The sequence below is a fragment of the Hevea brasiliensis genome, chromosome 14, assembly GCF_030052815.1.
Source record: "Hevea brasiliensis isolate MT/VB/25A 57/8 chromosome 14, ASM3005281v1, whole genome shotgun sequence".
Lineage (NCBI taxonomy): Eukaryota > Viridiplantae > Streptophyta > Magnoliopsida > Malpighiales > Euphorbiaceae > Hevea > Hevea brasiliensis.
The window spans coordinates 23,296,828-23,368,293 of record NC_079506.1 but is presented as its reverse complement, the minus strand read 5'-3'; the positions used below and the strand labels follow the sequence as shown (position 1 = coordinate 23,368,293).

Genomic DNA, 71,466 nt, shown 5'->3' with positions numbered 1-71,466 from the left:
ATCAAGCAATCTCAATTTTCCAATTTCAAACAATTTCACAAAAGCCCTAATTTATGATCAAACCTTAAGTGAAAATGTCAATCTCATGCAAATTCTCATTCAATTTGATTTCTAACATATCCAACCTCATCAATAACACTAACAAACCAAATTATTTCATCAAAACTCATCAAATTTCTCTTATTCCTAAGGCTATCGAAAATTCATGATGTTGATACATGGGTATTTTATTTCATTTTCCTTATAATTTCTAACTCTAATTAAATTCTTAACATAGAATAAAGAAAGAGAGAAGAGATACTAGCACTAACCTTTATCAAGAGGTGTTCAAGCTTATAAAAACTCCAATATTTCTCTCTTTCTTGGCTGCCAATATCTTCCTCAAGATGTAAAAGCAAGTTTTTGTGAAAGCAAGCTTGGGTTTTAGGGTAAGGAAAGGGAGGAAATCAAGCTTGGAGAGATGAAAATGGAGGGAGTTTTCTAGATAAGTGGTTCGGCTATGGGTTCTTAAGGAAGAAGAAGATGAGTCTTTTTGTTTATTAAGTCAATTTTGTCTCCTTTTATATGTATTTGTCTATTATTCATTGGCTAAAATTTTTAATGATGTCATTATGACATCATGCTCATGTAATAATTCACTTATATTTTTATTTTCATTATTTTCTTTTCTTTTCCCTTTTCAATTACATAATTCATGATTTAATTTATTTTATGTGTTTTAATCTCTCTTATTTTAATTGGCATTTAGATCAAAATTCAACTCTAAGGTTGAAATGACCAAAATGCCCTTCATTAGGCTCATCGAGTTATTTTTGGTCTGTACTGATTAATAAATTTTCATGAATTTTCTTTGGCATTTCTAATGTCATTTATGCCTCATTAAACCTTTAATTAAGTCCCAAAATTATCTCCTAAGGTTCCTCGCAGGTCTGGGATTAGCGACTGTCTTTACAGTAGCTTCCTAGTACGGTTACCTATCGCCATGACCCCGGCTCGTTTAACCGAGTTGTACTTCGCTTCTTTTACTTTTCTTTAATTTTACTTAGTCTTTATTTAGTCAATTTATGCCTTCTCACTCTAGTTTAAGTGTACTTCCAAATATTCTGGCTGTCCGAGCAGACATTAGTCATCGGAACAGTAGAATGCACGAACTACCTAAAGTGAGGGCATTACATTGTGTTCGTGTTTAATCATGTCGAGTTTGTATATATTGATCCTTAATTGTATTTGTATCACTTACATATCAATATGAACATAATCCATCAACAAGGATTGCCACCAATACTAAATTCAAATTTATGAATAAATTAATTTATTATTTTTTTTAATTTTTTTTAAAGAAATTAAGAGAGTGAAAACTCGAATATGATTTTACTGGTGAATAATATTCCTTTGGCCACTCAACCAAAGCCAAACTAAATAATTAAATCATTTTACATTAAAAATACGAAAAGATTTGTAGTTATAATTAAATGTCCTTATAAATTACCCAATTATTTAATATTGTAACACCCCTAATTTTCAAATAATTATTTTATATGTAAATATAAATATTTTAGTCTAACTCCCTAGTATTGTGGGCTTTGCATAAGTACTTTCGTTTCGTGGCAATTCGACCATCGCCCGGATTTACAGTTTCGGGCTGAGCAGATAAGTTGCTAAAATCACTTTAGAACCGGGTCAAAGTTATAGGCTACCCCACTATTTTCAGATGCCCCGGACGCGTTCCAAGCGTCAGAATTGGCATAGGTAAACCTGAACTCTGAGTTTCTTCAATTTTATAGTGCTGGGTTTAGAATAAAATTTTATAAAATATTTATGGGTAGTTAGAAAATTATAATTCCTTTTGTATTAGCTAAATAATATTGCTAAGGACGGCGGAGCAAAATTTTAGAATTTTTATAGCTCATTTTGATAGTTTTTGTAAAAAGTGTTAGTTGTTAGGACTAAATTATAATTTTTCAAAATTGTAGTTGTTGACTGTTTGGATGGGCCCAGGAGGGGCCATGTAATGTGATTAAGTTGTGTGACTTATGGATATAGAAGTGTATTTTTGAGCCCTTTTGCAGGTTGGATAAGTCCTAGGTATAGGGAGAATTCTGCCAAATTTTCAGCACAACTTATCTTTGGTTCTTTTTAAGCTATATTGAGTCAATTATATTAAATAAATGTAATGTAATTATCAGGTGAGCTGGGACAACCTTCCTCCTCCTCCCAGCCACCACATTGACCTCGGTTTATGTCTGTGAGTAAAATATTGATTTTAATTATAATTTCGATATTATTATATATTCAGGCATGCCCATGCATCACTTATAAATATATATCTATGTAGTTAAACACTAGGGACGTTTTATATTGCATTCTTAATTGATGAAATGCTATGGATGTTATTTTATAGTAATTTAGAGCAGTGTACGTTTGTTGGCGTGCATGTGGTGTGTGTATTGGATATGGACAAGATGGGTAGACGCGGCTGGAGCTTTACTCACTGGTACCCGATCCTTTTATGGATAAGTCGGGGTAGGCACGGCTCAAGATGATCTCGCTGGCCCCCGCATTTAGTCTATTAAATGAAAGTTTGACTTGAGATGTACTCGCTGGCAAAGGTTGGATTAAGAGAGTTGTATAGAGGATCAGCTCCCATATATGTACTATTTGAATATTATATGGGTGTGTGAGTGCTCCAAATTATCTTTTTGTTGTTTATGATGTGATTTGTGTATAAAAACTATGAAGGTGTTGCATTCCACTCTTTAGGATACATTAGCTTTAGATAGCTATAGAAATTGTACTTAAAATCGGTATTTTACTTTCTGAGTCGAACGCTCACTCCTGTTCACCTATTTTTTCCAGGATACATGAGGTCCTTTATTGAGTTCTAACCTGCCTCTCTCCTTCACAGGTCGTTTAGTAATGTCTGTTATGTTTTGTATAATTTTACTAAATTCTAGAACTTCGCATGTGTTAGAAGTATTTTATTTGATTTGGGTCTGTAATATAATGCCATGTTAGATCTGTAAATTTATTAAATGCATGTATGATTAGATTGGATGAGGGAGCTGAGCTCCCATTTGATTTTATGACATGATGAGTATGTGGAGGGTGAGCTGAGCTTCCCAAATTGTTATATATTGTGCTTACAGGTTAGGTGAGTCAAAAACTCCCCGTTGGATGGTCCATGTTATGGCCGAACTCTGTCCAGTTTATTTCTTGAAATTGGGCTCAATATGGGCCTTAGGATTAGGTTAAGGAATAGTTAGGCTTACTACAGGCCTCGGGGGCTTTAAGTTAGCCCAGGTCTTAGTGCCGGTCCGGCCCATAGGTTGGGTCATGACAAATATGGTATTAGAACTTAGGCTTTAGGTTCATGGGAAAGTTTGTACCTAGATCGATGGATTCGAGGGAGATAAGAGATTGAAAAACCTAGTTTGTTAAGACATACCGTAGTAGCTATGCAATATTCTTGATATTTATATTGTAAGCTGTAGATTTCAGTACCAACATAGGATTATTATGTAGAGCAACGTGCTTCCCCGTGGTGCATCATGATGAGGGTGTAGACAATCTTTGCTTCGGTACAGTTATGCTAGAACATGGCTCAATTATTGCAAAGGAGTTTGGAAATCCTAGTTAGGAATTTAAAACCCTAGAGCTAGATTATCGAAAGGTCATAGTTGTAAGGTAGCTAGAGTCAGTGACTCAGTTACCCTAGCATGAGCTACAGTGACATTAGAAATTGCTATAAGACTAGAGGTTTCAATATAGTCATAAATTAAAAGTAACACCTATAGGGTGAGGCCATTTGGTCTCTAATTTGGGGTCTTAGATAGTTTTGGCATTGCAATAGACCTTTTGCCTAAAGTTTAATAAAGATAACACCTCCTTCATGTGACATTGGAGTGTAAGTACGACTCTACTCCCTAAAGGAGATTGGAGATTATGAATAATATTCGTAGCTTACGAAATAACATTCTAGAAAGGTTAACAATATAAAAAGAGAGCATACAACTTTATATAGTTGTGGTAATAGGGTTGAGGTAGTACCTCTCTTGCAGTCAGTTATACTGTAGAGTATGGTAATGTTTTCTGAGGAGAGATAGAAGAGTACCACTAATATAATGATATGTGGAATGATGTCCTAAATGGGACTGTAGTGTGATAGGAAATAGTGGCTCAAGTATCCCCTTAGGGAGAGTACAATTTTCGTTGTAAGGATCACAAGAGATCGAATCATGATGGATGCAGAGCTTTGGAGTAGTAAGGGGCAAAAAAAAAATAAAACAATCCTGTAGATTCCCTCCTTGAGGTATTAGAGGGTAGTTTAGAGTTAAACAAAGGAAAGGACAATGACTGCAAGTCAGCGAAAATAAGTCATAAAATATCAGTAGATAAAAGGAAATATAAAAATGAAAATTTGGATAGTTGGTTTTAGATGCAATAGGAGAGAAATTCAAATGACAATGGAAGAAACAGCTATAGTGGTTAGAGCACCAATTTTGAGTAACATCAAGGTGTTGATAACTTGATAGAGACAGTGAAGGGATATAAGTTCCTAACATGATAGTTAGATTAAGAAAGAGAGTAGCACTAAAGAATAAAATAGTTAAGTTTTATTTTGGGTAAGATAAAAGAGATGAATTAAAGAGCAAACTGAATAGCCAAAAATAAATAAGGTCAGGAAGATCAAAGTGTGATATAAGATATATAAAGTGTCATCCTGAGCAAGGTAAATAGGATGAACTAAAAAGCAATATTAGAAAACCTAGAACGAGGGTACATGAGTGAGGATAGTTGTCAAGATATAGAATCCAAAAGTGTAGGACTTAGAGCAGGTCATGGTTCGGGCAGTGTTAGGAGCCAAAACATGGGTTCAAAGTTATAGGATATGGATTAAACTCTGTCTATTCCTATTTCCAAGATGGAGTAGGTAGCAATGGGATAAGTCCATTTAGACTTCTAACAGTATGAGGAAAGTTAGTTGAGGAATGCAACCAGAGCAAGTAAAAGTTATAGGATGTGCAATGGTGTCTTGAATTGTCCTATCAGGCAAAGGAGTGAATTAATAAGTAGTAAGTTAAATAAAAGTAAACCTAATGGTCCAAATAGGCAGGACGAACAAAAAGAATGGTGGAAAATGGCACATAGGCTCAGGACCTAAGTAGAGGTGGTGAGATAGCAATTATGGGGTTTGCGATCAAGGATTAGGTAAGCATTTTTAGTATGACCAATAAGGTCACTTTATAAGGAAACATTAATGAAAATGAGTGACAGAACGACAGGAGGAGATAGAGCAAAAAGAGATATGTATGAGTGACAGTCACAAGTCACTGAGAAGTACAAGGATAAGAGTTATGATAGTAAGCATGATTGGAATCCATTTTGGAAGAGTTTATTAGTGAGAGGTATCTTATTGAATACAGTAAAATATAGGGATGCAAAAGAGTTAAGGTAGGTATAAAAAGGTAGAAATGGAGTACAAGTGGAGATAGAAAATCTTAAGATGATATATTAGGCAAATCAGTGGTACAATAGAAGGATTGCTATAGTTGATATCTAATATAGAGATGATGAAATTTCAAAGAGAAGACCAAGAGACATGAATGGTGTGTTGATGTCAGTAGGAGGAGATTTCTCCTTCTCTTCAAGTTTAGATCGTACCTTTGGCTCTAGAAGTCTACATAGGCAAGGGAAATAATGTTGTGATGACCTAGTATTTAAGAACCTGATAGGCACTAGTCTGTACAGATTCTTCTTAAAAAGAAAATGACAGTAAGCGTGTACCTGATGTTATGTATGAAAAGACAATCAGAGTAGTGACCGGAATTAAGTCGAGTTAGTCACCAGGGCTCGCAGCCCTTCTGAACTATAAGCTAGAGGAAAAGCTAGTTGTGAATAAGTTTTAGTGGATGAAATTGTTGCTGATGGGTAACTTTAAGGTTGAAGTCTGGAGATCCGTGGGCAGTATGTGTGATTGTATTAAGGAGAATGAACACGTGAAGTATCTTGACCGAAATTATAGCCTAGCACACATTTCCCACAGCCATGTTAGTTCAGCTACAACTTATAGTTTCAAGGGCTCCTATCTAACTATGATGAGCAATTTCCTACAAAGGGTAGTTGGGAATGATAATGTTTTAATGGTTAAGTTAGAAAAAGAGACACAAAAAGAATTTTCTAGGGTCAATTACAAGTGCTACATAATGTGAAAGATGTGCTGATAGGAGTCAATCGTAAGGTTAGAATCCCAGAAGTAATGGAACTAGTAATCAAGATAGGACTAAGAGATAAAAAGAAAGTCAAAGTAGATGTTGGGATGGATATCCTTGAAGGAAAGGCATAAGGGTGAGAGTGGACAAAGGTTAAAGAATAAGTACAATAAGTTAGAAAGATATCAACACTAGCAGAAACCAAAAAAAAAAAAAAAAAAGATAAGATCCAAAGGATAGGTGAAAAGCTCAGTAGAGTTGGTTACAATGATGAGGATAAGAAGGAATAAGTACGCTAGGGACACACTAAGGGATGTTTAAAACAAATTATGGTTAAATGGTAAGATAAAGGAATAATGGAGCCTCGATTTAAGTACCAATGTATCATGAAGCACGTCAGATAGTAAGAAATTTCAAGCAAAAGACAAGTAACTCTCTTTTCAGAAAAGGATTAGGATATGATAAGTTGTTTTGACTGGATGACTTAGGAATACGTAGGCTTTTGTTAGGTTAGAGAAGAGGCCTAGCCCACTTTCTACTATTAATAGATAGAATATGAACGCTCAACACTTGGATAGAGCTCTACATAACTAGTTACATAAGATGGATAGGGGTTGATTTGAGGACCTTAGTAATGACATAAGTAAATTGGGAATTCGAAGTATCATCAGAATGAGAAGATGCATAGGTGTTGACCAATGGGGCCATAGGACAAGTAAAGATGTTGAATAAGATACCTATGATAGGTGCTACGAGAAAGCATCTCATAGAATACTATAGGATAAGAAACATAAGTCATGTCTATAGGAAGTAGAGATTGTTGAAACAGACGTATGGGGACTGAAGTCACTAAGAGATACGTTAGGGCACAATGAAGGAAAGGTAAGCACCAAAGCTGATGGAAGTTATGGGATATCAAGTCAAACACAGTGGAGGTATAGTGAGTACTGAAAATGTCAGAAAAAGATTAAGGAGTTGTTTGAGGTATAAGTTTCACTGTGAAATGACGATGATAGCTAGGATACTACAACAGGCAAAAGAACTATGTTGATCATAGGCGAAAGGATGTAGAGTTTATAGTGGGTGATAATGTATTCCTAAAGGTCTCCCCAATCAAAAGTGTCATGAGGTTTGGGAAGGAAGGCAAGCTGCCATCTAGATACATAGGACCTTTTGAGGTTATTGATAGAGTTGAAACAGTTGCTAACCAAGTGGAGTTACCACCAAGCCTTTCTCACGTCCACCCAGTGTTCCACATTTTCATGCTTAGGAAGTACATACCTGATCCTTCTCATGTGTTACAACCTGATACAGTGGAGTTGAAGGAAAACCTAACCTTCGAGGAGCAGCCAATAGTCATAGTGGACTTTCAAATGAGGCAGCTATGGTCAAAACAGATCTCTATGGTTAAGGTTTTGTGGATAAGCCAATCAGTAGAGAAGTATACCTAGGAGTCAAAGCAGGACATGTGCAATAAATACCCGTACTTGTCCACTGTGTAATCTTGTAATTCTTTATTCTGTCTTGTGTAAAATTCGAGGACGAATTTTCTGTAGGGAGGGGGGGGGGAGAGAATGTAACACCCCTAATTTTCAAATAATTATTTTATATGTAAATATAAATATTTTAGTCTAATCCTTGGTGTTGTGGGCTTTGCGTAGGTACTTTCGTTTCGTGGCAATTCGACTGTCGCTCGGATTTACAATTTCATGCTGAGCAGATAAGCTGCTGGAATCATTTCGGAATCAGGTCAAAGTTATAGGCTACCCCACCATTTTCAGACGCCCCAAACGCGTTCCAAGCATCAGAATTGGCATAGGTAAACCCGAACTCCGAGTTTCTTTAATTTTATAGTGCTGAGTTTAGAATAAAATTTCATAAAATATTCGTGGGTAGTTAAAAATTTATAATTTCTTTTGTATTAGCTCAGTAATATTGCTAAGGACCGTGTAGTAAAATTTTAGAATTTTTAGAGCTCATTTTGGTAGTTTTTGCAAAAAGTATTAATTGTAAGGACTAAATTATAATATTTCAAAATTGTAGTTGTTGACTGTTTGGATGGGTCCAAGAGGAGCCATGTGATGTAATTGAGTTGTGTGACTTGTGGATATAGAAGTGTATTTTTGAGCCCTTTTACAGGTTGGGTAAGTCCTAAGTACAGGGAGAATTCTGCCAGATTTTTGGCACAACTTAGGGTGTCTTTGATTTTTTTTAAGTTATATTGAGTCAATTATATTAAATAAATGTACTGTAATTGTCAGGTAAGTCGTGATAGTCTTCCTTCTCCGCCCAGCCATCACATTGACCTCAGTTTACGTCTGTGAGTAAAATATTGATTTTAATTATAATTTCGATATTATTATATATTCAGGCATGCCCATGCATCACTTATAAATATATATCTATGTAGTTAAACACTAGGCACATTTTATATTGCATTCTTCATTGATGAAATGCTATGGATGTTATTTTATGGTAATTTGGAGCAGTGTGCGTGTGTTGGCGTGCGTGTAGTGTGTGGCATTGGATATGGACAGGACAGGTAGACGCGACTGGAGCTTGACTCGCTGGGACCCGATCCTTTTATGGATAAGTCGGGGTAGGCACAGCTCGAGATGATCTCGCTGGCCCCCGCATTTAGTCTATTAAGCAAAAGTCCAGCTTGAGATATACTCGCTGGCAGAGGTTGGATTAAGAGAGCTATATAGGGGATCAACTCCCATATATGTACTGTTTGAATATTATATGGGTGTGTGAGTACTCCAAATTACCTTTTTGTTGTTTATGATGTGATTTGTGTATGAAAACTATGAAGGTGTTGCATTCCACTTTTTAAGATACATTAGTTTTAGATAGCTATAGAAATTGTACTTAAAATCGGTATTTTACTCTCTGAGTCGAACGCTCACTCTTGTTCATTTATTTTTTTTAGGAAACAGGAGGTCCTTTATTGAGTTCTAACCTGCCTCTCTCCTTCGCAGGTCGTTTGGTAATGTCTGTTATGTTTTGTATAATTTTACTAAATTCTAAAACTCCGCATGTGTTAGAAGTATTTTATTTGATTTGAGTCTGTAATATAATGTCATGTTAGTTCTGTAAATCTATTAAATGTATGTATGATTGGATTGGATTGGATGAGGGAGCTGAGCTCCCATTTGATTTTATGACATTATGAGTATGTGGAGAGTGAGCTGAGCTTCCCAAATTGTTATATATTGTGCTTATAGGTCGAGTGAGTCAAAAACTCTCCTTTGAATGGTCCATATTATGGCCGGACTCTGTCCGGTTGATTTCTTGAAATTGGGCTCAATATGAGCCTTAGGATTAGGTTAATGAATAGTTAGGCTTATTACAGGCCTCGAAAGCTTTAAGCTGGCCCAAGTCCTAGCGTCGGTCCGGCCCATAGGTTAGGTCGTGATAAATATATTGAACAATTTAGTGATAAATCCGCCAATCCATTACTAATACTTTATTTTTTTTTTGAAGGATTTTTTTTTATTATTTTTTACATGACTTACGGACAATATAATTAATACAATAATAACTCCCATTTTCATTTCATTCTCTCATCTCTTATTTTTTGAAAATAAAAAAGAATTAACATTTTTCTCTTTATTTAAAGTTATTTATATTGAAAATATATAAAAAAAATTATTAATCTGTTATTTACTGTAAAAATAATGGGATATAATAGAAAAATGGCTTAATGCTTTTAGATTTTATGAAATCATACATATATTTATATTCTGTCGCTTAAACGTATTAGCAACGAGATTTTTAGTAGTGGCTACAAATCCATTGCTAATTTAAGAAATTGACTTTCAATAACATATTTTAGTCTGTCGCGAAAAACCCTTATCTCTAAGTTATCAATGATAAATCTGTTACTAATAGTATTATTCATTTGCAACAAAATTTTGGTCTGTCACTAAATTTCTCCCTAGAACTTTAAATATTATGGTTTGGATTTGATTTAATTTTATGTGGTTTGATTTTAGTTTGAGTTTAATTTATAAAAAAAAAATTATATATTTTTTATTATAGAGCGTTAAATCTAAATTACTATTTGAGTTTTAAAATTAATTATTTATTTTACATTTTTTAATATATATAAATACTATTAAATTAATATAAAATATATTTAAATTATTTTTCTATTATCTTAAATTATATTAATATAAAATAATTAATAACTATTTATTAAAACATCAATTTACGCTGTGTGTCGAATTTATAATAATTGAATTCAAATATTAACATACCGTTTTTACAATTATAATAAAAAATTAATTGCAATCAAATTATTTAAATTTATTAATGTGTAATTAGTCAAAGTAATATATATATATATATATATATATATATATATATATATATATATTATAATATGCTTCCATACTATTCCTTAATTTTACGACATTTTTAGTGAAAAATATTTACATATACATTAAGACTATGTTTGATTCAATTTTATGATAAAATTTATTATATTTGCAAATGAAATTTATGATAGAATTTATTTTTAAATAAATTTCTTTATTTGATATATTTTATATTAAATATGAAATTCATTTTAAATAAAATAAATTTTATATTTAAAATAAATAAAATAAAATAAAATGATACATAATAAGAGGATAATTTTATTATTTGAAATATATATGATTTTAAGTTTGAAATTCATTTGTAAATGCAACTAATTTTGATAGAATTTGATATAATTATAATAAATTTCATAGAATTGATTATTAAGAATTTCAAATGAATTTTTATTTAAACTAAACACTAAAATTTTAAACTTACAAATAAATTTTATAAAATTTTATAGAATTCATTTACACCAAATACTGCTTAAAATTTTATAATATATTCAAAATACAATAAAAATTTTATTTATAAAATTAATTTTGGTTTTAGTTATTTGATTTTGTTTAATTAGAATTCGTGTTGAATTTGGATTTAATTTGATTCTAATTTTAATAAAGAATCAAAAATCAAATTAAATCAATAACATAAATTTCAATTCAATATTTATAATATTAATTTTATTTTATCTCAATTCGATTCAATTCTCAAGTTCAGTTTAGAGTACAGAAAATGGTTCACAACCGTAATGGCAACAAAGAGAAGCAGAGGCGAAGAGCCATTCTCCACCACCATCCTGCAAGGGTAACATGAAAATAAATAAATAATTAATTAATTTTTTCATGCAAAGTCTCTTTCTCACATTCTTTTAACTTGTGTTTGAATGAAGGAATTTTAAACATAAGATTCAAATTTGATAAAAGTATATATTTTGTTCAATTGATTAGAGTCATGAGCCTCTAAAAAATTTTTAATAAGTATAATGATATTATTTAAAATTCATAATTTAACAATAATTTATACTAAAAGTAAAGTAAAATCTTTTTATTTTAAATGTTGGTATCCAAACATAGCATAAGAATTTAAAATAATTTTTCATTTTAAATTGATAAAGTCCTATAGACCAAAGTACAAAATATTTTCTACATGGATGGTTTTGAATATTCTTATTATTTTACAAGAAATTTTTAATTAAATAGAAATATATTTTTAATTTTACTAAATTATAAATTTAAAGTTTTGACTGAGAGACAAAGTAGTTGCAAGTTGAAGACATTAAGGTTAGATAATGGCATAGAATATACTTGTGAAGAGTTGGGAATTGATCTCAAGTTGACTGCGAGCTAATGGGGTGTTAGAAACGAAGAATAAGACAATAGTTGAAACAAGTGAAATGTATGATATTGGAAATTAGATTTGTGACTTAGAAGGAATTTGGAGAGATATCTTTTTCTTAATTTAAATAGGCTATAGAAATTTTTTTCTATATAGAATAGATCTCATATTCTAGTATTATTTTTAAATAGAGTGTGGTTCATAATTAAATTAGAATTGATGATTAATGCTATAAATAGAAATATTGTGAAAAAGTTATTTGGCTTTATGCTAATAAACAAAAGCTCTCGCCCATTGTAGAAAATGGTTTTCAGCTCACGGAGTAAGTAGCTTTATTAATTGATGAGGAGTAACTTTGTCTATTGATTGGGCCTCTTTATAGTCTCAGAAAGAGATTTAAACTTGAAGTGGATAAAAAACATAAAATTTAAGAGGAATGAATTTTTATCCATTGACCATTTGTGGTAAAGGTGTGCAGTTCCACTTGGGTTCGGGATTTTCATAGAAACCGAAATTGAACCAAAATTTCAATACGATTCCGGTTCTATTCTTTTTTATTTCGATTCCAGTTTGATATGGTTCTTGAATTTTCAATTGCAGTTCGATTCGGTGCGATTCTGATTCAGTTCTCTATTCTTAAAACAATTTCATGTAATTATTTTCTTAAAAAAGTCATATTTAAAATAGCATTTAAGTTTTAAATTGGGTTATTAATACATAATATATTAAATAATATATATTTTAATTATTTCTAAATTATATAATCTTTAACTATAAAGTACATATATAATAATAGTATAAGTATATTATATAATATATATTTTAACTATTTATTAATTATGTAATATTTAACTATAAGATACCAATATAATTATGAATTAACATATATATATATATATATATATATAGTACATTTAAAAAATATAGAAAAACACATGTATAAATTCAGTTCTCTGTTCGGTTCGATTTCAATACCGTTCTGATTTGGTTCGGTTTGAGCTGAGAATTGTGCACAACCTTATTTTATGGTGTAACTATTAAAATAATAAATATATTGAGTTACGTTTAGAGAAAACTAAGACGGACTAACTAATATATTTATTGTAACATCTCGTGTAGAAAGGGGAAAGACCTCGGCTTGAGCAAGGGGCTCGCTAGTGACTTTGTCCAAATGGGGGTAGTAATAAACCGAGTCCCACATCAAAAAGGGAGGGGAAAGTGATGGGCTATATAAGTGGCAAGCCTTCTAACCTGGATAGTGCGCTTTTGGGCTTCAAAGAAGGGGTCCAAGGAACAAAGCCGTGAGGTCCAGTGGGCTAAAACGGACAATACTATCTAGTGGGCCAGGGGAAAGGACATTATATTTACTATGACTAATTTTTTTTAAGGGTTCTTTTGAGTGTAATTGGGTTAACAAGTAGATATCTTTGAGCTTGTAATGTATAATTATAAATGGCATATCCGTAAATATAGCCCAATGTGAAGAGGGTGAACTATGTAAATATTAGTGTTTTATATTTATTTTATTCATTTGTAGTTTGCATGTTTAGTGCTCAACATTGTTTATATTTACTGAATAAGTTGCCTTAAAAAGGGAGAATTTATTAAGTGCAACCATTGTATATATAACAAATACACTTAATCATTAATTATGATGCGATCCACATAAAACCAATGGTGTTTTTAAAATATTTCCTAAAAGGTTTGTGGAAGGCAAAACTCCAATTGAAGTATGGAGTGGAGTGAAGCTGTCTGCAAAATCTTTGGTTTAATTTGTTATTTTCACAATCCCTTAGTGACAAGAAGCAAATTAGATCAAAAGAGTGCATTGGGGTTCATTGGCTGTTCATCACAAGGCAAAGGTTGCATAATTTATAATCTGCAAACTAAAAGCATTTTTTTCAACTCACAAATATTTGTACAGAACAAAGCTTAATCCTGATGATTCAAATTACAAATGCAAGGCAAGGCTTGTAGCAAAGGGTTATGCACATGTTTCGGGTATAGATTATGGGGATACAGTTGCTCCTATTGCAAGACATGACATAAATAGACTTCTAATTTCCTTAGCAGCTTAATCTGAGTGGAAATTTTACCATTTCAATGTCAAATCTACATTTTTGAATAGAATGCTCTAGGATGAGATCTTTGTTGATCAACCATAAGGGTTTGATTTTGTAAGCATGGAAAATAAGGTTTACAACTTGCAAAGGCTCTATATGGTCTAAAAGAGGCTCAAAATGGTTTAGTATAGCAAAATTGATTCTCACCTTATTCACTGTGGTTTCAAGAGAAGTGAGAATGAAGCCACATTGTATGAGATGAAGAGTGCTGCAAGGTTGGTTCAGGCATGTTTTCGTGGAATTCAAAAAGATTTGGCAGCGGTGGCTTAGTCTTTTTGCCGAATCAGAATACATCTGAACAGCAACAGCAGCTAATCAAGCTTTGTGGCTAAGGAAAATTCTCAGTTATCTGAAGCAAAAACAAGATGGAGCTACTGTCATTATGGTGGACAATAATTCGGCTATTTCTATGGCAAAACATCCAGTGAAACATTGTCGTACCAAACACATCAATGTGAAGTTTCTTGCTATTAGACAAGCAACGAAGGATGGTGATGTTCAACTTATTCATCGCAGATCAAATGAGCAAATTGCAGACATAATAACCAAGGCTCTGCCTAAAGGGAAGTTTGAAGTGTTGAGGATGGCAAAACTGGGAGTCCAAAGAAAATATTCTGGTTTACTATTCAAATGATAATTTTCTAGATGCTCTTTAGTTAGAAACTTTTTGTATGTTTTGGCATGATTTAGGGATGTTAGTTTAAATGGATTGTTAATCCATGTTTAGATATATGATTTGTAAGAATCAGTTAACAGTGGTTGGAGTGGGTATAGCTCACCACACCTCATGTAAGCATGTTTTGTATAACAGACACGTAAATAACTTAAAAAATACATGAACCGAAGGAAGTTCTTGAAAAAACAACATACTAACAACCTTCTATCTCGATTTCATTCTTTTCTAAACCCAACAATGGTTTAGCCAATCTATCCAGCATGGAATATATTTCTCCCATTTCTGAATGAGACGGATCCCCAGCAAAAAACTCATGGATGATACTATCAACCTCAATTGAACTACAACCAGGCAGCTTTTTGACTCCAATATCTTTCATTTTCCTTCTCACCTTTGTTACATCTTCCCATTTTTCTGCAGAGGCATAGATATTGGCAAGGAGTGTGTGGACACTGGAATCGCTTGACCCAATTTTCACCAGTTGTTTAGCCACCCACTTGCCTATCGCGACATTCCTATAGATTCTACAAGCACTAAGCAAAGAACCATAAAGTGGAACTAAGATGGCATTATCTTCATTAGGTATCTTCTTTATTAACTCCTCTGCTTCATCTAGCAGTCCAGCTCGACCAAGTAAGTCAATCAGACACCCATAGTGTTCTAATTTTGGCCTTATATGATACATCTTTGTCATAGAATTGAAGAACTCACGACCTTCCTTAACCAATCCTCCATGACTGCAGGCACTTAATACACCAATAAAGGTAATATCATCAGGTTTAGCTCCAACTTGTTTCATTTTTGAGAACAACTCGAGTGCCGTGACGGTCTTCCCATTCATGGCAAGCCCACATATAATTGAAGTCCACGAGGCCGTATCTTTTTCTCTTAATCCATAAAAAATCTCCAAAGCTTTTTCTACGCACCCACATTTTGCATACATTTCTATTAGAGCAGTGCCAACAACACAATCTATTGGAATTCTGTTCTCATCCATGAACCCATGAATCCACTTCCCTTGCTCTAGAGATCCCGTTTGAGCACAACCTGTGAGTAGGGAAACCACTATGAATTTGTCAGGTTTAACTCTTCTAATTTGCATTTCTCTAAAGAGTGCCACTGCCTCATCAAAACGGTTAAACTGCACATACCCATTAATCATAGATGTCCACATAACAACATCCCTAACTGGACTCCTCTCGAACAACTCTCTAGCCTCTTCTAGCTCACCACAATTTGCATAACCGCTTACCATGGTAGTCCAACAAATGACATTTTTAGAAGGCAACTGTTCAAAAATCAATCGGGCCATACTCAAACAACCACACTTACAGTACATGTCCATCAATGCATTTCCAATAATAGAAGTGAACTCAATTCTCTCTCTCACATAATGGTGAATTTCCTTACCCAGTTCCAAATTTTTTAAAGCTGTGCAAGCTGAAAGAGTGCTTACCACCGTAGCTTCATCAGGCATCAAATCACCCTCTTCTCGCATGCGATGAAAAACATTTATAGCGTCCTCGAATCTTCTACATTTAACATATCCAGAAATGAGCACATTCCAGGAAATGACATCTCTATGGAGCATTTCATCAAACAACTTCTTCATAATATCAATTAAACCGAACTGGGCGTACATGTCGATGAGCGAATTACATACAAAATTATCAAACTCAAGACCAGTTTTTATCACAAAACCATGTATCTTTTCACCCTCAAAAACCTCTCCTAAAAATCCAATTGCCTTAAAAACAAATGGGTAAGTGAAATTATCAGGCCACAAGCCATCTTCCCTCAATTTACCAAAGAAAAAAAGAGCTTTTCTGTAACAACCATTCTTTGCAAACGCTTTGATCATGAGGTTGTAGATGAATAAACACCTGTCCTGTATGCAATTGAAGATTGTCTCAGCGTAGCTCAAGTTTCCATTAGATGGATCGGTGCAAAAGACCATGAGCTTATTGAGAGCGTGAATGTCTCGGTGGAGGCCAACCCGGAAGATTTGGGCATGAATTTGTTTGAGATGTGTGATTGATTTGCAATTTTTGAGAAGAAAGATGTAGGATTGCTTGCTGAGCCTGGTCATAGGGCTTGAGAAGGTAGAGAATTTGCTTCCTTTTAAAAGGCATTGGCGGGAAATCAACTGCAATAACCGAAAGTTGTATTGCATGTTTAACGAGGTCTTAGGCCTCTGGTTGGCTATAAACCATTGATGGAAAATTATTAACTAGACCTTGAATAGAGTACTCGTGTAAATATTCTATCCAAATTCGGGTATTATTCTCATTAAATGAGAAATTTATTTTTATATTTTATAAAATATAGTTTAATAATTAAATTTTGAAAATATTAATATATACAATATTTTAATACAAATATATCTCTCTTAATCACATCTAAATTATAATAAAATATTTTTTAATTCAACCAAATTATTTTTTATCTCATATAATTAAGAGGGTGATAAATAAATTTTAAAAAATAGTGCATTTATTATAATATATATTTTATATCGAGATATATATAAAATTAATTAAAATATATATATATATAGTATTTAAATTTATATATAAATATTCAATTTAATTGCTAATAAGTTTATTTTTATATGAATTTGAATTCTTTATAATTATACTCTTTAAGAAACTATAGTGATAGTTATTATTTTTTAGTAAAAATAAAGATAAAATTAAAAAAATAATTAATATTTACTAATCTTCTCATACATATAATTTTGAAAAAAAAACATCTTTCAAAAATGATAAATATATAAAAGAAATTATTTAAAATATATATTTTATTGGGCATACTTGAAAGTTAAGTTTCAAACCTCGTATTGTACAAAATAAAAAAGTGGAATTTATCAATTTTTTTAATAAATGTTAATTAATATAATTAATTTTAACTTAAAGGGTGTTTATTTTAATTTATAAGTTATAATTTATTTAAGACATTTTTAGAGTTACAAGTCCAAAAAAAATAAATTAAGGGAAGAAAATTTTTCATTCTAATACTCATAAATTAAGTGTTTATAAGTTTATTTGGATCTGGAGTAAGTATTTTATTGTATTATTTTAATTATATTTTTAATTTATTTATTCTTATATTCATGTTAAAAAATTTTATATTGATGCAATAATTTAAATAAATTATTTATATTATTTTTAATAAATTTACAAATTATTTTATTAATTTTAATAAAATATTTATTAAATATTTTACTTTAATAATATTATAATAATAAAATATTAATTCATTATATTTTATTATTTAAAATAATTTATTTTTTAAAACATTTTAATAATAATGATATTTATAAACTCTCCTTTACCAAACGAGTTTAATTATTTATTAATTATTTATAAATATTTTAATTAAATATTTTATTAATTAATATTTTAAATAATTATAAATTTAAGTTAATTTATAAGCAAGTTAATTTCTATAGATTAAGTTAATCACCTTTTTAATTATTGAAAAAAAAAATCACTCTTTCAATTTAATTTTAAAAATTAAAATTTTTTATTAAAATAATAAAAAAAAATCATCTGTTTGGTCACACAAAATCCTCCTTGAGCCTCTCCGTTTCAAATTAAGATCAAATTTTGATATTTTGATATATATATATTATTAACAAAAGACCATCGCCTCGTCTATGTTATTAACAAAAGAGCATCGCCTCGTCTCTCGCCGCGTAATCACAGCATTTGTCTGGTAATAATAGATGCGATCAATGGGGTATTGGAATTCTCTTTGCTTTTGATTTATTTTTTTTAAGCAGTAAAAGCCTTCACATTTGGAGTTCTCCCTTTTTGTTTGTTAGGGCTTTGTTGATTTTACTTAATTGTTGTCATCGAATTGGCATGTTTCTATGCCTAATGGTTGAAGAGTATTCTACTGCTGATTTTTATTTTAACTTGGAAGAGATTCCATTAAGAATAATTTGTTCTTGTGTGTATTGATTAAATTATTTGTTGGTGTCTTATTTTCCTGTTTTTGGGTGCATGGGCTTGTGCAATGCACTAGTTCCCTGAGAATTGGATTCGTTTGAAGAGTTTCTTTGTGCTACTCTTGATGGGTGCGCCAAAACAGAAATGGACAGCAGAAGAAGAAACGGCCCTAAAAGCTGGAGTTATCAAACATGGGGCTGGCAAATGGCGCACAATACTTAAAGATCCTGAATTTAGTGGTGTCTTGTCTTTGCGATCAAATGTGGATCTCAAGGTTAGGACTCTTACCTTTCTCCAGTCAGGTGTATGTTTGATTTTTCTAGGATGACCATTATGTTTGGCATTTATAACTATTCTTTTTGTCAATTCTTTTTCAAATGGCAGAATCAAAACTTTTTTCAGGATTGGAGTGATAAATGTGTTTGGTTTTATACGTTGATAGGATAAATGGAGAAATATGAGTGTAATGGCAAATGGGTGGAGCTCCCGGGAGAAGTCTAAGTTAGCTGTCAAAAGGGTTCACCATGTCCCAAAACAGGAAGAGAACCCTGCAGCTTTCTATACTGTTGCTCAAAGTGATGAAGATATTTCAGATACTAAATCTATTGTGGTTGCCAATTCTACAATGCAGACTGCTGGTCCAATGAGAACAACTGTAAGGTTTGAAAATTTTTCTTATTACTTGATATAGCATGTCTTATTTCCATGAGTTTTGGAGTAAGGTGGCATACATATTGCTTGACTGTAGTGTTGATATGACTTGTTCGTTCATATTTTTGATATGGAGCTGGTCAGTGTCAAGGTGTTTGTTCTTTAATCATGTTATATTTATGCCTACACAAGAATTCATGGAATTATATATCCAGGAAACTGGATTTTGTAGTTGTATGAATGGCTGGAAGCCTGGAACCATATAGTTAAGAAGTATTAGCTATCTTGTCCTTGGACAAGTCGAATTAATTGACAATTTAAATTATTGAAACTGATGAGGACACAGGCTTATGACATGTCATTACTCAAATAGGCACTGCATAATTCTCTTGAAGGTGTGACCAATATTGGATGAAACTGTTTGCGACTCTACAGGCAATCGCATGACATGCACATGTAAGGATTAATTTCGGCATGGAAAGTATTAAAGATTCTTTCATGTAATAAGAAGAATCAATAGTAACCAATGGAGAATCGCAATTTTTTTGCTTTTCTCTTAGTCAAATGGTACTTATTAGTTGATTGCCTACCATCATATTTTTTAGCTAACTGTGCATTACGGCATATGGGATTCAAAATTTATTTTTCTGTTACAATTTTATTAGAATTGGGTTGTGAACTGAATCCAACTTTGAAGATGTAAATTACAGTGTCAAATTGGTTATCATTAAAAACATTTTATATTTGTGTTTTACATACTTTTCCCTTTTTTGGCTGTTCATTGATGTAGGCTGGATAATCTTATACAGGAGGCTATAACTAGCTTGAAGGAGCCCGGTGGTTCTAATAAGACAACAATTGCTGCATATATAGAGGTAGTCTTATATTTGTAATTGTTGTAGATCTCAATTTATCTCCTTTCCCCAACTTGGGCTGTTGTGGATACCAGTGGCATGATTCTTTAAATAATTCCGCCATTTTAAGATGTAACATGATAAAAATCCATGTATTTAGGAATTTAACATGGTTAAGTAAGATTGAAGTGACTTGTATAGCTTTTACTAAATTTCCAAACTATCAAATTTTAGTTTAAGATTTATTAAAATTTTGTTTTGGAGGTCACAGTTGCTTCTTATTTTTCAACTTCTTTTGATTCAAATTCTGTTGAGATTTGTTATCAGATGATTTTCAGAAGGTTTTCTAGTTTTTTAATTCTGTTGAAGGAAAACAAAATGAGGATTAGAAATGAATAGCTTATGGTATTATCTTTATTCTCAAGGCAGCATAAGGAATTAAGGATAAAAAATGATAGAAACAAGATTAGAAGGAATGTGAAACTTTTCTCAACTTGGCACTTATGGATTTGAAACTTTCATTATAGTTTCTAACTTTCTGTTGCTTGACCATACTAAAATTACACATTGTGGCACTGCCTTAGTATTTTTATTTGGCTAACTAATATATGCTTTGAAATTTGTAACATTGATACTATTAATGCATGACAATTTTCTGTACTGTCAGTCTATTGTGTTTGTTATTGTTTTGTTACGTCATGTATATTACTTCCATGCAGATATTACATCATTTTTTTAGAAAAAAAATTTCATGTTATGAACTTAACTTCTTTTGTCAGTTAATCTTCTCAGCTTATTCTGTAGGAACAATACTGGCCACCTCATGACTTCAGGAGGATATTGTCAGCAAAATTGAAGTATTTGACATCAAATGGCAAGCTGATTAAGGTAATTGTGATCTGTATCTTGGTGCAATGGTTATCTGTTGGGATATACTGACAGTATCTTTATATTCTTTATATAATGGTGTCATGGATCTAACTATAACAGGAGCATATTTGGCTCTATAGATTATCTTATAGTCAAATTTATTGATAAGGAAATTTTTCTTTTTTGAACTAACCAAACTGAACCAATTAAATGAACCACAGTTTTTTACAAATACTAACTGAAACTGAAAAGCTGAATTAAATCAGTTCGGTTCAGTTTTTTTGGTTAAAATGGATTTTTGCTCAGCCCTACTTGGGGTTGTTGAAAATTCTAGCCAACCATGACCGCTTTGAATCCCTAAAACTAGGGATAGTGATATGAAAATTTTGAATTTTGTGCCCTGTTTCATTTGTATCTTATACTTCTAAATTTATCAATTTGATTTAAAGGTTATTTAATTTGTTTCAGTTACATCTAATGGGTCTAGGGGGTGTGCCCATGCTCAAAGATTTACACAAACACACACGAATTATCACTGATTGCCCCCTGTAATTTTTTTTTTCATTTTTAATAAAATTGAGAAGTAAATAATCTTAATATTTGTTACAAAATTTAAAAATAAGGTATTTATATTGTTGCATGTGATAAGTTTTACTCTTTTTTAGTTTATGGTCATACATTTGTGATGATTAAATTTCAAATTAATAAAATGTTTTCTGTTTTAAGAGTTGACTGTATATACTAATTTATAAAAATTTTTTATAATATTTTTTTTTCTTAACTTATATAGCTCTATGGATGTAATATTTTAAAAGAAATCATTTCAAAATAATAGTAACATTTGTAATAAAATTTAACACACATCTGTTCACATAAGTATTTTTAGTTTTGGACCCCAAAAAATGACATCCATGCTCCTCTACTGCTTGTTGCTTCAGTTGGAAGTTAAGCATGGACATAAGCAAGTGGGTTCCTTTTGAACCCTAAGAGTCACCAAATGGCAACATTTTGCAAAATTTCTGCCCTCTCATGAAGTCATTTTAAATTCCTTTTGAGATCAATATTTTGCGAACAGCTACCATTCCATGCTATTAGGCTTTAGAAGGGCCTATATGATCTGTGTTGACTATTTTTGTCCATGTCAGAGGCTTACCTCAGCATGGACAAATGTCACAGTTTCATTGGATATAATTGAAATAGAATTAGTAATCTATGAACCAATTTGATAAAGTTAAAAGTACAGGATACAATTGAAAAAACTTTCCTAAGTTTATTATTTTTCAAATCATTAGGCCCTAAAATTGAATGCCACTACCTGTTGGATAGTATATACTTTTGCAATCACATGCAAATTATGGTTTTGGATAAGTGGTTGGTATAACATATGAAAGATAAATTCAGCCTCAAAAATTCAATGCTGGATTTAAATCCTAAATGGAGGTTTTTCTAAGATTCTTTCCAAACAAGAAATAAATGGTTTTTGCATTTGATCTGTACCTAAAACTCATATGGTCATAGACATGTACATATAGTTAATATGGTCTGCATAGTGATGATATCTGGATCTTTAACTGTAATTCCTACTACAATTTGCACACTAAGTCTGGTTTATGTTTTGGTTTGTCTCTATATAATAGTAATAGTAATAGTAATTTGATTATTTTGGAGTTGGATCCTAATTCCAGTTCCACGTTTTGTTGTTATAGGTTAAACGCAAGTATAGGATTGCACCTACTTCAACTTTTTCTGACAGGAGGAGGAATTCTTCCATGTTATTCTTGGAGGGAAGACAGAGGATATCTCCTAGAGTTGAGAAGGATGATTCCAACATGCTTACAAAGTCTCAGATTGATTCGGAGTTAGCCAAGATGAGAAATATGACTGCACAAGAGGCTGCTGCAGCAGCTGCTCGAGCAGTTGCAGAGGCAGAAGCTGCTATAGCAGAAGCTGAAGAGGCTACAAGGGAGGCAGAGGCTGCAGAGGCAGATGCTGAAGCAGCACAAGCATTTGCAGAAGCTGCTATGAAGACATTGAAATCAAGGACACCACCCAATATGGTAAACTTAATTACAGTGTCATTTTGTGACTATGGGTTTAGTTTATGTTGATGTTGGGCAAGTCCTCAAACTTGCATTTGAGATCAAATTGGAAGACAGGGGTTCTGCTTCTTCTTCTTCTTCTTCTTCTTCTTCTTCTTCTACTTTTATTTTTTATTTTTTTTTTTTTATAGATTCAAGGTTTTTCACTTCCATTTGAGCCTTGATTTTCTCCCTCTCCCCCCTCATCTCTTTTCTTATGATGCATGTGTGCATGCAATAACTGAGAAACTTTTCCTTACATCATTTATTTTTGTATTTCTTTTTGTTTTGTGCTTCTGAATCTTAGTTGCTTGACATAGGAGTCTCTTAAACTGGAGACCATGGAAGTTCTCTTTGCATTAGACTCTGAATGATCTTTGTAATGCATACCTGGAAATAAGTAATGATTCTCTTGCATCTTTTGTTTCAATGCACCTTTGAATTTTTACCATTTTGAGATTTTGAGCAAAGATGCTTTGCTAATACATGCAGATGATCCGAGCTTGATGGAGATAGTCAATGAGGAGCAATGAGACAGTTTGATTGACACTGAGATAGATATTCATCGCATGCTGATGTTGCACATCTGTAAATATTGAAAGGCATTTTTTGTAGGGTACACTATATTTAGCTGTGGATTTTGGTGGTTCGCTAGATTGCAATTGCATAGGCAGCTCTCCCTTTTAGACGTTTTCAAATGGTAATTTGTTAATTTCTTTTCCCTTTTCTCTGTAAGTTATTCTTTGTGGTCAATCCTTGTTGCCAATATGGATTTTAGAGAAAAGAGTAGCTCGAATGCATAAAGAAATCAGAGCAAATGATTCTGATAGAGATGTTCGGTTGTAGCATTCTGATAAAGGTGTTTGCCTGTAGACCATTTTACGTTCGTTAGATCAACAGCTTTGGGGTTATTGGTTTTGGAATTTGTTTAGGCATACAAGCCCTAATCAGTTTTAGAACATAATTAATGCATGCACATGGAGAAGCATGTGCTTGGAGTACTCATCTTTGTAGAAAATGACCTTTGTAATCAGATGTAGGATGGTAGGAGAGAAGTCTTAATTATAATCTTTTCAGGAATCTTTTTTTTTTTTTTTTTTTGATAATAATATTCTGCTTGTTATTCATCTTTAGGGAATCATTGCTGATGGTTCTAAATAAATGATATTGTATTCTTTTGATGTAATTGCCTGCAAAGTTTCTATGGCTTGCAAAGGCTTTTACTTGCTTGCAAGATTACATTATTCCAGAGATGCCTTCAACATTTTGTAGGTTTATTATGATGGTAAATCACTAAAATCTCCTTGTTGTTTAGTGTAACATATACTTTGATTTTGAAGCTTGCTATAAACTCAGAGTTTAGTTTTTTTTTTTTTTTTTTTTTTTGAATTATTGTTAGTCTCTAAATATTTTAAATTAAACAATTCATTTGTCTTTGAATTAATATTATGTTTGTGTTTGGATATCAACATTCGAAATAAGGGATTTGGATTTAATTTTATTAGAAATTATTAAATTATGGATTTCAAATAGCATCATCTTAGTTATTAAGAACTTTTTAGAGTAAATTTAAAATAATATTATTCTATAAATTATTTCAAATCCGTACTTAAATATGATCATTTCTATATTTATGAGCAATTAATTTATCAAATTTAAATAGCATATCTCAAATTTCTTGTATTGCAAATTAATTCTTTGAATCATGTTAATGGTACTAATAAGAAAGATTATCATTGTTTACCCTGCCGTTGCATATCGGAATTCTCCATCAATAAGCACATTGGTATAAATATTAAAAATCTTTATTTCTATTAGCACTTATATGAGATAAAATTATTATTTAGTCTATAATTTGAAAAAATATAAATATATACTCTACAATTTTGGCTATTTAATGCTGTAAAAATAATTTTTAAAATATTTTAATTAATAGAAAACTTGATTAAAATTAAATAGATGGATAAAAAAATAAAAGTAAAAATATAAGAATTAATTAATATATTTTAAATAGAGGTGAAATAATAATTTTTTTTTTTTTACAAATTTTAATAGTTGATAATTGATAATGGCTAATTTATGTGAAGTTTTTGGTAAATTTTGCCTAATCATTGTTAGTGAATATATTATATAATTTATTTTATTAAAATAAATATATAATTATTATTTTATTAATAAATATTTAATTAATTATTAATTTACTATATCATATCATATTATCATTTATTTAATTATTTAAATAAATATATATTTTTTTATTTATTATGTCATATTTATTTTGTTATTAAAATAGATGAATAAAAATTAAATAATATAAAAAAATATGCATAAAGATATAATATATATGCATATACATAGCTCTAATGCAGCCATTCAAAGGTTTATCAGTTGATAATAATTATTTAATATTTTTATTAAACGAGTTTAAAGTAACTTAATACTTTTATTAAACCAGTTTAAAGTAACTATTGTATATGACACCTTTATTAATTATTTCAAATTTTTAATTCTGACGCTCTCTTAAATTTATTTTAAATTTAATTTTAATTATATTTATCATTTTTAAATCTAATAATAATAATTAAAAAAAACTATTTGGTTTGGTATGTTTCTATTATATATATATATATATATTTATATATATATATATATATATATATATATATATATAAAAGAATTTTTACATATATGGAAAATAAGAAATTAAAATGATTGAGATTAAATTATTTTTTATAAAAAATTAATGATTATTTAAATATTTTCTAAAAAAAATAATGGTTGAAGATAGAGAGTATATAAAAATAAAAGGTTGAAAATCAAAAGAAATTAAAGGACTTAACAAAAAAGTACAAACAGAAAACTAAAGGAAAATAAATGACTTCACTTGAATAGAAGGTAAAGGAAAGTCCAAAGTGACTAATGTCTCTAGTTTTATTTATTTATGAAACATATGTTGATTTATTAATAAATAGAAAATAATTTTTATTTTAAAAATTAAGGATATTTATATATTTCATAATAAAAAAATTAAAACGTTATTTTTATTTAAAATTTTTTTAATATGTTTTACTTATATATTTTATAATAGTATGTTTATAAAAATTGAATTTAAATTATTAGTATATATTATAAATGTTGTCTAAATTAAAAAGATAAGAATCTTATCATTACATGGTTGCAATGGGAATTAAAATAAAAAATTTTATAAATACATTTATTTTATTCTAATATGTATATAAAAAATTATTGTCAATTAATGTAAATTGTTTATAAAAACCAAAATTTACACACAAATTGACAGGGATATATGCTTTAAGAGTTTTAGTAGTTAACTGGTAAATGCCTAAATTAACCAAAAATTAAAAGGCTAAATTGTTTAGATTTAATGCATTTAAGTACCTAATTTGATTGAGATTTTTTAGAGTCTTTTAATTTATTAAGTTGACTCTTTAATTTAATAAGTTGTCGAACTAAGTCAAAAGAAAATTTGATAGGGAGAATAATTCACGAAAGAAAAAAAAGAAAAAAAAGTGATAAAAGTGAGAAAAAATATTAACACATGATTATAATTTAATTATTTATATTATACATAAATATATAAAGAAGGGAGAATATTAGTTTTGTCTAAATTATTTTTTATTTTTAAAATTAATTATAATTATATTTTTATTATTTAAATTAATTTTAAAATTTATATAAATTTAAATTTTTTAATTTTATAGTTAATATAAATTTAAAATTTTTCGCTCTATTTATATTTAATTTTAATTAAATATAAAATTTTATAAAAAGAAATTAATTAAAATAAAAAATTAATAAATATAAAATATAATTTATTCGTATTATGATATTAGATAAAATGTTTTATTAATATCTAATTTTTAAATTTATATTTATAATTAGTTATTTATTATATATATTTAAAAATATTTTATTAGTTGCATATATTTTTTAATTTAATTTTTATTTAAGATTTTTTTATTTCAATGAAACAATATATTAATATTTATAAAATTACGAATATTAAATAAAATTAAATGTTTTAATGACTATAATTTGTAAAAGCAAAAATGAAAATAATATAAATCATCTAAAGATTATTATGAATTTTAAAATTTGTTAAATCAAGAACTTTAAAAGAATTTTATTTAATTTTAATTAAAGATCAATATTAAAAAAATTATTAAAGACAATTAAATTTAAACCTAATTAATTTATTCTTATTTATATCTATATTACTACAAATATGATTTCTTAAAAATTGTTATCATAGAACTAGCATTATACCACTTATAAAATAATACTCTTGCATTAATAATAAATGAAAAAGTAATATTAATAATATATTAATTAATTAAATTTATATATTTAATATTACATTATTAATTTATTTTTATTTTTATTCTTTTTAACATTGAAAATAATAGTATTCAACTGTTCATGGTTCTTATACTTTTAATGAAACTAAAAAAATGATAAGAATTAAAATAAAAAAGATATTATAATAAATTAGACTAAATTTATATTATTGTATTGATATAATTTTAATTTTTTATTAATTATTGTATTAAAAATTATATTATATCCAAACACATTGAATTCCAAATAAAAAAATAATTAAAGTTGAAATTAATTTTATAAAATTATTTTTTATAATCTTTTTAAAAAATATAATATAATTAAAATTTAAACACATAATATAAATAATAGATTTATAATAATAGATTACACGGACTACAATATATATACAAATACGAATAAGAGACCAACATTTTAAACTAATAAAAATACTATTATAAATATTAATAATATAAACTTTTATTTTTTCTTTTATAAATTTTATTTTTAAAATTATTTTACAGAAATTCTATTATAATTTTTAATTTATAATTAGAAATCTAAACCACAAACATATATATATATATATATATTTGAAATATATTAAATAGATTTTAAATTTTTTTATATTAAATAATATCACAATATAAAATTTTAAAATGTCAATATAATAAAAATAAAAATTTTATAATAATAATACATTAAACTAAAAAAATTCATTTCAAAAATTATTCTAATTTTTATTTTTATAAATATTTTTTTCACATTAATTTAAATGTATAATTTTATTATGCAAGAAAAATTAAAATAAAATATACATAAATGAATTTTTTTAAAAAAATAAAATAATAAAATTTAAGTAAATTCAATTCAATTAGTTAATTTATATTTGTATTTAAATTATTTTAATTTTTAAATATTTTTATTTATTTATTTTTTATTATATTATATTTAAATTTATAATTAAACTAATATTATATTTTAATAATATAGCATATAACTTTCATAAAAATATGATTAATAAAAAAATATGATTTTTAAATTGAAAATATTTTATTTATATAATTAATTAATATATAATTAATTAAAGTAATATAAAAATTAATATTTTAATTTAAATAATATAATATTTATAATAATACGATAGTATTATATAATAATTAAAAAATATATAAAAAATTAAATTACAAATTTTTATAATAAATATAATTATATACAACACACATTTTAAAAAATTAATTTGATTATATGAGTAAATTGATATAAATTTTAAAATCATACTAAATATTAAAATTAAAAAATAAAAAATAATTACATAAAAATAAATGAAATTTGATTTTATGTAAATCAGGAATATACGAGTATATGTAACGAATATAGGGCAGATGAAAAAAAAAATAGTTATTAAAAAAATGACTAATTAAATGGAAGAACCAAACAGGACGTTCTAATCGGACAGTTACGGAAGGAATAAAAAACGGTTTCCAGCTAGAAAAAACGGAGACTTCTCCTGATACTGTACATACGAGGCATAGGTCGTTGCAGTTGTGGGTTAGAGAAAGAGAGGAGAGAGATGGCTCTCTCCCTCTGCTAACCATAATTTGTTTCTGCTCTATGCCTTCTCTCTGTTTCGTCAATTCCAAATTTCAGGTCTTCTCTCTATAATTCCAAATCTTTCAATTTTTGCCTCTTGATTTATTTTATTTCAGTGTACTTCTTTTTTTCGGCCATCTGTTTTTTTATTATTTTTTATTTTAATGGAAATTCATTTCGTTGTTGGAGACAAAGGGAACTCTTTTAATGGAATTTGGTAAATTTACCTAACAAAATCGCTCTTTGTTTGTATGTATAAGCCAATAAACTGGGGCTTGAGACAAATACTGTTTACTTTCCATTATTTTTTTTGTGTGTGATTGTTATTGTTGTTGTTGCTTAAATTAAAAGTGCACCAATTAAGTTGCAAATGAGTGGTTTAAGTTATTTTGCTGATACCCTTTTGATGAGATTCTGTTTATTTTTCTTGGTTTTATGCTTTTTCTTTAGACATTTAATATCTGTGATGCTGTGTTTTGGGGGTTCTTGGCCTACTTTTACTATCCTTTTAATTAGAACCCAATCTCTCTTTTTAGACATGGATGCTAATTCAGCTGGAAATGAGTCCTTGGTGGCTCGCATCCAACAACTGGAACATGGTAATGTTTCTGCTTTCATTATTCAATGATGTGTTTATTTATGCTTCGTCCTGCAACAATTTACTTTTTTTTTCCCGATATTTCCTGACTTATTTGAATGACAGTATCCTTGACCATTTATTTCTCAAAGTATCTATTTGAGATCCTTTTTATTGCTTTTATCAACTAAACTCATTCACCTACCAGCTATAAAACTTTGAAGTTTGGATATATAATCAGTAGTACCATTCCAAATTCATTCCTGCAACAAGTGAAAGTAGTTAAAAGAAACGAAATGTAGTAGATGCGTGCTACATGGATTCTCTAGTGGATATGGTAATTCCCAGTTGTTATGGAAAGTCAATCACTATATTATTTCTCTATATATTCTGTATTCTGTATTCCTATTTAGGATTTCTTATTTATGATTTCTTCCTAATTAGTAGAACTCAATTATAGGAATCAATTATATATATGTACCCATGTACAGATTAATTGAAATTAAGGAGAATCATCTCTTTCTACATGGTATCAGAGCAAGTTCATTAAGGAATCTAAATATGAAATTTCTTTCCCGTCTGTTTCTGGACTGAAACCCACTGTTACCCTAGGTCATCTATCTAGGGTGACTATTTGTTCTCACCACCTAGTTCATGAGAGACCTTGGCCGCCGAACGGCCGTCCCCTCTGATCTGGTCGCTGGAATCCAAGCGCGTGAGGCTCACGCGCCCAACTCAGGTTCTTGCCGTTTCTTCACTCACCGGTGCGTGGAGACGCTTCCGCCGGCCATTTCGACTCCGATCAGCATCGCCGGCGTCGCCTCAACCCCCTCATTGCACCACTATGTGCTGTTGCCTAATCCAGTACACCATTAAAGGACTTCTGAGGTTTGGCTCTCAGATCCTATTTCGGTATTTGCTTGATTTGTGATTTTGGGTTATTTTGCTGCTGTAAGCACTTTGGATTAGTGTTTCGGTTAGTTTTCTTTGTCTCAACAAATGACAGACAATAAGAATGTTATTTCCGATGTGATTTCGGTGATGATTAAGATCACGGAACACAAACTTAATGGTTCGAATTACCTGGAGTGGAGTAAGACTGTTAGGGTCTATTTGTGTAGCATTGATAAGGATGATCACCTTACTAAAGATCCACCTACTGATGATACACAGCAAACTTGGCTAAGGGAGGATGCTCGGTTGTTTTTGCAGCTTTGGAACTCGATTCACAGTGAGGTAATTAGTTTAATTAATCACTGTGAATTTGTTAAGGAATTGACAGATTACTTAGATTTTTTGTATTCTGGTAAAGGGAATATCTCCCGTATTTATGATATTTGTAAGGCATTCTACCGTGCTGAGAAAGAGGATAAGTCTCTCACAGATTATTTTATGGATTTTAAACGGGTATATGAGGAACTTAATGTATTGTTGCCTTTTAGTCCTGATGTGAAAGTTCAGCAGGCCCAACGGGAGCAACTGGCTGTTATGAGTTTTCTTGCAGGCCTTCCTTCAGAGTATGAGACTGCTAAATCTCAGATTCTCTCTAGTTCTGAGATTTCCTCTTTGCATGAAACGTTCACACAGGTCCTTCGTACAGAGAGTACTCAATCTTCACAGCCTGCCAGTAGTGCTCTTATTAGCCGTAATCCAAATGGACAACAGGGTAATAGAACAGGAAGTAGAGGAGGAATTACAGGCAACAGAGGTAATCAACGTAATGGGGAGGTTAGTTCTAATAAGGACTCAAGAAGAGTCATTTGTTATTATTGCCATGAGCCTGGCCATACAAAATATAATTGTCCGTAACTTCAGAGGAAAAATCAGCGATCACAGATGGCAAATATAGCAGCAGAGGATTCTACAGTATCTTCCTCTGAGAAAACTGTTTTGGTATCTGCAGAGGATTTTGCACTGTTTTTCCAGTATCAGGCATCTCTAAAACCTGCCAGTTCCCCTGTCACTGCGATCGCTCAGTCAGGTAAATCCACTACATGCCTTGTGTCTTTCTCATTTAAATGGGTTATTGATTCTGGTGCGACAGATCACATGACAGGTAATTCTAGTATTCTATCTGCTTTTCAGTCTAATCTCACTTCCTCTACTGTTACTTTAGCTGATGGTTCTACTTGTTGTATCATGGGTTCTGGAACTGCGAACCCGATTTCGTCAATTTTTTTGTCATCTGTTTTGTGTCTACCAAAATTCTCTTTTAATCTACTTTCTATTAGTAAACTTACTTGTACCTTAAATTGTTTTGTTTCCTTTTTTCCTGATCAGTGTTTGTTTCAAGATGTTACGACGAAGCAGATTATTGGTAGAGGACGTGAGTCAGGTGGTCTCTACATTCTGAAAAATCATGTACCACGGTCGCTTGTTTGCTTCAGTACCTTAACACCTCTTGAAGCTCATTGTAGATTGGGTCATCCTTCTTTGTCTACCATGAAGAAGTTGTGTCCTCAGTTTCAGTCTTTATCAGTATTAGAATGTGAGTCGTGTCAGTTTGCAAAACATCATCGTTTGCCTTCTATGTCTAAAATCAATAAACGGGCTTCATCCCCTTTTGAGTTAATTCATTCTGATATTTGGGGTCCTTGTTCGATTACTTTTAAAAATGAATTTCGTTATTTTGTTACTTTTGTTGATGATCACTCTCGTGTTACATGGTTATGTTTAATGAAGAATCGTTCTAAGTTATTTTCTATCTTTTGTGCCTTTTGTAATGAAATCAAAACTCAATTTAATATTTCTTTGCGCATATTAAGAAGTGACAATGCCAAAGAATATCTTTCAGCACAATTTCAGTCTTATATGACACAAAATGACATTCTTCATCAGTCTTCCTGTGTTGATATCCCATCCCAAGATGGCGTGGCCGAAAGAAAAAATCGGCATCTTCTTGAGGTAACTTGTACTCTTCTTTTTTATATGAAAGTTCCTAAACACTTTTTGGCGGATGCAGTTTTTACGGCATATTTTTTTATCAATCGTATGCCATCTTCTGTCCTTAATGGGGATATTCCTTGTACTGTTTTGTTTCATACAAAATCTTTGTTTCCTGTTAAACCACGTATTTTTAGTTGTACCTGTTTTGTGTGTGATGTTCATCCACAGGTTACTAAATTGGATCTGAAGTCTGTCAAATGTGTTTTCCTTGGGTACTCCCGGCTCCAAAAAGGGTACCGTTATTTCTCTCTTACTCTTAATCGTTATCTTGTTTCTACAGATGTCACATTTTTTTAGTCTACTCCATTATTTTCTCAATCATCTGTGTATGAGAGTCAGGGGGAGGAGGATGATCACTTAATATATACTGTCCAACCAATGTCTAGTCCTCTCCCACAGCCTGTTCCTTCTGTCTCTAGACCTACTCGACCTCCCGTTGTTCATGTTTATTGCAGGAGATTGGAGATTCCTGACTCAGATCCTCCACCAGCTACTTCGTTGGCAGATCCTATACCTCATACTGATCATGATTCTAACCTAGACTTACCCATTGCTCTTCGTGATACTCTATCTCTTCTTTTATTTCTTATAATCAATTGTCTTTTTGTTCTCAGTGTTTTGTTACTTCTTTAAACTCTGTTCCTATCCCTAATACTATTGGTGAGGCACTGTCTCATCCTGGCCGGTGTGCTGCTGTGAAAGAGGAAATTGAGGCTTTAGATGCTAATGGTATATGGGAACTGTTACCTTTGCCCACTGGTAAGAAAGCTATTGGTTGTAAATGGGTATTTACAGTAAAGGTAAATCCTGATGATTCCGTGGCTAGGTTAAAAGCACACCTTGTGGCAAAAGGATATGCTCAGACATATGGGGTTGATTATTCTGACACTTTTTTTCTTGTAGCTAAACTTACTTCTGTTTGCTTGTTTATCTCTTTAGCAGCTACATATGATTGGCCCCTGCACCAATTGGATATCAAGAATGCTTTCCTTCATGGTGATCTTCAGTAGGAGGTGTATATGGAGCAACCACCTGGGTTTGTTGCTCAAGGGGAGTTGGGTAAGTTTGTAGGATTCGGAAGTCTCTTTATGGCTTGAAACAAAGTCCTAGGGCTTGGTTTGGGAGATTTAGTGAAACAGTACAGGAATTTGATATGCAAAAGAGTAAGTGTGATCACTCAGTATTTTATAGGCAATCTGAGGCTGGTCTAATTTTCCTGATAGTCTATGTGGATGACATTGTCATTACTGGGAGTGACTCTGCAGGTATTTCATCTCTTAAAACCTTCCTCCAAACCCAGTTTCAGACCAAAGACTTGGGATTGTTAAAGTGTTTCTTGGGTACTGAAGTTATGAGAAGTAAGAAGGGTATTTTCTTGTCTCAAAGAAAATATGTCCTCGATCTATTGACAGAGACAGGAAAATTAGGTGCTAAGCCTTGCAGTGCACCAATAACTCCAAATTTACAACTGTTAGCAGTGAATAGTGAGTTGTTTGAAGATCCAGAGAGATACAGGAGATTGGTAGGAAAATTGAACTACCTTATAGTCACTTGTTCTGACATTGCTTATGCCGTTAGTGTGGTAATTCAGTTTATGTCTTCCCCAACTGTTGCTCATTGGGAAGCCTTGGGACAAATCTTGTGTTATCTGAAGGGCGCTCCAAGAAGAGGTTTGTTATATGGTAATCATTGGCATTCGAATGTTGAATGTTTTTCAGATGCCGACTGGGCTGGATCTAAGGTTGACAGGAGGTCAATTACTGGATATTGCGTTTTTTTTGGAGGAAATTTGGTGTATTGGAGAAGCAAGAAGCAGAGTGTAGTTTCTCGATCTAGTGCTGAATCGGAATACAGATTCATGGCACAATCAGCATGTGAGGTAATATGGATACTTCAATTACTAGATGAGACAGGTTTTAAAACCTCCCTGCCTGCGAAATTGTGGTGTGATAATCAAGCTGCTCTACATATTGCTTCTAATCCGGTGTTTCATGAGCGGACCAAACATATTGAGATTGATTGTCACTTTGTTCGTGAAAAGATTCAATAACAGATTATCTCAACAAGACACATCAAAACTGGAGAGCAGTTAGGAGATATTTTCACAAAAGCTCTGAACGGAGCTAGGATTGACTACATTTGTAACAAGTTGGGCATGATTAACATCTATGCTCCAACTTGAGGGAGAGTGTTATGGAAAGTCAATCACTATATTATTTCTCTGTATATTCTGTATTTTGTATTCCTATTTAGGATTTCTTATTTAGGATTTCTTCCTAATTAGTCGAACACAATTTTAGGAATCAATTGTATATATATATACATATACATATTAATTGAAATTAAGGAGAATCATCTCTTTCTATACCAGTCTTATCCAATATCGTAATGCCATACATATATCTTAACATTCATATTTTTGCCACGCCTATTTTGTGAATATGTTATATTTTAAATGCCCAATATTCACTCCTATACGGTATAGCCAGCCTAACCACAATTTTATAGAATTTACCTTTCACTTTGTCAGGATCCTACGATTGTATAGTACACCTACAGCACCATTCCATTTCATCTGTCCTATTTTGATCAAATGAGTTACATCCTCATCTATTACTCCATTATTCTGTATTATAAAACCTACATGCTATAATTGGTTGCATTTTGGCACTAAAACTCCATCCAGTTGAACCTCTCTTTTGTTCCTTCTATGAGAGCTAATCTCGCAATGCATATATTCCGTCTTACGTCTACTTCGGCTAAAACCATTACTTTCAAGAGTCATTCACCACTTAATACTTTTTTTAAAAAATATTTTTAAATTGATGTTTCTGGTACTAAATATTAAGTTTTTGGACATAATAGATTTTTGTCTTATGTTTTGTAGAGCGTGATGAGTTGCATAAAGATATAGAGCAATTGTGCACGCAGCAAGCTGGACCTAGCTACCTTGCTGTAGCTACAAAAATGCATTTTCAAAGGTACATATTTGTGTGCGTTCATTTTTTTCCCCCCTCCAAGGAATCACATTTTCCCTCTTTTATCATATATATCATGTTTTATGGGGAAGGAGTTGGGTGGATGTGTGGAAGGAGAGGAGTGCCATGGTCTATGGGTTGGTATCAGTGAGAAAACAGTTAGTATAGCATTCAATTAATGCCCTATTAGGACAGCTGGCTTGGAGCAGGAGATTGAGAACTTGAAAAAGAAGTTGGCTGCTTGCACAAGAGATAATCTAAATCTTCAAGAGGAGCTTTCAGAGGCTTACCGAATCAAAGTAAGAATTTTAACTTTCTCTTGTAAGTTATTTCTGCCAATCCTTTGTAACTTAGATGTTTCTTTTGATGTATCCAGAGCCAACTGGCAGATCTACATAATGGAGAGGTGGCAAAGGTCTCCCTTCCTCCCTCTCTCTCTCTCTCTCTCTCTCTCTTTATATATATATATATATATATATATATATATATATATATATATATATATATATATATATATATATATGTGGGTGTGTGAGTGTGTGTGTGGGGGTTGGGGGGCATGGTGCATGGCTGTGCCTTTCTTTAACTTTTTTTATTCTGCTATTATTGTGTCTACCAAGTAAGTAGACAACCATCTAGAATAGAAGCAACAAAAGCAATGACTAAAGCTACATGAATAGAATAGAAAATGGTGCTGGCTTGAATAATGTATAGTAGGCAACAGTCCTAGAAATGGAGAGCTTCCTAAACTTCACGTTCTTGATTCCTGTCCTTCAAGTCCCAGTATTTTAGTGACTTTGCTAGCTTCATTAAGGATCTAGCTTATCTGTTATGATATTTTCTTTTAGAGGAGAATCAGATTTGTTGATCCTAAATTTGTGTTAACATGAATAGCAGCTGCATTTGGAGGCAAAATAATAATAACGCTTAAGTTTCACATTTAACTGCAATTTAACTGCAATCAATTGAAGTCATTGACTGGATTAGCTGCTTTGGCAAGCTACATGAATAATGTCCATAAAACACTTGTTTTTCCCTGTGATTTCTGTTTGTCTTTGAAGGAGAAAAAGAACTTCATACATTTTTTGCAGCAACTAATGGAATTTTTCTTTCATAAGTGGTTCTGACTTGTCCCATTTTCTTTTTCCAGAATATGGAGGCAGAGAAGCAGGTTAAATTTTTTCAAGGCTGTGTAGCTTCTGCTTTTGCTGAACGCGATCATGCAATAATGGAGGTTATAAAATTCATTTTGAAGTTTATTTAGTTGATAATTGACTTTATTTTCTTCATCAGCGATAATTTTTTAAGAAGTTCCTGCATGCAATATTTGTAAGGTTTTGAATTTCCTGAATGGTTGTGACAGGCTGAAAAGGCTAAAGAGAAAGAGGAGCTGATGTCCCAAAAATTTAATGACATTCAGAAGAGGTACTCATCATTTTTTTATGGTCTTTTCCTACTTGTGGGTGACAAAAAAATGAAAGGTCACTGTCCATCTAGTGCTTGTTATATTGTGTTTGAGCCTTTGAGGTGGTTGCTTAGCAAGTAGCAATAGAAATCATGGGAAAAGAGAGGACCAATTGAGATTGCCATAAAAGAGGATCAATTTTAGAAAATTAGGATTTAAATCTGAATAGTTTTTTCTACTACTTTCTCATGAATGTCTTAGGTAGATGTCAATTAAATATTTGATAGTAATTTCTATATTCCTTCTAAGATGATTTTCTTTGGTTGGCTATTAAAGATGATCATAATAGCAAATGTGTACATTTTTTGTTACGCAACAAAATATGGGAATGAGTGATTAGTCCCTTTTGGTTATTTGTTTCAATTCCCATATTTTGGGAAATCCATTGTAAGTACTGGAATTATGTTGTAGTGAAATTCTCTTTTAAGTAGGTAATACCCAAGTAGATTTGGGAAATCAGCTAAAGTTAGAATTCTAAGTATTTAATGATATTGAAAGTTATGGTTTATGGCACTCTGCAATACATTGGGTGTGATGTGAAATGAGGAGAAATTCTTTGCAAGGTAAAGGATTACTGAGTTCATGACAGATTACTGAGTTCATGACAGAGTACTGACAATGTGTCTTATTATGTGATATGTTGATCCATTTGTTAGGATTATCTTGTAACTAGTCCATGTATGTTGTAGTATGTATATTAGGGGTGTACAATTCCAGGTTAGGGCCTACCGAGGATTCAGAACCAAATCAAATTTTTGGTATAGTTCTGGTTTGGTTCTTCGATATTTTGGTTTTGGTTTGGTTCTCAATATTCCGATTCTAGTTCAGTTTGGTCAGTTTCAATTCAGGTCTTGGTTCTTAAAACAATTTATGCAATTGTTGCCATGGAAGTTCATACATGAAGTGCCATTTAAGCTTTAAAGTTGGTTGCTAATATACAATATATCATATAATATATATTTTAGTTACTTCTTAATTATATAATTTTTAACTATAAGGTAAATATATAATTAAATTTTAAGCATATTATATTATATATTACTATATTTATGATTAATAATTACAAGATGAGTTGATATAAATAATGGTCTTATAGATAAGATGGTCAACCTAAATCTAAGATATACATTAGGGGCGTGCATGATTCTTGGAGATCCCAAACTAAGCCAAATTTATTTTATTATTTTGATGTGGTTCTGGTTCTTACTAAGAATCAAAATAGAAACTGTACTTACAAGCTTTGATGCCCATGTACACCCCTACTTCTGGACCCACATCGAACCAAGAACTGATTTTATACATATTTTTTCCATAATCTTTTAGATATATTGTATAGTTTCAAAAAAAAAAAAAAAAATATATATATATATATATATATATCAATGGTTTCAAAGGTGTTTATTTGGGATGCTACTGAGAAATGAAGTTACTTTATTGCATATGTGGCATAGGATTTATACAATTGGATATACAAAGGGATTGATGGCCTAGAATTATTTGTTGTTTATACATCAGTTTTTACAATGAGGTGTATACTTTTATCACAAATAAAAAATGTGGATCAGTAATGTAATATACTTTGAGACACATGCAACATGTTCTATTATAATCATGTGTCATGTATTATCTAATTCCTATTGATAATATCCCTTTTTAAGGCACTTTTTTCCCCTAAAAAGTTTTGCATTTATCCTCATGCTTCTCAAATTCCTCTGCAGCTTATCTAGAAGTAGGGGTGTACATAGGCCGATTTAGTTGGGTTCATTGTATTTGTTATGGAAAGTCAATCACTATGTTATGGAAAGTCAATCACTATATTATTTCTCTGTATATTCTGTATTCTGTATTCCTATTTAGGATTTCTTATTTATGATTTTTTCCTAATTAGTAGAACACAATTATAGGAATCAATTGTATATATATACCCATGTACAGATTAATTGAAAGTCAATGAGAATCATCTCTTTCTACATGGTATTAGAGCAGGTCATCAATCTAGGGTGACTATTTGTTCTCACTACCCAGCTCAGGAGAGACCTTGGCCGCCGACCGACCGTTTCAACCCCATTATTCCACAACTGTGTGCTGTTACCTGATCCAGTATACCATTAAAGGACTTCTGAGGTTTGGCTCTCAGATCCTATTTCGGTATTTGCTTGATTTTTTATTTTGGGTTATTTTGCTGCTATAAGCACTTTGGATTAGCGTTTCGGTTAGTTTTCTTTGTCTCAACAAATGGCAGACAATAAGAATGTTATTTCTGATGTGATTCCGGTGATGACTAAGATCACGGAACACAAACTTAATGGTTCGAATTACCTGGAGTGGAGTAAGACTGTTAGGGTCTATTTGCGTAGCATTGATAAGGATGATCACCTTACTAAAGATCCACCCACTGATGATACACGACAAACTTGTCTAAGGGAGGATGCTCGGTTGTTTTTGCAGCTTCGGAACTCGATTCATAGTGAGGTAATTAGTTTAATTAATCACTGTGAATTTGTTAAGGAATTGATGGATTACTTAGATTTTCTGTATTCTGGTAAAGGGAATATCTCCCGTATTTATGATGTTTGTAAAGCATTCTACCTTGCTGAGAAAGAGGATAAGTCTCTCACGGCTTATTTTATGGATTTTAAACGGGTATATGAGGAACTTAATGTATTGTTGCCTTTTAATCACGATGTAAAAGTTCAGAGGCCCAACGAGGAGCAACTGGCTGTATGAGTTTTCTTGCAGGCCTTCCTTGAGTATGAGGCGCTAAATCTCGAGATTCTCTCGATTCGAGATTTCCTCTTTGCATGAAACGTTCACACGGGTCCTTCGTGCAGAGTACTCAATCTTCACACTGCCAAGAGTGCTCTTATTAGCCGTAATCCAAATAGACAACGGGTAATAGAAGAGGAAGTAGAGGAGGAATTACAGCAATGTAGTAATCAGCGTAATGGAGAGGCTAGTTCTAATCGGGACTCAAGAGGAGTCATTTGCTATTATTGCCATGAGCACGCCATACAAAATATAATTGTCCGCAACTTCAGAGGAAAAATCAGCGATCACATATGGCAAATATGGCGTGAGAGAATTCTCTGATATCTTCCTCTGAGAAAACTATTTTAGTATCTGCAGAGGATTTTGCACAATTTTCCCAAAGATCGTGCATCTCTAAAGCCTACGGTTCCACATCACTGCGATCACCGAGTCGAGTAAATCCACTACATGCCTTGTGTCTTCTTCATCCAAATGGGTTATTGATTCAGTGCGATGGATCACATGATGTAATTCTAGTCTTCTATCCGCTTTTCGGTCTAATCTCACTTCCTCTCACATTACTTTAGGTGATGGTTCTACTTCTTGTGTCATGGGTTAGGCTGCGAACCCGACCGTCAATTTCTTTGTCTTACATTTTGTGTCTACCAAAATTCTCTTTTAATCTACTTTACGTTAGTAAACTTACTGCACTGTAAATTGTTCTGTTTCCTTTTTCTGACTGGTGTTTGTTTCAGATCTTACGACGGCGATTATTGGTAGAGGATGCGAGTCAGTGGTCTCTACATTCGAAAATCATGTACCGCGTCGCTTGTTTGCTCCAAAGACTTAACACCTCTTGAAGCTCATTGTAGATTGGGTCATCCTTCTTTGTCTACCATGAAGAAGTCGTGTCCTCAATTTGTCTTTATCAGTACTAGAATGTGAGTCGTGTCAGTTTGCAAAACATCATCGTTTGCCTTCTGTGTCTAGAGTCAATAAACGGGCTTCATCCCTTTTTGAGTTAGTTCATTCTGATGTTTGGGGTCCTTGTTCTATTACATCTAAAACTGGATTTTGTTATTTTGTTACTTTTGTTGATGATTACTCTCGTGTTACCTGGTTATATTTAATGAAGAATCGTTCTGAGTTGTTTTCTATCTTTTGTGCCTTTTGTAATGAAATCAAAACTCAATTTAATATTTCTGTGCGCATATTAAAAAGTGATAATGCCAAAGAATATTTTTCAGCACAATTTCAGTCTTATAGGACACAAAATGGCATTCTTCATCAGTCTTCCTGTGCGGATACCCCATCCCAAAATGGCGTGGCCGAAAGAAAAAATCGTCATCTTCTTGAGGTAACTCGTGCTCTTCTTTTTCAGATGAAAGTACCTAAACACTTTTGGGCTGATGCAGTTTCTACGGCATGTTTTTTGATCAATCGTATGCCGTCTTCTGTCCTTAATGGGGATATTCCTTATATTACTTTGTTTTCTACAAAATCTTTGTTCCCTATTGAACCCCGTATTTTTTGTTGTACCTGTTTTGTGCGTGATGTTCGTCCACAGGTTACTAAATTGGATCCAAAATCTCTCAAATGTGTCTTCCTTGGATACTCCCGGCTCCAAAAAGGGTATCGTTGTTTCTCTCCTACTCTTAATCGTTATCTTGTTTCTGCAGATGTCACATTTTTTGAGTCCACTCCATTTTTTCCTCCATCATCTGTGTATGAGAGTCAGGGGGAGGAGGATGATCTCTTAATATATACTGTCCAACCAATGTCTAGTCCTCTCCTACTGCCTGTTCCTTCTGTCTCTAGACCTACTCGACCTCCCGTTGTTCATGTTTATTCCAGGAGATTGGAGATTCCTGACTCAGATCCTCCACCAGCTACTTCTGGGCGATCCTGCACCTCACCGATCATGATTACGATCTAGACTTACCCATTGCTCTTCGTAAGGTAAACGTTCATGTACTTACCTGTCTCTTCTTTTGTTTCTTATAATCAATTGTCTTCTTGTTCTCGGTGTTTTGTTACTTCTTTAGACTCTGTTCCTATCCCTAATACATTAATGAGGCACCTTTGTCTCATCTGGGCCGGTGTGATGCTATGAAAGAGGAAATGGAGGCTTTAGATGCTAATGGTACATGGGAACTATTGCCTTTGCCCACCGGTAAGAAAGCTATTGGATGCAAATGGGTATTCTGATGAGGTAAATCACGATGGTTCTGTGGCTAGGTTAAAAGCACGCCTTGTAGCAAAAGGATATGCTCAGACATATGGAGTTGATTACTCTGATACTTTTTCTCCTGTAGCTAAACTTACTTCTATTCGCTTGTTTATCTCTTTAGCAGCTACATATGATTGGCCCCTGCATCAATTGGATATCAAGAATGCTTTCCTTCATGGTGATCTTCAGGAGGAGGTGTATATGGAGCAACCACCTGGGTTTGTTGCTCAGAGGGAGTTGGGTAAAGTTTATAGGCTTCGGAAGTCTCTTTATGGCTTGAAACAAAGTCCTAGGGCATGGTTTGGGAGATTCAGTGAAGCAGTACAGGAATTTGGTATGCAAAAGAGTAAGTGTGATCACTCAGTATTTTATAGGCAATATGAGGCTGGCATAATTCTCTTGGTAGTCTATGTGGATGACATTGTCATCACTGGGAGTGACTCTGCAGGTATTTCATCTCTTAAAACCTTCCTCCAAACTCAGTTTCAGACCAAAGACTTGGGATTGTTAAAGTATTTCTTGGGTATCGAAGTTATAAGAAGTAAGAAGGGTATTTTCTTGTCTCAAAGAAAATATGTCCTCGATCTATTGACAGAGACAGGAAAATTAGGTGCTAAGCCTTGTAGCGCACCAATGACTCAAACTTTACAACTGTTAGTAGGGGAGAGTGAGTTGTTTGAAGATCCAGAGAGATACAGGAGATTGGTAGGAAAATTGAACTACCTTACAGTCACTCGTCCTGACATTGCTTATGCCGTTAGTGTGGTAAGTCAGTTTATGTCTTCCCCAACTGTTGCTCATTGGGAAGCCTTGGAACAAATCTTGTGTTATCTGAAGGGCGCTCCAGGAAGAGGTTTGCTATATGGCAATCATGGGCATTTGAATGTTGAATGTTTTTCAGATGCCGACTGGGCTGGATCTAAGGTTGACAGGAGGTCAACTACTGGATATTGCGTTTTTATTGGAGGAAATTTGGTGTCTTGGAGAAGCAAGAAGCAGAGTGTAGTTTCTCGATCTAGTGCTGAATCCGAATACAGAGCCATGGCACAATCAGTATGTGAGGTAATGTGGATACTTCAATTACTAGATGAGACAGGTTTTAAGACCTCCCTGCCTGTGAAATTGTGGTGTGATAATCAAGCTGCTCTTCATATTGCTTCTAATCCGGTGTTTCATGAGCGGACCAAACATATTGAGATTGATTGTCACTTTATTCGTGAAAAGATTCAACAACAGATTATCTCAACAGGACACATCAAAACTGGAGAGCAGTTAGGAGATATTTTCACAAAAGCTCTGAATGGAGCTAGGATTGACTACATTTGTAACAAGTTGGGCATGATTAACATCTATGCTCCAACTTGAGGGGGAGTGTTATGGAAAGTCAATCACTATGTTATGGAAAGTCAATCACTATATTATTTCTCTGTATATTCTGTATTCTGTATTCCTATTTAGGATTTCTTATTTATGATTTTTTCCTAATTAGTAGAACATAATTATAGGAATCAATTGTATATATATACCCATGTACAGATTAATTGAAAGTCAATGAGAATCATCTCTTTCTACAGTATTTACCCAAACTAAACCGATCAAATTGGTTTGGAAAGTGTTGAAACTGAAACAACAAAATAAATTACAAAACCAATATCTTTGATTTTTACAATATAATGGTTATGTTCAGTTGTACTATGTTTTACGCTCATGCATGCATTAAATTGAATAATTAAAATTATTGCCATTTATTAATTGAAAAAAAATACAATTTTACGCTAACATATTTTGGAACATTCAATTTCAAATTAGAATTTTTGATAATAAGTCTTTACAACTTCCTTCGTGTACCATGTAAAATATTTACTAGAGACAAAAACAAAATAAAAGGTCAAGTTCCATGACTTTACAGTAGGGGTGTTTATGATCCCCTTCTTCATTGTCTTTAATAAGCATTGATTTGTGTTTCATTGGTTTGGTAATTTTCAAAACTAAAACTAAAATGAAATACATCGGTTTATATAATTTCTAACCCATAACCAATATAACTCAAATGGAAACTATAAAAATTGGGTTTGAATAGTTCTGTTTCACCAGTTTGGATAGTTTCTTGTACACCCCTACCTAGAAGGCTAGAACTTATCCTTTGAAAATTTTGTTTTTCTTTTCCATGGAATGCTAGTTGATTAATTTTTTACTATTGAATATTTACTGAATTCTTTTACACAGGTTAGAAGAGCTTGTCTCAGATTGTCTTGAACAAAACAGACTAAATAATGCACTAGTGATAGATCAAGCAAAGCATGAAGAGCAGAATGAAACCTTCAAGAAGGTAGTGTCTTTCACATTTCATTTTCATGAACCTATCACAGAGATAAAATTTGTTCTCAAGTGGTAATGAGATTTTCGTTGAAATGTGTATACATTTGGCTTGCTAAAAATAAAAGAAACCTTCCTAATACCCTTTTCCAACTCTCATATTGCCATTTTTCAATTATCATTAGCTCCTTCTTTTCCTCTCTCTTTTGGAGTTTGAAAGCGTGTTAAGTCTGCTACTTTGATGCTTTATCACTCAAAACAATATCTCTTGAAGCTGTATAGCATGTTCAGGGGGGTTTCCTGAGGGGGTTGTCCATGTTCTCTTCCTTTTGTTTCATAAATCTTTTAGTTGCCAAATGGTTGGATAGGGCTTTATTTAAGAGGCTGTATCATTTCAATTCCATCTTGTCTGTGCTTCCTTTGTTTTTTCTTCTGTTGTTTAGTTTCTCTACTAACTAGTGTACCAGTTAAGAGAATTGAAAGCATTATGAGATGTTTCTCATTTTGATAATGGAGTGATATAAGAGGGATCATATTTTGAGTTTCAATAAATGCTGACTTTGCATATGTGAGAGGTTTAGGTCTTTGTGATTTGGAGTCCCCAAAAATTGCTTTGGTGGGGAAATTTAATTTTAGGACATTTTCTTTGGATTCATATTCCCTTCTTCATAAGTGCATGAGAAGTAGGTATAGTCTCTAGTGGAATGGTGGGATGCGAAAATTGAAACTAGAATCACACATTTTAGCCTTCGGAAATTCATTTCTCAAGCACATCCTTCTTTGAACCCATTGGTTCAATTTAAAGTTGATAATGTTGTTTCTTTGTTCACCTTTTAGAGGATTTGTGGGTGGGTTATTTTTCTTTTCCTAAGGCTTTTCCTTGTCTTCTAATCTTCATCAAGCAGTATAGAACCCTTTTTATATTGGCTTGTGTATCAAATCATTTTTCTACGTTTTCTTTCTCTTTTTTAATTATTTATTTTCATTTTTCAGGAATCTTAATGATTGGTAACGTCAAATTTTCTCATGTTATTGAGCTTTTTTATATTCTTTTAATCTTTCTTTCGGATTAGATGAAATGGTATGGACTTTGGAAGAGTTCAAGAACATTTTCATTTGATTGATCATTTCAACCTTTCTTGTTCATATTCCTAATTCTTAATGTTATCCTCTTGCTAATATCATATGCTAGGCTATGGCTTTTGTTTGGTATGCGATGATTAATGGATTCAACACTAATATACTAATATCCTTTGGAGGTTCTACAAGATTTAAATGCCAATTATTGTTTTATGTTCATAGAGTAATTATTTGTTACATATGCTAAATTGTTCTTGACCACTTAGCCTTATGCCCTTGGTCTACCTTGTCTTGATTGCTTTAATCTCCTGTAACATGTGTGTTTTCAATATTCATCATAGGTCATTTGTTTATCTACCATGGAAATGACCAAACCATCTCATTTCCCCTCCCAACTTTTCCTCAATGAGTGCCACCTTATTTGTTATCTTGTTCTTTCTTGTATTTGATTCATCCATCGTGGCATTTGTCTTTATCGTGCTCAATTGCAGACATGCCTTTGTCATTAATCTTTGGCATTTGTCTTTGTCATCACCCAACATTTGCTGACATACATTATGGATGGTATTGTGGTTTTGTAGAAGTTTCCTGTTATTTTAGTAGGGTTTTTTGTTGACATAAGATGATAATCACACTTTTTTTTTTTTATCCTGCCTTCATTCTATGAGTGCCGTCATCTTTACTCATCATCCTTTCATCTCATGGACCTAGGTGTTGAGGTGATTACTTTGTGCAATTTATTCTCCATCTTCTGCTTTTCTCACTTTCACTTCCAATTTTTATGATTGTAAATGTAATTCATATATTATGTACTAGTTCTATTTAGTTGAAATCCAGACTCTAGGATATTCCTCCATAACTCCAGCTGCCGATTAACCTTAAAAGGTTGATCAGGTTTCATCTATCAGAACTGTTATAAGCAAAAAGTTTGCACTGAGAAATCATATTGTGTGTGTGTGAGTGTGTGTGTGTGTGTGTGTGTGTGTGTGTGTGTGTGTGTGTGTGTATAATCCATGACCAGTGCAAACAGAAAATAGCTCTAGAAAGTGTGATAGGAAATTTCCTGCCCCCAAAACTCCTTATACTGATTATGACCTCTTCATAAGTATCCTTCCTGATGTTTATTTATCTAATATAATTTCAATTTAAAAATCGTGTAGCCTTTTGCTGAAAATGGTGTGTGATTACTTGAAAATGATGGGGAGTATGCGCTGATTAATATACGTTTTCAATCGAAGTATAATGATTTCTTATTTCCTCAGATTTTTTTAAATATATCTTTAGCCTTCTTGTTGACTGAATATGATTCTTACAGGGTCAAACTCTAAAATTTAATTGTTCATTTGCACTCTAAATTCATCTTCAGTCTAGATTCGTCTTCAAGTTTTTAAGGACATTTCCTTTTCCCTCTCTTTGCTTTCACACAACTGCAGGTTGTCAACAAGTTTTATAAGATCAGGCTTCCTTCTCTTGAAGGATTTGAAGATGCGAGTTGGGATGATAAATGTGCATGGCTGTTACATGACTCAACTGAAATGTGGAGTTATAATGATAACTCTACCTCTAAATACATTGTAACTTTTTATGACCTTTTTGTTTTTATTTGTTGTGTATCACAGAGTGCATAGGATCATCCGAGATTTCATATAAGCTGTGCCAAGCCTGAGCTGAGTTTTAATGAGCTTAGCTTGGGATGTTTGCAAAATGAGCTATACATTTAGACTTAGGCTTGGGTGGTTAGTTACTCTTCGTTTATCGGTCATTTGTTGGACATGTAGAAATCAGCCAAAATTTTTCTCATTAGACTTAATTTGTAGTAATTCACAGATTTATTTTAAAAATACAATATTTATTTTAAAATTTTAATATACTGTGCAATACTTGTTCTTTTTAATGACAATGATAAAATGTGTAACCTTTAAGGATTATACTGTAAGTTTATATTCAAAAATTGAAAACTTTTATTTTCATTTTTCAATATGATTTTTAAATAAAAAATTGAAGTGTTTTTATGTATATTATAAAAATTAATGTTGAAATCAAATTATTAATAAATTTATATACAGGCTTACAGATGAGCTGGCTCATGAACCTAAATAAGCGAAACTTTACTTAGCTTAAGCTTGACTCATTTATTAGACAAGTCTTAAAAATGAGTTGATTAATTTTAATGAACAAACTTGGGTTGAAATTGTCAAGCCAAGATACCAATTAGCTCATGAGCAACTTGGCTAATTCACAGCCCTAGGATTCCTTGCTGCTCTAGGAGCCTGTATATCTATGGATATTTTTTTTTTCACCTTTAGTATCTTTCTTTAGCCCTGTTTTTTGCACATTCACTACACTAGTTTGCAATCCAAATTGTGGTTCTCTTTTTCTGTTTTTATTTTATGCTACAACGTGATTGGACAAGGGATACAAGTTGATTTGATATTCTCAAGGTCGCTGTGGATTACAAAATATTGTCTTAGTTGCTAAACTTGAAACATGCTTCAAAATTCAGCTCATGGACATTTGAGTTTGTCATTTATGCTAATGTTTTCATTTAGCCACAAAAGAATATATATTTTCTTTATGCAACTAGAGTAACTCTCTCATCAGACAGAGTGCATTAGAAGAAGAGCTGGAGAAAATGAGGAAATCTGTAGATAATTTTCAAAGTAAACTACGAGTGGTATGGATTATTCTAGTTGAAGTCTGCTTTATCTGACTTGAAAATGGAATATTCTGTTGATCATTTGCAAAATATTGATTTTTTCATGGCATTTAGGGTTTGGAAATAGAAAATCACTTGAAGAAGAAAGTTCGTGAACTGGAAAAGAAGCAGGTGGGTATCCTAATTTGGTCATATTTTACACTTTAAAATAAATACCCAGATCTTGTTGCTAATTTTTGTGCTGATTAAGTGCAGATCCATTTGGGCAAAATGATAATGAATGGTATAGGAGAATTACGCCATCACCATTCGGTGGACACAGTTTACATCATGAATTTACTGGATGAGGGGAGATTGCATATCCAATCAACTATTAATGTGCTAGAAGAAAAGATTGGACAAATTGATGTGAGAGAACAGAATTTGGGGCTTTCTCACAGAGTCATAAACCTGGATATAAATGAATGTCAAGATGTACACATAACTAATGATAATGACCCAGATTTGGTATTGAAGGTTAGAAACCTTGCCCCTTTGTTCTCTCTATTTCTGCACTGTGTTATGTTTTGTTCTATTGACCCTTATACATATTTTTAATTTTTAGTTTTGGTGGTAATTTATGCTCTTTACCTATTGCAGGAAATTAAGGATGGCTCACTGGATACTGTGGCTTTGAAAGAAGGCAATACCTCTGAGGCCCTTGCACAGGCATTGCAAGAGAAGGTTCCTTGTGTCAACTTATGTCCTGCAATTTTGCTTTATCTTTCTGTTATGTGTGTATATTGTTTCAGTTGAATGTGTCCAACTAATTGAAATAATTACACTTCTTTCTACTCGACTGGGTTGTTTGTTAGGTTGCGGCATTGTTGCTTTTATCGCAGCAGGAAGAAAGACATTTACTGGAGAGAAATGTGAATGCAGCTCTTCAGAAAAAAATAGAGGAGCTTCAGAGAAACTTACTGCAAGTAATCCTATTGAATATTTTTGCTTGCATTCTGTGCACTGAAAGCATGTTGCCTATCAGTTATTTGAATGTTACCCATATTACTATATTTCTTGTGAATAGATTTGTGATTTTCTTGTTCAGACTCATGCATTTATCTGCTGCCACTATAAGAAATATATTAGCGAGCAGGATCTTAAAAAGCCTCGAACTTGTATGGCTATAATGGTGATACATTGAATAGTTATACAGTAATGATGTCATCCTAACATCTATTGGACATTGGTTTTGGTCATATGGTCTAAAATGATGCACTTAATGTGAGCGCAATTCTTGTGTTTGATGTGCTGCTTTTTAATCTCTTCATATATATCTTTTTAGTATTTTCCTAGATCCTTTGTTTTAAGTTTGTCTTGTTAGTTATGTGGGGAAACAGAAAACCGAAACAAAATTGCCTAAACAGAATTATTTTTGAGACTTGTTTGTGGTCCTCAAAATAGGTTCATAATAATTTGTTTGACCCAGTTCTTTCGTTCAATTAATTTTCTTTTGATGGTGTAAATGTTAAACTTCTCGAAGAAATCATATAATTGCTAATATTATTACAAAGCATGTGTATATGACCCTTTCATGTTTCTATACATTAACATCAGCATATATCCTTGTCAAAAAATAAATAAATAAATAAATAAGTCAGAGATTATGAGATATGTAACATGGTGCTTTTATTTTTAATAGTAAATTGAATCATGCCATCATGGGATCTATGTTTAATGCATGCTGCTTATTGTTTAGTTCAATATGGGAGTGAGGCAGTGAGTAAGTAGTATTTTCTTCTTTCTTGTATAAGGTAAGAAATCTCTTTGGGATATGTTGCTGTTGAAGTTTTTCTTAAACCGGAAATATGTTCCTGTCTGAAGTTTGATGTGCCTTTGTTGACATGAACTTTGTGCTTCCTTGTTTGAAGTTCATATTGCTTGTTCTTTTCAATGAAGTTGTCGGTTGGCATTTTATTTTATTTCCATTAAACAACACAAGAATTTATTGGTTGGATTTATTGATACATTGCAAAAATGTTGTGATGTTTTAGGTTACCAATGAAAAGGTTAAAGTTCTTATGGAGTTGGCGCGGTTAAAGCAGGAATATCAACAATTACAAGAGTAAAATTTCTTCTTTTCTCTAGATTATGACATTATTGTTTATCCATTGTTGAAATTGATGCTTCTGCAACTGCTGTTTTCTGGTGGCAATGTCTTTGTTGGATCTCAAATATTTCAATAACTTTGATAGTGCACAAAACATGAAACCGCTTAATCAAATTGATATTCATGAACTAAATATTTCATTTAATCACAATACAAGTTTTATTTATATATATATTGTTATTAATATTAAAAGAAATTGTATTAAGAAAAATGGAAGGAATTAGCAACAGGGAAGATAAAGTATCGCCTGATATTTAACGGATTTTTTCTGTACAGAATACTGATATGATATTTTCTAATAATCCCTGTTGATTCACAAAATGTCTGAATATTGGTTGTAAATTGTAATGGTCGAAATGACAGTTATTGACCCTTTTGATATAAGTGAAATGGCCATTTAAGCTAAAATGTTTTGTGGGCTGTGATGTTTAGGCAGAGGAGGAGGAGAAGAATTTATGCATTCAAGATAACATAAAATCCCACCACTGTACAGATTTATGATCCATCAGTTCATCCATGACTGTTGAGAAAATAATATAAAAGTCTTGAAGTTAAAATGATTAAGAAAAGAAAATAAAAGAGTTAGAAAAAATTGTTGTTGCTAGAATCTGAATCCTTCAACTTGTGGTGTCAAATATGGAAAAAAATGGAATTTTTCAATGATTTCCTCTTGGAGATTAAGTACTTATGTCAATGTAACATTTTGGAAGTGCTATTATACACTTGGAACGTTAGGAAAGTAATTTCGAGTTTGCTGTAGAACTGAATATTCTGGAAGCAGTGTAAATTATCCATGACTGAACATAACTGTTGTTTCGATTGCTTCTCTGCAAAATTTGAATCAGACCAACCAGATTGGTAGTTTCAACAAAAACTTCATTTTCTAACAGCCTAAACCACGAGTCATTTTGGTTTTCATGATTAATAAGTTCAGTTAAAGCTGTATGCCAAAGCAAAAACATTGAGGCTGGAACCGGAAATTACTCGTCTCCTTACAACCCCACACCAACACCACCACCCCCCCGCCCCCCTCTCCTCCTGCATATGTAACTTCTCAATGTCTTCGGCCACATTTCCATTACATATACAGTTTGAGTTGTTTATATACCAAAAGGAAGAGTCATTTTTCTCTCATCATATTGTCCTCTAATCATTTGTGCTGCCTATTAAAACATATATTTCCAGGCTTTATCTTCTCTCTTTATGACACACTAAATTGCATACATGGTTGGCACTTATAATATGACATGTGGTTATAAATGGAGTTTAACCAAGAGAAATTATTATTATTATTTTTGGGGTACTTCATGTGAGAGATTTATCATAATAGGTTAAAGTTCAAAAGGAATGCATGTTATGCATTCCTATGCACTTGCTGATACATACTTGATTTTACTTCTGACGGTTTAAAAAACTTACAAGAAAGCCAAATAATTATGCAGGGAAATAGGTCATGGGATACAAGAAAGAAATTCATTGACGGACAGTGGGGAGAAAAGGCTTTTTACTCATGAAAGAGATGGGAGGTTAAGAAACCTGCTGAAAAAGACATATCTGAGACGTTGGATTGGTACAATGGATTTCAGTGGAAACGAAGAGGAAGCTTGCCTGAATATTGAAGGAAATTTCGCCAACAGAAGGTCCAGTAGCTTAGATTTTACCAGGTAAGTTGCATTGCGCAATTCAAGAAACCAGAATGACAGTGCTTTATCAAACATTTAATTTGTATAATGATATTTGAGAGTAAATTACATTTATCACAATTGCCTCTCTTTTCCCCTTTCACTGCATTTTACCTTTGTTTTCATTGAATGTCACAAAAGTTCATCACCTCTTAATGAAATGGTTGATTTTTTTTTTTTTTTATTTCCTTCTCATCTTAGGATGAAGATTGAAAATGCCACCCTCAAGGAGAGCATGGATAGTATGGAGCATCTGACTTCTTCAATTCATAGACTTCGTCTTGCACTTGCAAAGGTAATCATTTTATGCAATGTGCAAAATTGCCTCTCCAGAGATATTGTCCTCCTCCATTCCCTCCCTCCCCCTCCTTCCTTTTTAATATGAATACTTTTGGAATGGTGAACTAGTTGAAAGTTTGTAATTTTTAAGTTGGATTTGGTTCTTGGTTGCAATACAGAAAAGTGCTAAGATAAGTAGGGTAAAAAACTCATAATGTGATGATGCCTGCCTTTTTTACCTTTTAGCATGGAAGTTTTTGTGCAAGTTCACATGTATGGGTCACATGAATGTTCCTTCATAGTTGAAAATTATTAGCTGTTCTGTTGCTGATGCTATGTATTTTATAGGTCAAAGAGTCGGTTGCTTGTGAAGGTACTGTCATTGGCATGTCAGACGCTCTTGGCGATATCATTTATGAGGCTAAACTTTTGAAGACTGCCCTTGGTAGTTCTTTACCCATTAGTTGGTCAGCTGAGGCAGTTGATACATCAGTTGGTGAAAGTGCCCACGAGCCAAGTGATTTTCATGGGGACTCCAGCAGTGAGAAGATGGATTCTGTGTCAGCTGCAGGATTTGAGATGGTGGAGCTCTTGATACTTGCAGCTCAGATAATAAAAGACAATTCAACCAAAAAGGATTTTGTAGATTGAAACTAATCTTTTCTGTCTGTTTAGTCTTGGTTCCATTTGGTACGTCTGATGCCAGGACTGAGGACATGTTAAATTGGCCAAAGCAAGGTGAACATATGGAAAATTTCTTTTGAAGGAAGCAAAGAAAACTTACGCAGTATGAAGGAAGACTATCTAAGTTGTTGTGCGTTATATTGTATACAAATTGAAATACAGTATCTTGTGATTATACATTATAAAAATCCTGTTGTAATTCTTCTTCTTCTTCTTCTTGGGTGGGGAGGAGTTCATTTCTGTGTATACAAATATGGTTAAGACGCTTGCATAATGTACGGTGATACTTATGAGATTTTTGGCACAGAAATTGCATGAATTCTATACGCTAATGAATGACTTCAACTACTCTATAAATTTTTGCTCTATCAATTGGAGTCCAAGTAATTTGATTGCAGGGTTGATAATATTGATAATATAGCTCAGGACATAAAAAGGGTATCTTCATATGTATCAAGAAAATACTGAAACAAAACTTGTACGGACATATTCCATTGTATCTTTATCTCACTCAACCCCACAAGAAAAAACCAGTTAAGACATTTGAAGTGTCCACAATCGTAGCCATGGAGCACCAATCTTACAGTTGAAAAAACATCGACCTTAACCCATCAAGACAATGCAATAACACGTACTCTGTAGAGAGGCAATAACAGACAAGAAGCTGCTTTTATTATTTGATCAGTTGATTTAATTATTATGATTCAGCAGCAATTTCCATGGCTGTGATTTTCTCTGTGGTGACTGCTGGTTCTCTCTCTGTCTCGAGCTGGCTGTAGTTTCCTTTCTCCTTGAAGAGTTGGATATGGTGATGCTTGCAGTAGAGTTTTCCCTCATGTGCAATATAGTTTGATGGACTTATAGTACACCCTCCATGCGTGCACTTGAAGCAGCTCTTGTGGTATGGAGTTCCATTCACAGTCACCTTCAACACCATTAAAAAAAACACCACTCTTCATCTTCAGAGTTTGGTAAATAAAATGGAATTTAGATTTTTTTTTTTTCTTTCATTTTCATTTCCAAGAAGAATCAAACATGCTTGAAAATTATATAAAAATGGTACTTCACATACCCTCTCAATAGGGTAAACAGTCTTACTGCAACCCACACATTTCTCTCTGGTGCCTGCAAACTTGTTTGACACTTTGCTTGCATTCTGTGAGATACACAATTCCAACGAAATAAATTTATATCAACTTCGAATAATTAATATATATATATATATATATATATATTCCAATGGGGTCAAGTGAATATAATCACCTCATGATCGACTGGTTTTTCTGGTTTGGCAATTTTGGGTGTTCCTGAAAGAATTTCAGAGGAAGTATAAGAGAATATTAATTATTAATAATTAAGAGGATGCAACAAGTGCGTTAAAATTTAGATTTTTGGTAATGGGTTTTGGTTTTTACCTTCAAAACTCTTGTCAAGACTTCCAGTTCGCTTGAAGATTTGATCATAGTGAGGCCTGCAGTACAAAACCCCTTCGAAAGAACAGTAGTTGCTTAGCTGCAAAATAATGAAGAAAACATATCGTCAAATAAGCTGTCTTTCAAGGTTACAACACAGCCAAATTTTTGGAAATTAGAGAAAAATACTGGGTTTGAATTCTTGATATATTAGATACAAAAGATGAAATTTTATTGGAGAATTACATGTACAAATCATACAAATGCACAAAATCAAAGGAAATGAAAGATAAGCCAATTAACTAAACCAAAACACAAAAGAAAAAGAGAAAAGAAAAGAAAAGAAAATCAATCTACCAAGTCATGATCTGAAGAGATAGAATTGTTAATTACCTTAAGGGTACCCTTGCAATGGTGGCATCTAAAGCAGGTTCTATGGTAAATCCTATTATCAGCAGTCAACTTATCAACAAGATACACAGTTTTTTCACAGGCCATACATTTTTGTTGTGTTCCTCCAAAGGTGGCCATTTCCACAACCAGCCTAAGGGAATAGATCAACAACAAAAATAAAAAATTCTTGCCTTTCTTCTTCTTCTTCTTCTCTCTTCACAATGCCTTGCTCATTCTCTCACTTCGGCTCTCTCTTATATATGTAAATAAAGTAAAGGGCAATTAGAAAGGTGTAGAAAGCAATGGGTTGCAGTGAATTGCGGGTAATCTAAAAGCAAAAATTTTACATGATTGATAGAGATAGGTCTGCCCACTTTGTTATCATTTTGTCCCATTTTAAAGCAATTCCATTCCATCTATTCTTTTTTATTTGTGATTATTAATCTCTTCTTTAATTCTGTTAATATGACTAATTAAGCTTCAAAAAATATCACAAATTGATGCCAATTTTTTTTTACTAAATTATATGTCTTTTTTTTTCAAAGGCATTGAGAGATTAAAAAATTGGTGTGAGTGGAAGGAATGCAAGAAAAAGAACCATCACGCAGACATCTCTTAACAATAAGGTGTGCTAACCTCCATTGACATGAACAACCAGACATGAATGAAAATCTCTAGATAAATATAATACATCTGCTATAATGACATAGCTAATTTGAGAGTTTTAATTTATTAAATAAATGCCTAGTCTCAATTAGTTCAATGACCAAAGGTAGGATTGTGCACGATTTTTTGGGTCCTGAACTAAACTGAAGAACAATAACAAATCAAACTTATTTTGATATTTTAGTTTGATTCTAATTAAGTTTGATTTTTTAGTTTGATTCTAATTTTTCGTTAAGAAAGAAATTTCAGGCAGATGAATCTTGGACAATGTTGGATGTTAGAGCAAGTTTATATGTCAAATATCTAAAACCAAAAAGAAGAAATTTCAGTTCAGGTAGATGAAACTTGGATTTTTTCTTTTTTTATCATTTTCAAAATGTTGGTGGGTCTTGTGATGATTAGTAGATTTTGATCATGAAGTATTTAGCTGGATATATACCTCATTAGTTTCCTTTACTTTTTCATAATTTATGTATCTTTTCTTTGATATGTTTTTAATTTTGCATGGTTTACATTATAATCACATATAATTAGGGAAGTGATCTTTGATATGTTTTTAATTTTGCATGGTTTACATTATAATCACATATAATTAGGGAAGTGATTAATTTGTTAGATCAATGATCTTATAAGTTGGTATTAGATATCTATCAGTGTCTTTCAAAGTGTTCATGATGGCTGGTGAGTTTCTTACAATGCCCATTCTATCTTCAACACTAATCAACAATAATTAAAATCTTTGCCTATTTTTCATTACCCCCACCACAAAATATATGTATTAATTAATTACTATCAACATTATCATGTCATGCCACTTTTCTAATTTAATATTTTAATCTTAATATTATTTTTACAATATTTATGATAATACTCTCATTAAATTAGTATTCTAGTGAATATATTTCTTATATCAAAAAAATTTAGAGATTCAAACTCTAATTATGTTTTCTTTTCAAAAAAATTTGACATATAAGGTTTATAATTAATATATATATATATATATAGTGAGAAAAGAATTATTAATTATCTAAAATATGATAAAAATGAAATTGAATTATAATAATTTGAAGAAATTTTAAAATACAAAATGACTGATAGCTAATAGTTGATTGTAACTAATATATCATAAACGTTTTTGTAAAATTATATCTAATCTTATATGTAAAATAACTAATAAAAGTTTTATTATTGAAATAAATATATAATTATTAATTTATTTACAATACACATATAAGAATTAAAAATGTAATTTTTAAAAAATATAATTATTTTTATATATACATTTTTTTATTATATAAAAATGAATATTATAATTAATATAATTATTATTTATAATATTTCATATTTGTCAATTATTTCTTATAATTATAACTAATTTGGAGACGTAATAATTTTGTAATTAATACTCCCCTAAATTCCATATAGGACTAAAAGATTCTGTGGAGACCATTTTTTAGGCAGATATGGTAATAAAGCTATTTAGGCTCATTCCTAGCTCCTCCAAAGGGTAGCCAAGGACCATACTTCAGGTTCAAGGTTTAGAAGGACTGACATCGAACTCTTAGAGTCCCCCAATTCTAATTCAATTTCAATTTTGATCAAATCTAATAGTTGATTTTTTTTTTTTTTGAAAAAAAAAATACTGTTTCACCCAAATTGATCCAGCCAATTTCAATTTGATTTAATATCGATTTTGATCAATGCACTTTTGACTGGTTGGAACCAATCTGGTTCCAGTTTCGAACCAGGGACTGGTTGTATCTACTCATAGTTTATTTTTTAACCAACAATCGACCCAAAATCAACCTCAACAACATTTATTGATTATTATCATTGGATAATCACAAGACTAAAATTCAGTGTACAATAAATTATTCTTAGAAGCCAGATATCTGATTTTTAATTTTTCATTCTTGATTTTCAATTTTCTTAATTAACACATGCTAATTAAATATGGAGAATGTTTCCTTAGACGCATATGAGGTAGAGCAAGTGCTTCAGGATCCTATACTGTTTGTGAATGAATGTGTATGTACACTTATAAAAGTAAGCGCCCTCTGGTAAAATTGTTATGAGTTACTACAATGCGTATTTCTTTTCTGATTTCGCTTGTGCATACCTACCTCAAACAAAATGGAGGGTAAAAAAAGATTAATAAATGTAAATGCTTAACTTTCCATTACACCCTAAATTAAACTAGGAACCAAAATTAAAAGTCTAATTTCTGTGCAAATTCCACTCTTTAATCTCTTGTTGCAACTGCCCTAAACTCTTATTGATGTATGCATGGAAGAATGTGCTCAGTGCTCCATTGGCATTGCAACCGAAGAGAAAACATGCAATCCCTTTAAAAAAAAACTATAGATAAGTTATTATAATAAACCCAGCAATCTGCAAGCCAACTGGGCATTTGGTCTAGTGGTATGATTCTCGCTTTGGGTGCGAGAGGTCCCGAGTTCGATTCTCGGAATGCCCCTATTTGTTTTTCAATTGACATAAATGATAATAACAATTATGTTTTTTTTTTAATGAAATAACAATTTCACATGCAATATGAATAACCCAATCAAATTTAAGTTGACATTGTATGACCCCAGTTTGTTTGAGATCTAGAGGTAGCTCAAAACTCAAAATCACTTGAAAAAAAGACACGAATGATCCCAACCCAAAGATTACCACCTTTTCCCAGCAAATGATTTCAATTCATAGCAGAGGAATTAAAATCTAAATAAAACAGAAAAGCTACAACACAATTAAATATTTTAGTTTTCTGACAAAATTCCATGGAGTCAATTTTAAAAATAAATGACAGTAGATATTGATTTTTAGGTGGACAAAGAGCATCAACAATAAAATACAGAAACCATATATGCTCCATTTAATATGGTGATGGAAATAATAGACAATTAAAAAATCACCAAGGAAGATAATCTCAGCTATCGGGCATTTGGTCTAGTGGTATGATTCTCGCTTAGGGTGCGAGAGGTCCCGAGTTCAATTCTCGGAATGCCCCATATCTTTTCCTCTCTTTTAGCTACCTTCTTAGAATCTTAGCGGCACAAAATTAAAGAATTACCAACAAAGAAGTATCCCATTTTTCACGTGGTCCCCTAACTCTTGCACAATATTTATTTTAAATAGCTTATTTATTTAATCATGTGTGCCAAATATCTTATTAATTTCATATTTGGCATGCATAGCATACATCAACATAGCAATAAATTCAATGGTCAGTTTGGGGGAATATAAATCATAAAAAAAAGGGTCTATAATATTAAAGTATTCATTATAGATTCTTTTGAAAAAAGGGCATTTGGTCTAGTGGTATGATTCTCGCTTTGGGTGCGAGAGGTCCCGAGTTCGATTCTCGGAATGCCCCATCTTGTTTTGGATTTCCAAATACTGAGATTAAAATTTTTCCTCTGTAGTCAAACCACATAGATTTAGCTTTTCCTTATTCTGTTTCAAATTTGGCCACCATAAAGTCAACTGAATAACTACAAGTCTCTACTCTAGAGTCCTAACTGATAAAATTAAAATAATTTAGAAACATAATTGTTACCCAGCAGAGCAAAATGGTTGTAGAGATCACAGAATGCAACAAGTGACATGAAACCTGGCATATAAAGATCAAAGAAAAGCAACAAACTAAATGTGCTATTCATCATGAGTTTTTGCGGCAGGCAGAGCAAGCTAGAAAAAGGAACCACAAATGACCACGCATGAGCACTCAGATCCATTGTTAACCAAAATCTATGTGTATCCAACTACCTAAGCTTACATTTTCTAAGCACATTTTTCATCATTACCTAGAGAAGAAAATATTGACTTTCCATAAGACTCCCCCTTAAAATGGAATCTCATCAATTCCAATAAATGGGAAATGAAATTAAGAATTATTAAAGAAAATAACATCAGTAGTTGGGCATTTGGTCTAGTGGCATGATTCTCGCTTAGGGTGCGAGAGGTCCCGAGTTCAATTCTCGGAATGCCCCATTTCCATATTTTTTTTTTTAGAATATCAGATATGCTATTCAGATGTACTTTTATAGTTTATGAAGATGGTGTTCCAATAAAGATTAACAAGCTCAGCATCATACCTGTATCTAGCTCCATTCATCAAGGGGGAAAAAAAAAGGTCAATTTACATGAACCCTGCGAAATAATACAAATATTAAGAGCAGGTTCACTAAAAAAATGGCCTGTCAAAGATGTGCTAAATTAAAGAAAAGAAACATATACCAATAAACATGCAGCATATTAGGTATAGATATGGGGTCAGAATCAATTTACATACGCAAGTCATGCTATTTTTTACATGGTCCCATAACTTTTTCAATATTTATATTTTCACAAACTAACCATTTGTTTTACTGCTGTATTTATTTAGAAAATGCATCCCAAATTCCAAGTGGAATGGATATTTGAAGGTTTGACAACTAAATAATTCTTTAAAAATAAATATTTTACTAAATATAATTTAGGGCCAAACTATTGTGTTACTAATGAAACACTTATTCATATTTGGTTGATCTAAAATTTGACATGCATGGTTTACATGAAAATAACAGCAAGTACAACAATTTGTTTGTGAAAATATAGATTACAAAAATAATTATGGAATCCTTCTTTTAGCAATAAATTAAACAAACTTAATAAATGGGCATTTGGTCTAGTGGTATGATTCTCGCTTTGTATCCAAATATTGAGATTAAAATCTGGCCTTGTATCTGTCCTGGAGTCAACCAGACACTTTCAAGTTTCAGTTTTTTCTTGTTCTGTTTCAATAATTAAAATACATGGACCTGTAATCTGCTCTGAAGTCAACTGCAGAACTACAAGTCCCTAGTCCCCCACCTTTCTACACTTCAGTACTCATATTCAATATAGCTTTTGGTCTCTTAGTATGGAGTTAAAATAAAGTGGCTATGTGATCTGTCCTAAAGTCAACTGCAGAACATCACAATTTTCATAACTGCACATATATTTTATTTCTGAAAAGATTCTAACGCCAAGTAAATAAGCTAGTGACTTTGCAGTCTAGATGAGCAATTTAGATACATAACCTTTAACCCAGCAATCAACTGAAAAGCCAGCTACCTCAACCCTACCAAATGGTTGTGGAAGTGAAAGAGTATACCAAGTGACCTGTAGGTGGGCAAGTAAAATTCTAATAAAAGCAATAAACTAAATATGCTATACGTCAAGAAAACAAAATTCCATGGCAGGTTGAGTAAGCTAGAAAACGAAGCACAAAGTGCTACTATATGAGGGTAATGATTCATTGTTAACCAAACCTTCATTTATCCCAGTACCTAAGGTTACCTTTATTGAGCACATTTTTCACCAATACATTGAGAAGAAAAGGTTGCAGAATTTATTCAGTTGGTAGACAAGACAATATTAAAACTAGTGAACTCATTGCTAGTCCATAATATAGTATTTAGTTCCAATTCCAAGTTTAATAGTGAATCAGCAAAGAAAATCCCAACACCAAAAAAAAAAATAGTGGTAGCTGGTAGGAAAGATATCCTAAAATAAGCAAAAAGCAACACATTGAATATGCATGTCAATTATACTTATTATGTTCCAAACTTTTGAAGTAGTAATTGCACCATCATGAGGACAACTGGAATGTTATTAGTATCAACAAATAGGAATCTTAGTGGCATGATTCGTGCTTTGGGTGTGAGAGGTCCCAAGTTCGATTCTCAGAATGCCCACACTTTACCATTTCAATCAGTCCTAAGTCTACTAGGAAAACAATATTTTATGCTTTTTATCAATGATTTTAGATGTTAATCACTCAGATCCACTAGATTTCAAATCTACACCAATGAATTTACAAAGTAAATCAGCAGCTCACACATTATTTCAGTTTATATTGTTTGAACAGAGGAATCAAGCCTAAGCCAAACAGAAAAACTATATGTGAGTTTGACAAGATTCCAAACAATCAATTAAGAAGAAAAATGAGCGGTAGATGTTGGCATCTAGGTGGACAAAGATAACTGCATCAATGATCATAAATCAACTATTCAGTATGAGTACCATGTGTAGAGTGTAGATAGACATATGTTTCGTTTGATCCACAGAGTATATTAATTTCAAGTATTTTGAATCCAAGCCTCAATCATAAATGGGAAATGACATTAAGAAACACCAAAAGAAATGATATCAAGAGTTGGGCATTGGGTCTAGTAGTATGATTCACTTAGGTTGTGAGAGGTCCCGAGTTTAATTCTCAAAATGCCCCATTTGATTAAGAAAATAAGCATTCCATATAGTTTTTACTTCTCATGCTAGATTGTAGCTCAGAAACAGGCATCAAATCAATTGTAATGGGACAACATGAAAACTTCTAGAGAATTCACTAAGCATACTTTTTTCCATAAAAAATAAATTATTGTTAGTCAATAAAATGAGAATCTGGTATTCAGATTAAGATTGCAAACTTTGGATCATACCTGTATCTAGCTCCATTCATCAACAAGGGAAGGCAATTTAATCGAACTCTGCCAGATGATACAAATATTAATATAAGCAAGTTCACTAACAAAAATTACCTAAGTTGGTCAAAATTAAAGAATAGAAACACATACCAAGAAACACTTGTGCACAAAGCAAATACACAACATAGATTTATGTAAATCCATTTGAATTTCTTGCTCCAAATAAGAAAGTTTCTGCCATCTGTTAAGGCATTCTGTCATCCGTTTTCACCAGCTTTGCCGGTCATCTCATCTCTGCTCCATATTTGAAACATTTAGACTTTGCTGCTATGGATCCTAATACCAGAACAACCCATAGGCAGCAGACTGCTATTCAAGAAACTCAATTAATACAAAATTGACATTTTCCCTCAACCTAAACTAAAAAACTGAATGGCAATCTGTTACATCCACACCTTAGTCATATGTTAACAAATGTTTTGATAAGGGGATTACAACTCAAAATGCAGGGAAACTGTCCTTTGGTTGATTCACATTATGAATCAAGAATATTTGAGAAATAAATCTTATTTCATAACATAAATTTTAAACAGAGATCTGCAGAAATTGATGATGCCAAAGCTAATGAGGTCAGTTTTAAGTGTACATGACCATCCTTTGAAGAAAAATAAATGTAAGCTGCAAAAGTGTTATGTGACTTCTAGCATGCACAAGATGCATATACAGTTTCTCATTTCATCTTGTTTTCAACCATCAGTATGTTTAATTTTGTATATAAGAATTCACTAAGCAACCTAAGAAAAAGGAAAATTATTATAGATTATAAAATCTTCGAATTCATGCAAGCTGAGTCTTTCTCTGGTGTCCTATGCTCAGGGTAATACAAGAAACGAGCAAGACTGAAAGTCCAACGCTAGGAACCGGATACATTATCCAAGGCAAATACAAAGAAAAAGCACATTTTAATTAATGAAATACATTAACAACTATATAAAGCTATGCTTTTAATTCTTGATATTGGGGCAAAAGAAAAATAGCTAGTAAGTTTTCCAAACATGAATCTATTCGGCAATAAAGAAACTCAAACAGAACCTGATAATTAAGGAACAGAATTAGCCACGTATGGAAAAAGCTGCAGAACAGAATAGAAACCATACATGTTAAAAAATTTAAAGAAAAAAAGCCATAAACAAATATGAAACCCACAAAATCAACAAAAACAAACAAAAACCATAAAAAATATCAATAATAGCTTTCACTTCTCCTTCTCAATTGAGCAAGGCCAAGTATTCGATAACTACAAAGAAAGAGGGAGAGAGTAAAATAATAGCTAATTACAATAGCTCGAATACGGTTCTTGGGATGCTTGAGTACTGGCGCTGCATTTGGGTGCCGGAAAAACAGTGGAAAAAGGAACAAAATAAAAATTAAAGAGACGGTTTCTTCTTCTCTTTTCCTCGGTTTTCTCGGCAAACAAACAGACCAGCAGCGTTTTGACTTGGGTCAAAGGGGTAAAGACATTTGTTTGCCGCTTGCTAGATGCCACTCCCAGTGGGTTCTAATGTAGTAATGGGAAGTTGCAAACATCCATGTTTTTCATGCGGTTTAGGCTTTGCAGTTCGTTGGGCTTCCGAGTTTATCAAAACGACAAAAAAAAAAGGCAGGTGCTTTTTAAATAAGTTAAAATTTAAGTTTTGGCTCAAATAAGAACAAAATTTTCTTATTAAAGTTAGTTAAAATGTGTTATTAAATTCAGCCTAAAGTTGAATGGATCACTGAATTAATTAGTGGGTTAATGATGAAATTAATATATTATTAAAAATTAATTGAATATGATATTTATTAATATAAATAAATAAGTAAAATTAATTAAATTTTAATTATTTAAAATAAAACTTATTTACATAAATTTTAATAATACTTTTAAATTTTATATAAAAGTATTAAATAATATAATGTATAAAAAATAAATATATGGAACTAAGAAACACGTAACAACAAAGCAAGTTTAATTGATTTTGATTATAAAATTTTTTATAATATTTTGAGTTTAATTTTTTTATATCAACTCTAAAAAAAATATATATTCTATTGAATAATTAAACATGTTGAGTCAATCGGAGTACATTGGTTCAATCATTAAATTGATTGAATCATATTAAACTAATTTTTTATCTGATTCAATTGTAAACACAAAGGTTAATTTATCAATTCACTATTCGAATAGCCAGTTTTATCAATAATTATTAAATAAACTTAATTTTTATAAAAAATTAAATTATTATTCTTTAATAATAAATATTAAAAATAGTAATTTTAATATTAAATAATTTTTCCCCATTTAATTTCTTTTTTTTAATTTTAATTTAAATAATAATAATATATAATTTTAATAGTTAAAAATTAAAAAAAATAATATTTTCTTATTAAAAATAATATTTTATTAGATGAGAATTTATTTGGCCTTAATTGAAAAGTTTAGTATTTATTTGTGTAAATCTTAATGTTAAACTTATTTGGCTTCCACTAAAATTACATTAACTTATTTAATTTTTTTTTTATTATAAAAAAATGTTAACTTAATTTTATCCATCATTTTTCAATTTTAAAATTATTTCATTATTATCATTCAATTTTAATTTATATAATAAAAATATTTAAATTTCAATTTAATAACACTTCAAATCCCCCTAACGAAATTTTGTTAATACTCCAAAATGGTATGTACATGCTTAGGTAATTAGAAATAATAAAATATATATATTTTTTTGCCACATGGATAAAATAGTTTCTCCACTACTTAGACGTGTCTAAGTACCTTAAGAAAATTATTCAGAAGGATTTTAGGTAGTACTAAATTAAATTTTGAATGATTTAATTTTTTCTTTAATTAAAAAAATATTTTTCATTAATCAATTTTTCTTGGTACTCTAAAATGTAAAAAATATTTTTCAAGAAAATATTTTTCATAAAACAAATGGAATCTTAAAATAAAAAAACTAAATTATTTAAAAAAAATACTCCTCTTTTAAAAAAAATAATTTTCATTTTTTAAACTTGATTATCTTATTAAAACTTTATTTATTTTATGAAAAATAACTTATATATGAAAAATATTTTTAATGAAAAAAGTTTTCTAAATATATATTTCTCATGAAAATATTTTTTATTATTTAATTATAATATTAAAATAATTAGTACATATTTATATTATGTATGTATAAATATTTTTATATTTTAAAAAGATCATAAAAATTTTTAAAATAAAAAATTACTATGTTTTTTTAAAACTTGATTTAATTTTTCACTTCAGTTAATCCTATAATTTATGTTTGCTATCAAAATCACTAACCCCTATTTAAAAATTAAAATTTTATAAGAATTTAATTTAATTAATTTTTTAGAAGAATTTTATTCAATTAATTTTGTTATTAATTTTTATGTTTAAAAAATTAATGTAGGAAAAAATTAAGTTGTTTATTTTAAAAAATACTTTATTTAAAAAAATAAAAATTTTATAAAAAATATAATTACATGAAAATTAAATTAAATTTTTTTCATAAAAATATATATTTTTTTTTCAAATAAGGGAAAAACTAGCCAATTAACATACACAAAAATATTTGGCTTATAATTGGCTAGAAAATGAGGCATGTTCAACCTAATTTCTATTTATTTTTATTCTTCAATTGCCATAATATAAAAATAAATCTACTGAAAATAATATTAATAAATAATGCCAATTAATCAATTCGTTGCTTTTTTTTTTGAATTTTTTTCTTCTATAATAGTGAAATGACAAAAATCAACTCCATAATAAAATCCAAAGCTAGTTATTCTACATTTTGGAGGAAAATGAATTCTGTCTTGTCATATGTCAAGTGGTCTGTCTTGTGGGGGCTGTGCTTGAATCGGTTTGATTCAATGAAAATGACCAAAAACCAAATTAATTAAATTTTAAGAGAAAACCAAATCAAATTCAATGAAAAAAATGAACCAAATCAACTTTTTCAAACAATACAGACAAATAGTCTATTTGTGCCAGTTATATTTCATGAAATGAAATCTAACCAGTGACAGATGTATTTGACAGAAATGGGTCAATGGATCTTTTCTTTTTCTAATTTTTTTTTTACATATTATTAAATTTTTTTAATAAAATTTAAAATTAATTGAAATAAATATATATGTTTGATATTAATTTATTCATATGATAAATTAATAAATAATATAATTGTTTTTTAATTTTGAAGATATTAAATTTTGTTGAATCCAATTATAAAATATTAAAATTATTTTTTTATAATATTTTATTATTTCATTTTATACGTTGACCGAAAATTTTTTTTTCTATATGCCTACCAAATCCAACCACTCGTAGAGCACTATGAAATATGAATACATTAGGAGTGGACCACCTATCCGAATAGGCTACATTAAGAGAACTAAGCTTCCTTTTTTTTTCACGAAAAAAAATATTTTTATGAAAATATCTTTTAAAAAAATATTATATATATATATATATATATATATATATATATAAATAAAAATATTCTCTTATTTTAATAAAATTATTAAAATTTAAAAAATAAAAATAATTTGTTTTAAAAAAAAATTCTTTTATTTTAAATTAAAAATATTTTATATTAATTATTTTTTTACATTTCTTAAATAAGATAAATATTTTCATCAAACAATTAGAATAAATTCTAGACAATCACTTTTAATACTTATTATATTATTAACCCATATAATCTATTTTTCTTTTTATAATTTTTTTTAATTCTTTAATAGTTAATAATAAATAAATATGTGAATAAATAATGGGAAAAAATTTTAATTTATCTTTTAATGATAAATATGAAAATAAAATAAAAAAATTTGGAAAATAAATAATATGAATCAATAATATAACAAATATATAAATAAAAAAAATTTAAAAAATAAATAATATGAATCAATAATATAACAAATATAAAGCAAGTATTGAAGTGGCGATTATTGAAAACTGTTATTGAAAATAGTGGCTAATAATTAATATTCCTAAAAAAGATCTTATAGAAAAAAAACTACACGCCAAAGTCAACTACGTACAGTGCTTGTATCTCCACCATAATTTACCAATCCTTATCCTCACGGCAACAAAACAATTGCATAAAGCGGAACCAGGATTGCTTTCCAATGGCCATTCATCATTTCCATCTTTCTCTTCACTCATAAAGACAGATCATTCTTAATAGCTTCTTATTATCATAAAGAAAACAAATGTATAAACAGAATCTGCAAACCAAAGCAATAAGGAGAGGGAGTGGAAGGCGCGGAGACTCAACTTTAACACCTATAATATGTCTTTAATTATTGGATGACTAAGCCAAACTAGGCTATAATACTCCACAAGTTAAGACGCCTAATAAATCTTAAAGAATGTGTATACATATATATATATATATATATGTGTGTGTGTGTGTGTGTGTAAACCAATGAGCACATAAGAAATAAGAAAGTTATGTAGCAACTATTCACTTCCACTTAAAAAAGAGAAAAAGGGTTCAAATTACTTGTTCAAGATAAACACGTTATCAGAAGATTAAAAATAAAGGAGAGGGAAACTTTAAATTGGATAGGCTTATGGGAGAGATTTAATGGAATCTCTATTAAAGTTACACTTCAATGAATCATAACCCCTCCCAACGCTTTCTTTCATCCTCAAAAGCACGCATCTAGCAAACAGCAACAGCACAGTGCAGCCAAACTGCACAAGTCAAAACCACATTATTATCACTGATTAGTACAATAAAATAACCATTAATTATTGGGTTTCCAACTCAAATCAAAATTATTTAGTATTTGAGGACAAAGGCAGAAAGAAAAAGCAAGTTGGCATTTGCCTAAACAGCATAAAGACAGGCTCAGAGGCTGCAAGTTGGATATCTAAAACCTGCAACCCGTGTAAGTTAGATACATTATTGATTAGATACCCTTTTCTTCTCACAAATATATGACCTTGTTCTTGTATTTCACTATTGTAGTTTTTCTTTATATTGGTAAAAAAATGAATCATAAAACAGCCGAATTGAGTTGAATTTTGAGATGAATGAAGTAACCCATTGTGCTAAAGCCAATTATTTTATTAAATAGTCACCAAAAGTCCAAAACAAAACCGCAAAAGTATGACATTGTACTTGGAAAATCCAAATTGCAGGAACAAATAATTACAATGGCAGGCATACAAGTACTATGTTTTGCACAAATCCCAAAAATATGTCTCAATTTCTTGCTGGTTGAGATTGAGATTTAAGGATTCAATAAGCATTTTTTTCATTAGAAAAACACTGAATTTTTAAAATAATTTTTAATACTATAATTACTATATTTAAAAAAAGTATTTTTTGTAAAGCAGCAAGTTTTTGACCTTCATCCAAACACGGTCTTTAATGACCGAAAAAAGAACCTTCAGAATTACCCAAAAAGATGGAGGGCAATATGGGTAATAAATTGACCGAAGCAAATCACGGTCTATTTGCGCACCGTTAATTGACGGGGACAAACATGACAGATTCCAATTGACTCGGATAAAATGAATCCATGGTAATATCTTGACTGAGTCGACTCGTTCTCGACGAGTTGAACCAATACCACAGATCTGGATCCTCTAACGTCGGCTCAACAATTTCACATCTAGAATTTAAAAATGCATGTTAGAGAAAGAGGGAGGGCATACCATCCTTCCAAACAGCCAACACTGCTGCTCTGTTGAGGAGGCGGCGGCTGACCGTACTGAGGGCCATAACCTGGAGGGGGAGGACCATATCCCGGTGGAGGATAACCTTGAGGAGGATATCCTTGTGCGGGATATCCCGGCGGGGGATACGCGTCCTTAGGATACCCTTCTGGTGGATAACCTATACTCAATTAATCAATTCATACCCAAAAAAATTAGAACCAAAACCTCATCGATATCAACATCAGATCTATTAGATCCCATCAATTAATGGGACACTAACAAAAACAAAACAGAACCCATAAATCCCCAATAACTTGATAACAAGAACACCACAAAAAAAAAAAGGAAAAATCAACTAAACCCATTAACAAAAAAAAAAAAAAAGAAAACAACCCCAATCGTTAATGCAAGAAGAATAAGGAGAATTGAAAGCGGGTGCACCTTGAGGAGGAGGAACACCAACAGGAGGCTGGTTCTGGTTGTAATAGCTCATTCTCTGTTGTTTCGCTTCTGGTAGGAGAGGGGTTTTGGGTAGAAGAGAGATCTAATTATTTTGCTTTGATTGATTAGAAAGACTTTGAGAATATGATGACAACTACCAGCTTTGGGAGATAAGATGAATTTCTATAAGGGTAAAAAAGACCAGTAGTCCAGTTTTTATAGGAACAACAAAGGACCAAGGGAGTTGCAACCAATGAAGGTTTTGGGTAATAAATTTTTAAAATAATATAATTATTGTTTTTATTATTTATTTATGTTGGCCTTTTGATGTTTACGTGTCAGCTGTTGCTGGGTTGTTGTTTGACGTGGCAGCATCCGAATTATTTTTTATTGAAAATTTTCAGACTTGATATTACTGTTATAAATTTTTAAGATGAATTATTATTTAATTTTAATATTTTAATAAAATTTATTATTTAATTTTTATATTTTAAAAATATATTATTTAATTTTATATATTTTATTTTTTATCAATTATTTAATTTTTTTAATAATTTTTTTATTAATTAATATATTTTAATAAATCAGTTAAATTATTATTAAATCTCTCTATTTTAATAAAATTAATAAGTTAATTTTTATATTTTAAAAATATTATTATTTAAATTTTTATTTTAATATAATTAATTAATTTATTTTTATATTTTAAAAATATATTTATAGATGAAAATAAAAATTTTATTTTTTTTAAATTATTTATATTTTTTCGTTTTTTCTATTAAAAAATAATTTTTCTTGATAATAAGAAAAAAATAAGAGTAGCGGGATAAGCTAATTTAAATATAAAAAATAATTAAAAAAACTAAAGTGTTAATATAATTAAATTATAAATATTAACTAATGTGTTTCTAAAATAAAAGGACCCACTAAGTAATTTTATTAAAAAAATAATTAAATAATAATTTAATTGACATTAAAATTTATTGATGAAGAGATTTAGCAGTTTAACAGAAGTAAAATTCATATATTAAATAATATATTTTTTTAAATATATAAAAGTTAAAAAGTAAAGTATATAAACCAAATAATAATTTTTTTAATTTTTTATATAAAAAAATGAAACAAGCATGTTATATTTAAATTATTGATATAAAATTATTTAAATAATATATATAATTTTATATTAATAATTATTTTAGACATGATAAAAATTTACTAGTTTAGTTAATTTTTACAATTATTTGAAATATAAAAATTAAAAAAAAAATTGATAATTTCTCTTAATGTGTAGAAAATGATATATGAAGACACTAATTGATGAATGATATTGCAATACACCTCACATATTGCATCATATGAGGTGTGAGGGATAAGTGGGTGTAAAAGATTATTGAAATTAAACAAGTCTGCTTTGTAACTTTCCATTTTTTAAAGGAAATTTGCTGGTAGTCTAGTTCCATAATTAATAAAGTATTAATATTTTATTCACATGTTATACAAATTATTTATTATTTTATTTGAATAATATAAATTAATATATATTTTGTATTTTTATAATTATATTGTAAAATTATATTAATGATAAAATTTTAATTAATTATAATTTTATTTTATGTAATAATAAATTTTCTAATGTTTAAAATTATAAACTTAAAAATTTTTAAATTTTTAAAAGATATTGTAAAAATGAAATTTAGATAATTTTTTTTTATTGAAATTTCGAAAAATCTAAAAAATTGATATTTAATATAATAAGTTAATTTTTTATATAAAAAATATATAAATAAAAATAATAAAGAGATTGTGTTTTATGGTGATTTTTAAAACAATTTTAGTAGCTTAGGTAGCACACTTTTGTAAATCTTTTGAAGCTTATAGTAAATTTTAATTTTAGAATCATGCGATTTAGTGATAAATTTTATTAATAAATTAATAAGAAATAAAAATTATTCAAATTATTAATAAATTTTAAAATCAATTTATAAATTACAAATTAATTTTTAAATTAATTATTAATCTATTTGTAAATAACTAACGGATTTAAATTTTATTTATAAATTGCTTTATATATATATAATTTATTAGCATATTTTATGAAAATCACTAGTAAATTTGAAAGGAAAAAAAACTTGTTTTATTTTCACTTTCTTTTTAAATTTCAAATAATTCTTTAAATTTCTCTCATTTCATTATTTTTTTCATTTTTTTAATTTTTATTTTACCTTTTTTATTAATATATTTTTTCATCTTTCATTTAACTAATTTCATTTTTTTTCTCTTTCCTTAATCAATATTCATTTTAAATAATCTTTTTCTCATTTTTTTCATTTCTTTCATTTCATTTTTCTAATGTTCAATTTATTTCTCATTTTTCTCTAATTTCACTATTGATTCTCTATTTTTTTTCTCTATCATCATTTTCTCATTTTTTTTATCCTCTAATTTTCTTTCTCTTTTCTTCAATTTCTTTTTCTCATTATTTATAATATTCTTTTAGTTATAAAATAATATATTTTTAATAATTTTTAGACAAATATAATTTG

At 30.9% G+C, this 71,466-nt stretch overlaps 5 protein-coding genes, 1 long non-coding RNA gene and 4 other non-coding genes across 18 annotated transcripts; 6 read left to right on the top strand and 4 right to left on the bottom strand.

Moving 5' to 3' along the window:
• Window positions 1-14,727: 14,727 nt before the first annotated feature.
• Window positions 14,728-16,911, bottom strand: LOC110648450 (pentatricopeptide repeat-containing protein At1g31430). The gene has a single exon (XM_021802682.2). The coding sequence runs from the start codon at window positions 16,879-16,881 to the stop codon at window positions 14,902-14,904; it is 1,980 nt and encodes a 659-aa protein (XP_021658374.2). The 5' UTR covers window positions 16,882-16,911; the 3' UTR covers window positions 14,728-14,901.
• A 1,460-nt stretch (window positions 16,912-18,371) lies between these two features.
• On the top strand, window positions 18,372-24,295 carry LOC110648453 (telomere repeat-binding factor 1). Of its 3 annotated transcripts, none has more exons than XM_021802683.2 (8): window positions 18,372-18,449; window positions 18,738-18,935; window positions 19,104-19,321; window positions 20,103-20,187; window positions 20,971-21,054; window positions 22,743-23,093; window positions 23,435-23,514; window positions 23,607-24,295. In XM_021802683.2, the coding sequence occupies exons 2-7, from the start codon at window positions 18,786-18,788 to the stop codon at window positions 23,486-23,488; spliced, it is 942 nt and encodes a 313-aa protein (XP_021658375.2). In that variant the 5' UTR covers window positions 18,372-18,449; window positions 18,738-18,785; the 3' UTR covers window positions 23,489-23,514; window positions 23,607-24,295. The 3 variants fall into 3 exon arrangements, with proteins under 3 accessions (XP_021658375.2, XP_021658376.2, XP_057991057.1); XM_021802684.2 differs by having other exon boundaries at window positions 18,373-18,425; XM_058135074.1 differs by lacking the exons at window positions 18,372-18,449; window positions 23,435-23,514 and having other exon boundaries at window positions 18,470-18,935.
• Window positions 23,674-53,167, top strand: LOC110648455 (uncharacterized). Of its 4 annotated transcripts, none has more exons than XM_058135070.1 (18): window positions 23,674-23,814; window positions 29,582-29,644; window positions 35,456-35,549; window positions 35,737-35,845; window positions 35,923-35,961; window positions 36,697-36,780; window positions 36,910-36,971; window positions 44,216-44,318; window positions 46,819-46,959; window positions 47,991-48,059; window positions 48,156-48,212; window positions 48,297-48,557; window positions 48,681-48,764; window positions 48,896-49,006; window positions 50,075-50,145; window positions 51,633-51,854; window positions 52,074-52,167; window positions 52,500-53,167. In XM_058135070.1, exons 2-18 carry the CDS (start codon window positions 29,584-29,586, stop codon window positions 52,800-52,802), a joined length of 1,965 nt encoding a protein of 654 aa, XP_057991053.1. In that variant the 5' UTR covers window positions 23,674-23,814; window positions 29,582-29,583; the 3' UTR covers window positions 52,803-53,167. The 4 variants fall into 4 exon arrangements, with proteins under 4 accessions (XP_057991053.1, XP_057991052.1, XP_057991054.1 ...); XM_058135069.1 differs by lacking the exon at window positions 23,674-23,814 and adding an exon at window positions 28,943-29,102; XM_058135071.1 differs by lacking the exons at window positions 23,674-23,814; window positions 46,819-46,959 and adding an exon at window positions 28,943-29,102.
• A 93-nt stretch (window positions 53,168-53,260) lies between these two features.
• LOC110648454 (LIM domain-containing protein WLIM1) lies at window positions 53,261-54,932 on the bottom strand. The gene is made up of 5 exons (XM_021802688.2): window positions 54,641-54,932; window positions 54,251-54,347; window positions 54,099-54,142; window positions 53,908-53,991; window positions 53,261-53,760 (listed from the first exon to the last, which is right to left on the bottom strand). The coding sequence occupies exons 1-5, from the start codon at window positions 54,776-54,778 to the stop codon at window positions 53,533-53,535; spliced, it is 591 nt and encodes a 196-aa protein (XP_021658380.1). The 5' UTR covers window positions 54,779-54,932; the 3' UTR covers window positions 53,261-53,532.
• Window positions 54,933-57,710: 2,778 nt separating this feature from the next.
• Window positions 57,711-57,782, top strand: TRNAP-UGG (transfer RNA proline (anticodon UGG)). The gene has a single exon. It is a non-coding gene; the product is annotated as a tRNA-Pro (tRNA).
• Window positions 57,715-63,398, bottom strand: LOC110648451 (uncharacterized). Of its 4 annotated transcripts, none has more exons than XR_009143526.1 (5): window positions 63,097-63,398; window positions 61,774-62,890; window positions 60,373-60,454; window positions 59,407-59,461; window positions 57,715-58,922 (listed from the first exon to the last, which is right to left on the bottom strand). It is a non-coding gene; the product is annotated as an uncharacterized LOC110648451 (long non-coding RNA). The 4 variants fall into 4 exon arrangements; XR_009143524.1 differs by having other exon boundaries at window positions 57,715-59,461; window positions 61,774-61,821; window positions 61,909-62,890; XR_009143523.1 differs by having other exon boundaries at window positions 57,715-59,461.
• TRNAP-AGG (transfer RNA proline (anticodon AGG)) lies at window positions 58,248-58,319 on the top strand. The gene has a single exon. It is a non-coding gene; the product is annotated as a tRNA-Pro (tRNA).
• TRNAP-UGG (transfer RNA proline (anticodon UGG)) lies at window positions 58,614-58,685 on the top strand. The gene has a single exon. It is a non-coding gene; the product is annotated as a tRNA-Pro (tRNA).
• TRNAP-AGG (transfer RNA proline (anticodon AGG)) lies at window positions 59,230-59,301 on the top strand. The gene has a single exon. It is a non-coding gene; the product is annotated as a tRNA-Pro (tRNA).
• Window positions 63,399-67,262: 3,864 nt separating the features above from the next.
• Window positions 67,263-69,178, bottom strand: LOC110653119 (cysteine-rich and transmembrane domain-containing protein WIH2). Its single transcript, XM_058135174.1, has 3 exons — window positions 68,924-69,178; window positions 68,480-68,660; window positions 67,263-67,510 (listed from the first exon to the last, which is right to left on the bottom strand). The coding sequence occupies exons 1-3, from the start codon at window positions 68,973-68,975 to the stop codon at window positions 67,465-67,467; spliced, it is 279 nt and encodes a 92-aa protein (XP_057991157.1). The 5' UTR covers window positions 68,976-69,178; the 3' UTR covers window positions 67,263-67,464.
• Window positions 69,179-71,466: the final 2,288 nt, after the last annotated feature.

Excerpts from the sequence above, each read along its gene's own strand:
- LOC110648454 (XM_021802688.2), bottom strand. The coding sequence starts at position 54,778 with ATGGCCACCTTTGGAGGAACACAACAAAAATGTATGGCCTGTGAAAAA. Across the intron at positions 54,348-54,640 it reads ATTGCAAGGGTACCCTTAAG|CTAAGCAACTACTGTTCTTT; the intron begins GTAATTAACAAT and ends ATTATTTTGCAG. Across the intron at positions 53,761-53,907 it reads CTGTTTACCCTATTGAGAGG|GTGACTGTGAATGGAACTCC; the intron begins GTATGTGAAGTA and ends ATGGTGTTGAAG.
- LOC110648455 (XM_058135070.1), top strand. The coding sequence starts at position 29,584 with ATGGATGCTAATTCAGCTGGAAATGAGTCCTTGGTGGCTCGCATCCAA. Across the intron at positions 35,550-35,736 it reads ACAAAAATGCATTTTCAAAG|GACAGCTGGCTTGGAGCAGG; the intron begins GTACATATTTGT and ends ATGCCCTATTAG. Across the intron at positions 36,972-44,215 it reads TTTAATGACATTCAGAAGAG|GTTAGAAGAGCTTGTCTCAG; the intron begins GTACTCATCATT and ends TCTTTTACACAG.
- LOC110653119 (XM_058135174.1), bottom strand. The coding sequence starts at position 68,975 with ATGAGCTATTACAACCAGAACCAGCCTCCTGTTGGTGTTCCTCCTCCT. Across the intron at positions 68,661-68,923 it reads TGGTGTTCCTCCTCCTCAAG|GTTATCCACCAGAAGGGTAT; the intron begins GTGCACCCGCTT and ends AATTGAGTATAG. Across the intron at positions 67,511-68,479 it reads GTTGGCTGTTTGGAAGGATG|TTTGGCTGCACTGTGCTGTT; the intron begins GTATGCCCTCCC and ends TGACTTGTGCAG.
- LOC110648453 (XM_021802683.2), top strand. The coding sequence starts at position 18,786 with ATGGGTGCGCCAAAACAGAAATGGACAGCAGAAGAAGAAACGGCCCTA. Across the intron at positions 18,936-19,103 it reads GATCAAATGTGGATCTCAAG|GATAAATGGAGAAATATGAG; the intron begins GTTAGGACTCTT and ends ATACGTTGATAG. Across the intron at positions 19,322-20,102 it reads CCAATGAGAACAACTGTAAG|GCTGGATAATCTTATACAGG; the intron begins GTTTGAAAATTT and ends TCATTGATGTAG.
- LOC110648450 (XM_021802682.2), bottom strand. The coding sequence starts at position 16,881 with ATGCAATACAACTTTCGGTTATTGCAGTTGATTTCCCGCCAATGCCTT.